At 46.1% G+C, this 70,360-nt stretch overlaps 2 protein-coding genes across 3 annotated transcripts; both read left to right on the plus strand.

Moving 5' to 3' along the window:
• Positions 1-3,315: 3,315 nt before the first annotated feature.
• Smarcal1 (SWI/SNF related, matrix associated, actin dependent regulator of chromatin, subfamily a like 1) lies at positions 3,316-50,923 on the plus strand. The gene is made up of 18 exons (XM_032901319.1): positions 3,316-3,439; positions 4,944-4,980; positions 5,394-6,157; positions 6,981-7,031; positions 10,992-11,204; positions 11,727-11,777; positions 16,359-16,545; positions 18,061-18,211; positions 19,467-19,625; positions 22,051-22,116; positions 31,857-31,997; positions 34,303-34,518; positions 37,736-37,806; positions 40,369-40,471; positions 45,827-46,009; positions 47,447-47,547; positions 48,762-48,858; positions 50,607-50,923. The coding sequence occupies exons 3-18, from the start codon at positions 5,452-5,454 to the stop codon at positions 50,844-50,846; spliced, it is 2,736 nt and encodes a 911-aa protein (XP_032757210.1). The 5' UTR covers positions 3,316-3,439; positions 4,944-4,980; positions 5,394-5,451; the 3' UTR covers positions 50,847-50,923.
• Positions 50,924-63,664: 12,741 nt separating this feature from the next.
• Rpl37a (ribosomal protein L37a) lies at positions 63,665-66,007 on the plus strand. Of its 2 annotated transcripts, XM_032901321.1 has the most exons (4): positions 63,665-63,743; positions 64,087-64,215; positions 64,611-64,693; positions 65,888-66,007. In XM_032901321.1, the coding sequence occupies exons 1-4, from the start codon at positions 63,741-63,743 to the stop codon at positions 65,949-65,951; spliced, it is 279 nt and encodes a 92-aa protein (XP_032757212.1). In that variant the 5' UTR covers positions 63,665-63,740; the 3' UTR covers positions 65,952-66,007. The 2 variants fall into 2 exon arrangements, with proteins under 2 accessions (XP_032757212.1, XP_032757211.1); XM_032901320.1 differs by lacking the exon at positions 63,665-63,743 and having other exon boundaries at positions 63,792-64,215.
• The last annotated feature ends 4,353 nt before the right edge of the window (positions 66,008-70,360 follow it).

Raw genomic sequence — 70,360 nt, forward strand, 5'->3', positions numbered from 1 at the left:
AGTTCTGAAACTGTAAGCCAGGCCCAACCAAACGTTTTGCCATGGCCATGGTGTCTTTTCACAGCAATAGAAACCCTAAACAGACAGATAGGCAGGCACACACACACACACACACACACACACACACACACACACACACACACACACACGGGCACTTAAAACAAACAGGGGAGGGGAGGAAGAGGGGAAGGGAGGGAGAGAGAGAGAGAGAGAGAGTAGAGAGAGAGTTAGGTATGGGCCCTAGTACCTTCTAGCTCTAAAATTCAAGACATCCATTTATCTATGAGTCATTTATTTACCAATGGCATTTTTTTGGGCACTTAAGTCAGTCCTGAAATGTTAACTGAGTAATGGGCTGCTTTCATTGAAATGCATGACATGGAGCTAACTTTGAATGTATATATTTGTTTGTTTGTTTTAAGGCAGGGTTTCTGTGCAGCCCTGGCTGTCCTGGAACTCACTCTGTAGACCAGGTTGCCTTCAAAATCACAGAGATTCTGCCTGCCTCTGCCTCCCCAGCACTGGGATTAAAGGTGTGCCTACCACTGCCCAGCCCTTTTAATCATCTTAATGAATTGGTGGATTTTCACTGTTGCCTAACGAACTTCTTGAAGTAGATAAACTGTTTTAAAAGCCAGTGTGTCGGCGCATACCTGTAACCCCAGCACTCCGAAGGCTGAGGTAAGAAGTTGTGGAGTGTGAGGCCAGTCTGGCAAGACAAATTTACCAAATGAGTATTTCAACACTTCCCCTCCTCCCTACAGAAAACGTAATTACAGTAAGACCCCAATAGATTATGTTGTTGACAAAGCCAATGCTAGGAATACTGATTGAAATCTCATTGGTTTGCCTTTTTGAAGACGAGTTTTAGACTAAACACTGACTTCAAGTTTAGGATGTTAGAGCTGGAAAGGAGATCACATTGTTTAGTCCAATTCCAGTCTTTCTACATTGGAATTTCTAGGAGCTAGATACATGAATTGATGGGAATCCAGGGTTCAGAGATTGGGATGCCTGGGCCCATAGTCCTCTGATTTATATCAAAGGACAGTATATTGCTCTGTGGGTGAATCAGCTGAGCCTGGAGAGTGAAGTGACTGTCATATGAATTGGTGACAGGCACAAAGAAGGGTACAGCACACGGTCTTAACAAATTAACCGACTCAGCAGGGGACAGGAAGAGCAAGACAGGTGTTGGCTAATTAGTAGCTATTCACACTGTGAAGCAGGAAATGGATGCTCAGTAGTCTGGGAAACCAAAGGTATAAGATTCACCTCAAATACTAGCTGTAAGTGTTGCAGCTCTGAAGAAAAAGGCGTCTCCTTCAGAAGTTCTTTTTAGTTGCCTTTGAAATTTTCCCCAACACAAGTGAAGGGGAAAAGGTATCCTAGCAGTTGGGAGTACCACAAAGTCACACCACACAAATATATTTACTGGGAGGAGAAACTCAGGAGGTGGCTGCCTCTGCTCCAGTGAGAAGCAATGGGGAACTGGACAGAATACAGGATTTATATAGTGTAGCGTTTCTTGGGGGGTGGGTAGGATTTGCAGGGTGGCCTGGGATTGGAGGGATTATATGGCCTGATTGTTGGAGCAAACTCAGGGATTGGTGGGATTTTTTTTTTTCCTTGTAGGGCAGGCAGGGACTGAACACTCCAGCCACACTGGTACAAGCACAAGAGACATCTGCAGGGCAGGGCATGGCAGTTGGAACTCTTTAGGTGGGGACCTCGGCCACTTGTGTGCCTTGAGGGTTTATAACGTTTACAAAGTATACCAAGTTTACAAAGAAAGCCCAAGCAGGAAAAGCTTTCCCTGCCCCTCGAATGGGCATAAATAGCCGACACTAGCAGCATTCCTCTTCCACCTCTTGTGGCTGCTATCTTGACAGCTCCTGCACTGGTGGAGCCCACCTTACTGCAGCCCACTTCATCTCTTCTTATTAAAAAGCACATCACTTTTCCTTAAATGTCTGGTCATTTCCCCCAACTTACTCTGTATTCAGAGATCTACCTCTTTGTAATGAGCTCTGTTTGAAAACAGAATCGTAACAACCTTCACACGTACACTGAAGACCGAAGAATATTATATTCAACTGTTGCAGGGTAGAAAGAAGGCTGGTGCTCAGAAATGGAGTCAAGTAACCATGACAGCCTATCGGATAGGTGGGAGGGCTTTGGAATCAGAGTAACAAAGTAGCTGAACACAACCTTGTGACAATTGTGGACCAGCTCTGGTTCAGTTTTCTCATCTATAGAATGAGGAAAATAGAGCTGGGTGTGTGGTGCACAACTTTTTAAATCGCACTCCAGAGAAGGATCTCTGTCAGTTCTTTAGGCTAGTCAATGAAACATAGTAAGATTCTGTCTTTTAAAAAAAGAGGGGAAAGAAAGGGGTTGGGGATTTGGCTCAGTGGTAGAGCGCTTGCCTAGGAAGCGCAAGGTCCTGGGTTCAATCCCCAGCCCCGGGGGGGAAGAAAAAGGGGGGGGGATATAATAATAATCTCACGATGGTGCAAGTCACCTACAGGTGATGGATGCAGGAAAGTTCTCTGCCACAGAGTAAGTTCTAGACCAATCTAGGATACATGAGTTCCTCTCTGTGCTTCATAGGTTGTAGTACGGATTAACTGAAGTTCATATTGACGATCAGCACGCTGACTGATGGAGGCTCTAACAATTCAAATTCCTCTTTGGTCTAGGAAAGCAGATGGGGCTTATAAGGACAACACTATTAGAAACGGGTGCGCCAGGAAAATATTATCAAATCAATCTGGCTGTCTGACATATCTGGAGACATCGCTGACACTGAATGTTCAGCATCACAGGCTGCCTTTACGCCTGACTAAACGTTTGAAGAAACTGAGACCTATAACTCCCAGGGTGCATCACACCTTGACCTGCCCATAACGTTACGCCTCTCAAATTCACCAACCTCCAATGGGCAGGCTTTAGGACTCAAACTACAAATCCCAGAAGGCCCTACACCAAGTGTATTATCATCCACAATTAATCTGCGGCCGTATGGTTGTCGGGAAATGTAGTTCGACGGTGGCCGAGCCATTCAATGCCAACCGCCCGCGCAGAGATAGATGAAGTTGCAGCTCTTGAGTTTTAGTTCCTCTCACAGTCCATCCAGAAACGAAAACTGCCCAAGCAAAGCTCTGAAAGACACTCCTGGGCTAGGGCTCTTCTGCGAAGGTGCTTCACCTTACCAGTCTCGCCAGGTAAGAAAGTGGACTGCAAAGGAGGTAGAGGCGTTGGAGGCGGACGATACCAAATTACGGCGGGAGGAGGGAACATCAGGAACGGGAGAATCCAAGTGGGACTTTTAGAGGCAAAGTGGGGCGGGGCGTCCTCTTTCCGTAGGCGCCCAGGATGTGCCTGGGAAAGGAAATGAAGCCTAGGTTCCAGCAAAGTGGGACGTCTATGTGCTGGGGTACACTTGTCGTTTATGGTTTATTAGTTGGACCTCTCATTCCGTGATCTCACCTCCCGACTGGGTAGTCAGTCAGCATACCGGGCCAGGGCAGTTAGGTAGATGATCCTACTTGAGTACAGGCTGAGAATTTTAATTGCTGCTGGCTGGCTGGATTGAGTGTAACATCTGTGAGAGAAGATGTTTTGGGGTGCTTTGTCTAATGGGAGTCTTAACAGGGAATAAAATTTAAGCCCGATCTAAAGTCTAGAGTCTAAATCTTCCTTTGACGCCTGGCCGTGCTACTTGAGTATTTCCTGTGTCACAAGCATTATAATGTGAAAATGCTTCTATTCTCCTGTTGTAATTGGCTGGGAGGCTCACTGTCTCTGTCCGCTAACTTAGGCCTAGTCCTGGAAGCTCCTAGCCACTTATCTGAGCCTTGAATGTTTTCAGCCTCTTGAGACCTGCAGCTGAGTAAGCTCACTCTTCTTTGAACTCTAGCTGGCTGGTTCCACTCAGCTGTTCTGGCTCAAACGCCTCTCCCAGCTGACTTATTCAATCTGTCTTTTCTCTCCGCCTCTGAATTGCTGTTTGGCCTTAAACTACCTCTAGTTATCTGTTCTAATCTTCCGGCTCCTTCTCATTTTCTTGCTCGTTTTGTCGTCATCTGTGTCTAGCTTGTTCTCTCTTCAGTCTGTGTCTGTAAAACTCTAACAGTAAAACTGCCTCCTTCTCCCTCTCAACTCCACTGAACTGCTCTCCACAAACTCTACTATATTTCCTGTACTGTGCCCTCTTCCTCCTGTACAGTCCGTCTCTCCCTAAAGTAGCTTCCCTTTCTCTTCCCATGCGAGTTGAGCATATCCTCTTCTGTCAAATTTTTGTCTGACTCTCGTCACTTTTTTTGCCATTCAATTAGACATATAACTTTCAAACATGGGTGCTTCCTTCTACAAACTAACTTTACCTTCATTGTTTGGGTTAAAGGTGAGTACTGAAGTCGTGTCTATATTCCAGCTAGGGGGATTAAAGGACTGAGCTAAACCCTAACTAGAAATACAGGTTTGAATATCCTGTAACATCATAAGGCAGTGCCATTTGGATAAGGCTGAAGTCAGATCCCAGCCAGAGAATTAGGTGTTCGGGCCATGGCTTCCAGAGCATTGTAAGATGTCTAAGGTAAATGAAATCACAGTACAGAATAAATTGTATAGGATGACCTTACTCTCTGCTCTTGAGTGGTGGTAATGTGCATTGGCTGAGATGACAGTTGAACTGAACCCTTTCTATCTTTTGTCTGATTTTGGTACAGCGACCATTGCTCCCCATTCCCTGCTTTGTCCCCTTATTTTTTCCAAGAATCATTTTGCTTTTGCATTTCAGAAGTCAGACTCTAGGGCCAGCTGCTCTGGCTTGCATTTGGCCACCTGCAGATTCATCAGAAATGTAATGAGGGTGGAGTGCAAGGGGAGAATTTAGTGTGCAGTCTCCATGAGGCTAATATTCTTTCTCCTCCTTCCAGGTTGGAGACAGGCTACTGTAGCAAGCGTCGTGGCATGGTCCGTATGCTCTGTCTCTTTCTGTCTGATCCACTAACCTGTCTACTTTAAAATGTAGCCTTTGTCCATTCTAATGAAGTTGGGTTTCACTGTAAAACTTTCTTGGGATCTGCTAACTCACCTTGGCTGGCAAACGGGAGGGAGAGAAGAGGGAGAAGGAGGAGAGGGGGGAAAATACCAGTGAAACACAATCAGTTTGGAATTTTGCTGTTTCATCTGGATCAGTATTTTAGAATATGCTGCTTACTCTGTGTGGGCGCGTGCACGTGCACGCGCGTTTTCATTTTAATTATAAGAGAAATCTCAATTCACCCTTTAGCTTTTTCTAATATGTTACCTGGAACAAAACCTTATTAATCAAAGTAGCAACATGGTGGGTGTAAGTTTTATTTCTGTCCTCTTACCTTTCCCAGCTTCTGCCAACTTCCCAATTAAAGGGTGACATTTCTGCAGAAGCCTATCCTGTTAGAAATGTCCTTGCCACTTACGGAGGAGCAGAGGAAAAAGATTGAAGAGAATCGGCAGAAGGCTTTGGCCCGTCGAGCTGAGAAGCTATGGGCAGAACAGCCCCAGAGCACGGCTTCAGGCTCCAGTGCTGCCAGGCCGTCCCAGTGCAAGCAGAACTCTCTCCTGAATCTCCCAGCGGAGCCTTCGAAGCCAGGGGGCCATGCTACCATTTCCAAGGGACAGAATCTCAATAATTCACTCCCTGCTGCTCAGAGACCTCACAGCTCCCCCTGTTTTCAACCCAGCACAGCAGAGGAAGCAAAGGGACTATGGAAGAGCGAAGGAAAGATGTCCGCAGCCTGCCCAAACCCAAGTCCCCCAGAAGTCTCTAACCAACAGCTTTTGGGTTGTAAATCCAGTGAGGGTCATCCCCAGGCAACCCAGGACACAGCAGCTTCCTGTCCTGGACCATTTCCCAGGGATCCCGAGTTAGAGGCCAAGGCGGGGAGGCCCTCCACCTCTGGACAGAGCATTTCGGACACCTTTTATGCCTTAGGGGGAAAAACACCTAAGACAGATGGGAGACCCGCAAAGACACTGCAGACCTCACCCCAAAAAGCAGGCTGTCTACGGGGAACGTGCTTAAGGACTGGGGATCGCTTCCGGGTAAAGATCGGCTACAACAAGGAGCTCATTGAGGTGTTCAAGTCTCTGCCCAGCAGACGCTATGGTAATGAGGCTTTTTTCCTTTTTCTATTTTTGGACTCTGTTCTAACAGCTCCTCATAAATAGTAAGAGGGGACATTGGCACATTACATTTTTCTATTTTAGCTGGCTTCTCCCTTTGTAATAGACACTGTCTCGAGCAGCTGTTAAACTTAGCTAGCGCACAGCCATAGGGAGAACTTTCCTGTGTTTATTGAGGAACCAGTTCCTCTGCCACGTGCTTTGTGTATTGGAGCATTAGAGCCTAGAAACAGTAGTTTGAAATCCAAAGATTTTTTTTTTGTTCTTCTTTCAGTTGTTTTTTTTTTCTTTTTTAAGATTTATTTATTAATTATATATAAGTACACCGTAGCTGTCTTCAGACACACCAGAAGAGGGCATCAGATCTCATTACAGATGGTTGTGAGCCACCCTGTGGTTGCTGGGATTTGAACTCAGGACCTCTGGAAGAGCAGTCGGTGCTCTAACCACTGAGCCATCTCTCCAGCCCCTTCTTTCAGTTTTCAACGGCTGAGCCAGCTCAGTCCGATGAGTAAGGTGCCGGGGTTAGTTGGTCTGAGGGAGTGCTGGGTGTGACTAGCCAGCTCTTCTAGTCTTCAGAGCTGTTCACATCCTTGCCCAACTACACACCATTCAGAGGGTTTGGGTTCCGGTCCTAACTGCCTCAGCCCACTTAGCGAAATGACTTCTGTGGGCCCGAGCTGCCGTTATGCGCAACAGAAGAATTACCCACATTGTCTAGCTGTCTCTAGTTGTCCAGGAAATAAGTTAGAGAGTCTCAGATTACAAATGAAGACGAAAAGTGACCAGCCTTCGGTTTATTTCAGATTCGTTTACGAAGACGTGGGACTTCAGCATGAGTGACTACAGAGCCTTGAGTAAGTTCACGCATTCTCTCGCCTGTGGCGAAAAGTCAGCACCTTGTGGTTCTACAAGCTGGTGTCGCTCTGGTGATCTCTCTTATCTCTTATAATGACCGTCTTACGAACGGGGAAGTGAAGTCTCAAATGAGTAACTGGTAAGGAGACACACAGCTAATTAGTCATTGAACTGCAATTCAAGCCAGAGTGCCCGTTTCCCCTGGGCTCTGGCAGATCCAGCAGGACAGATAGCTGTGTCAGGCCTCGCTTCCTAGGGAGATGGCTGTTTAATGTCTGACCCCGGCTAGTGAACCCCAAAGTTCAGGGGGCTCTGGCAGGGTCTATCCCGTCTGCTCAAGCAGGTCTGTCTATCCCGTCGTCATCAGCCCTGGTGTAGCCGGTCGTCTGAATGTGTCCTATGTCAGTAATTCTGTCCCCTTGTCCTGTGCTGCGATCTCGTTTCCCTTTCTCCTCACTTGTTCCCAGCAGCTGTGTGTACACTGACTCTGCTCCGCCCACTTCAGAAGCTGAGGGTACGCTCAGATCACTTCTCAGAGGATCCGGCACATGACATAGAATTCCTTGTGTTCACCAGGACATTTCCTTGGGGGAGCGGGCAGTGAAGGGCCAGTTTGTACAGACTTTGCTTGTTCTTTCCTTGGTCTCGTCTTTATAAATACATGACAAGGTGGTGTTCTGCACATTGGTAGGGCTGCTGTGACACAAACTGGACCTTAAGCAAAAGAAGTGTGTTTACTTAGTTCTGAAGGGAAGAAATCTGAGGCCAAGATGTGTACAGGCCTGGTTTCCCCTGTGGCCTTTGTCCTTGATGTGCTGGTGGTGATCCTCTGTCCCGGTTAGTAGTTCTCAACCTGCCTGACGCTGTGACCCTTTAGTACAGCTCCTCATGTGTGGTGACCCCCAACCATAAAATGAATGAATTTCTTTTTTGGAAGAATTATTTATTTATGTATATGAGTACACTGTCACTGTCTTCAGACACACCAGAAGAGGGTATCCAATCCCATTACAGATGGTTGTGAGCCACCATGTGGTTGCTGGGATTTGAACTCAGGACCTCTGGAAGAACAGTGAGTGCTCTTAACCACTGAGCCATCTCTCCAGCCCCTAGAATTACTTTCGTTGCTACTTCATAACTATAATGTTGCTGCTGTAATGAATCGTAACATAAATATCTGTGATTTCCGATGATCTTGGGTGACCTCGTGAAAGGATTGTTCAGGGGTCATGACCTATAGATTGAGAACTAATGGTTCAAATCCTCACAGCCGCCAAGCATACAAGTTTCATCTTGTCTTGCCTTTGCTTCTCTGTCTTGCTCTTTCTCTCCCTCTCTTCTCCTCCCTTTCCCTCCTTCCCGCCCTCCTTCCCCCCCATACTATCTCTATCCCCACTTTCCTATCCCTCTCTCCGCCCCTCCCTCCACCAGTCATCTCAGATTACTAAGGCCTACCCAAGTGATCTTATCTAACTTGAAAAGCTCTACCTTGGTGTCTTATTCGGAGGCACTGGAACTTAGAACTCTCACATAGGACTTTTAGGGGGCCATACTTCAACCCATGACACCTGTGGTGGCGACCTTTTCCTTCATGCAGTCATTACGTATTAGAAAAGGCTCCAAGTGCCAGGTTAAGATTCCAGGTTTGCCCCCCGCCCCTTTTACCTGGTATTATTGGATTTTTGAAACCAGAGATTTCCACTAGGCGGTTTTGTTGGCTATGCCATCTTCTGATCTTGTTTTTGACCACAGTGCTTTGTGACTTGGACGGCGTTTCTGAGTTTGTGTAGGTTTTGTTTGGCATGAATACTTCTTTTGTACTGCTCCACCTACTTGTAGTAGGCACAAGTTTGCACATGGCCTTTGAGACGAGGTTGGCTGGAGCGTGTGGACCCTCTCTGTACCCTGAATTCCTCTGCAGCAACTTCAGAGTTATAAGCTGCCTTTCTGTTTTTAATTTTTACATAGGTTTATCATTTTTGTGCCTTTTTATACTTTTTATCTTAGATTATACTTTTGGGGTTTTTGGTTTGTGTTTTGGTTTTTTGAGACAGGGCTTTTCTGTGTAGCCCTGACTGTCCTAGAACTCACCCTGTAGACCAGGCTGGTCTGGAGATCCACCTACCATTGCATCTGGGGTGGAGTGCTGGGATTAAAGGCGTACACCACCATCCACCACTGCCAGCTTTTTTTTTTTTTTTTTTTTTTTTTTAAGTACTGGGGATTAAACTCGCAGCCCTGTGCATGGTGGTCCTTTGGCCTTTGATAGCATCATCACACATCCCTGTTGTCCCCGACAGCTCTGGCTTTAAATGTCTGTGGATTCTGCACTGCCCCTCCTTTTCTTTTCCGACAGAGCTGGGACTGAATCGAGGACCTCAGGTGAGCTCAGTCAGCCCTTGAGTGCCGAGCTCCATCCCTAACCTGGAGTTTGCTCTGTTTTACCCCACCCTGTACTTACCACGCAATACACAGAGTGAATTAATGCGCAAAGGAGGGAAATTAGTCCCATAGTCCCTGGACTGAACCACTATGGGCACTTTGTCCCCTTCTTTTCTCAGTCACTAAGTAAAGCAGGTTAACATTTGTATATAATTCGCACCCTGCCTTTCTCATAAGCATTTCTGTTTCAGTGAAAGCTAGCAGTTCTGTGTAATGAGTGTATGGGTGTCATTATTATAATAGACCACCGTGAACCTCAACTATTTTGTATTATTGAACATAGTAAATTTTATGCTGTCTTTTCCAAAACTTGTCACTGACAGAAAAAATTAATAATTGCCTGACATTGATCGTGTCATATGAATATGGCAGAGTTTGCCTATGCCATTTTCTTGCTGTTTAATTTGCTTCCCATTTCCTGGTTTTGCATCCATAAGGAAGCCCCTGGATGCACAGGCTTACGTCTATTAGTTCCCGGGAGTAGAAAACTCAGGCCAGACTGTCTCTCCAGTCTTCCCAACAGGTCTTATTCTCAGCTAGTAATGTGAATATCTAGCTGGGTTTTATTGTTTTGTTTTGTTTTCTTTTTTTAATCTTGCAACACTAATATGTAAAAAAAAAATGGCCTTTCATTCTTTTGATTATTTGAAAAGCAGAACATTTCTGTTTTCTAGTCGCTTTTACTTCTGCTGCAAATCGGCTGCGTCGCCATACTTTCGTTTTGTGTTCTCTATACCTGTCTGGCCTTAGCAGTTTCGACTTTCAAATACTAGTTGTTGTTTTTATCAGCTTCGTCGTCTGTTGTCAAGTCCACGAGGCGAGCGAATCAGTGATGAGTGAGTGATGAGTGATAAAATAATGTGAGAACCGGTGTGCCTGTGGCCCGTTGGTCCTGTCCCTCATCCTGTCACCTAAGCCGTGCCTGTGGCCCGTTGGTCCTGTCCCTCATCCTGTCACCTAAGCCGTGCCTGTGGCCCGTTGGTCCTGTCCGTCATCCTGTCACCTAAGCAGTTGGTGCAGTAGCTCTGCACGGGTGTTTTGCACTGTGTCAGCTTCAGCCGACCCTCAGGCAGAACAGAGACTGCTTCCCTTTAACTTTCACCGCAGGTTACATCCGCTCTTAATTTCTGATATCTGTGTTTCTAATTTAAAAAATTTGAGGAACAGAAAAATTGCTCACACGTTCTCCATCTCCCTCTTTGTGTCTCTGTCTCGCTGCCTCCCTCCCCCTCCCCGACCCCTGCCCGCATCAAGGGTCTTGCTGTGCTGCCCAAGCTAGCCCACCTTTTGGCCTTCTGAGTAGATGGTTTTACAGTGCCTATCACTGTGCCCAGGGCATTAGTAAATATGAAAATGCTCAAAGCCTCAGTTAAAGGTTGCTTGTAAGCCTTCCCAGTCTACCTCATGGCCTTGAGTTCTCTGCCCTGCTGTCTGTCTGGCCTTTCTGAATGTCCTGGCTCAGGTGAAAGTCGTCCAGTGTCATGTACCTTATCTTGGTCCTTTCCTCCTCTTCACAGTGAAGGCCGTCGAGCGACTCTCCACGGTCTCCCTTCAGCCATTGGAAGAGGTCGATGGCAGTGTCGGGGGACAGACCAGCCTCCCCTCAGCTCCATCCCTTACCTTTGTCACAGGGAGATGCGTGCTCATCTCCCGAGCCCGCTTCGAGGTTGACATCGGCTATTCTGAGGTGGTGATTGCCCTGTTTAAGCAGATGGAGTCCAGGAATTACGGCAAGTGACTGATCTCTGTGCGAGCTGCGATGTCAGCATTGTTTGTCTCCGTCTTTGAATGTTCCAACTGACTTTCCTGATAAAGAGATAGCTGTATCTACAGGACGCTGACACCTCCGTTGTCACAGAGAGTGAACGAGTGGTGGCAGCTGCTTTATCTCTAAGCATCCCAAAGAGAACATCCTACAGTTTTCTTAGTCACCTGGTCAGTGCTGTCTTGGCAAATGCAGGTGCTGCTTAGCCTTAGAAGAGCAGTAAAACAGAAGATGCCTTTCTGTACAAAGAAAGGCCTTTCTGTACCCCAAGACAGTGGTGTTGAACTTGGGCGGGCAAAGGAAACCCCTGGAAGCCTGGTTGTTAACGCTATAGCTTTGAGTTGGGGGTTGGGGCGGAGGGTGTGTTTCTAATAAGTTCCCTGGTGGTAGCTATGGTACCAACCTCAGGACCACCACATCCATCCTGAGAGGTTCATGAAGTTGGAAAGCAAATGAGTGAGCGAGTGCTTCTGTCTTCTCATTGCAGATCCGAAGACCAGGAAGTGGAACTTTCTCTTGGAAGAGCACAATAAACTAAGTGAGAAGCCCATCTTCCTGCTTTTCTATCATGCTATTCTCTTAAGTAGCCTTAGCTTTAAAATGACTTTGAGGAGAGGTTTCTCCTCTCTGCTGTGGTAATATTGGTACCTTCATGCTTGAGGGCAGAGCGGCTGAATGTGCCTGTCCAAGCCTGCTGACCAGCAGCTTGGTGAAACCATTGAGAGGGCTCTTCAACCAAAGGGCAGGCTGTGCTGTTGAAGTTCCCCAGGCTTGGAAGCCTTCCTGCCATCATAGACAGGAAAGAGAAGGATGGACCTGGGAAATCAGAGGAGTGTCAGGGTCACACAGCTGGAATGGAATTTCCTTGAGATAGCCTCTCAGTTTACCTCCAGAAGTTCCTTGAGATAGCCTCTCAGTTTACCTCCAGAAGTTCCTTGAGATAGTCTCTCAGTTTATCTCCAGAAGTTCCTTGAGATAGCCTCTCAGTTTACCTCCAGAAGTTCCTTGAGATAGCCTCTCAGTTTACCTCCAGCACGGGTGACCTAGGAAGTAGGAGAGTGTTCTGGCTGGAGGCTGCATCATGGGCTACAACCTATCAAATGCACAAGGCAAGACATGATAGGTGAAGAATTTTAACAGGAATTTTAGAGGCTGACCAGGAGCATGGATGTGTGCACAGCTACCATGACCACAAAAGGGAGACGCTGGTTCACTATCACTTTTTTTCCTCCTTGTACTCTTCTTAGATCGACTAAAATTCTAATGTGCCTGAGAAAGGTGGTTGTGGTCGTAGCTCAGCCTGTCCTGAGCACTAGTCTCCACTAATTTAAAGCAGTGATCGTTTTTTACAGTTGTGTTCTACCTGGTGCCCTATAGACTTACTGGTCAGCCCAGCTAGTGGGAGGAGCTGTGTGTTGGTGCCAGTCACAGCAGTGAGCTGGCCAGCCTTGGGAGTGAGAGCCAGTAGGGACTTGTCCATCAGGTGGGGCTTTGAGGCAGGGCTGTGTTGCTTTCCATGCCTGTGTCTTCTGACTTACCGTGCAGTATCAGTTATCAGGTACACAGCGCACTATTTGTGTCCCGCTTGTCCTTTCATTAAGAAGAGACATCTTTGGGCTAGAGACGATAGAGTGTTTGTTTGCCTGGCATGCATGAGGCCTGCGTTTGATCCAGGGGTAGGGTGGCATCTGCCTGTTACCCAAACACTCAGGAGATAGAGGCAGGAGGGCCAGAAGTTCAGGGTCATCCTTGGCTACCTAGCAAGTTTGAGGCCGGTTTGGGCCTCAAAACTACCCTATTTAAATCCCTATCTGCCTCCCTGGCAGAATTAAATCCATCCTTGAGCAAGGGCTTGCCGTAAACCACAGGGTTGAGTTGACCGTGAGGTAGTGCTGTGTAGCATCTGTAGAAAGTGGCTGAGGTGGGAAGGCTGGCCAGCATAGATCAGAAGTTCTCTGCCTGCCGTTTGGAGCTCACGATTCAAAGGGAACTGTTTGGCCTAACCTGAATGTTTGATGCGAGATGAGAATTAGTTCTTTCTTCTCACTACATTGCCTTTCTTGACCAGGAAAGACAAATACATGAGCACTAAAAGCTCTGCCTTTGGGGACTGACGCGCAGGACGATACAGTGCTGGGAGACCTGGAGTCCGGGCTAGTGAGAGCAGCGAGTTCTTCATGCAGAGAAGTGCACACAATGGGCATACTTCTAGCGTCTGCAGGAGACATTAGTCAGGAATTCTAGATTTAGAATTTTTATAGGCTTTTCCTGGTTACATTGTCTCAGTGAGGAAACCTTTGCTTCCCTTACTGGGGCTACTTGGGGGCCACAGTGAAGTCAGTGGTGGCAGAATAAGATTTAAATCCCTGCTGCCTCTGGAACCTAACCCATTGAGAAAGTCTGAAGCCAGCTCTGAGCACTGAGAGGCCAGAGAGGGCCCTGCTGAAGAGTCTGGTTCCCACCGTGGTTCAGACTCTGTTAATGCTGCAGACCTGGGGAACCTGCTCCTTTCTCCTGACCTGGAGGTCCTCATCCTCATGTGTGAAGTCAGGTTACTGACCTCAAACTGGTTGAGCACATAAGAAGCTACCTAAGAAGTGACACTGAGGCCTGAACATGTCATCAAAGACGTGAGGAGAGTCATCTCCTCTAGGAAAGTGCCTCTCAGCGATTTCTCTTCCCACATGACTGGAGGCCTTCCACCCACAGCGAAATTGGCATGAGGCCTTTTGTTTTCCTTGGCTGTCACAGTCCAGAAGGGTTCTCCGTGATCCTGTCTTGTCAGCTGCTGTTTGAAAACACTAGCATCTCTCAGCTGTGTGGCTAGCGCGTTCTGGCAGAGAGCTTTTTGTAGAAATGACTTCTGTATGACTCATGAAGCCAGACAGCACATGCCTGTCATCCGCCAGCGCCAAGGAATGGACAATAGGCAGCCCTGAGGAGGAAGTGTGGGATTCACAGAAGCACCCAGTGAGCTGAGCTGGCAGCACAGGACTTTGGAGGCAGCTGTAGGAGGCAGGGACTTTGGGTTCTTCCCGCCGAGTGGTTGAGAGAGAGTGGTGCTTACAGAGGCTTACACTCCAACCGCTCTCAGCTTCTTTCTTCCAGCGTGCGCGTTCTGAAGATTGCTAGAATTATGAGGAGAATGGCTTCTGCCGAGTACACTGAGCACTCACTCTCCCGGAGCTTGTAGAAATGAGCAGATTCAGATTTAATTTAAGAGATATAAAGTGGATTTCCACATCAGTAGGGAGCAGCCTACTTTATATTAAACCCATCAGCCTTACCTATTTTCGATTAGTTTTGCTCATGGAAACTGCAGAAACAATTGGTGTGTGCATATACATACACATACACATACATGAGTGTATGTATATTTTAATTATATGTATTGTGTTTGGGTGGGGAGGGCATAAGCACACACACGTGCCATAGCACACGGCATACATGTGATCAGAGGACACACCGGTTGTGAGTCAGACTTTTCTGCCTTGTGGGTTCCAGGGACTGCATGCAGGTTTCCAGGCTTGGTGGTGAGCACCTCTATCTGCTGATCCATCTCCCTAGCACCTGATACTCATGCAGTGAAGGGCAACAAATGATTTAAATAAGCTGAAAATAACAAGCAGTGGAAGATAGCGGCAAAATGGCACGGCCGTCTCCGGACACATCGGTGTGTGCCCTGGTAATCAACTGGGAGTAGTCCAGAACTTTTGGAATACCCTTAGCTATTAAGAAACAGCTGATCATGACTGTCTCTATATTAAAGAGAACCAGAATTTTACCAGCAAAATTATATGTATGTATATATATATATATATATATATGTATATGTGTGTGTGTATGTGTGTGACTAGCTAACACTTAGGCCTTTGGACCATGTAGCCCTAGTTTGAGCTGCTCTATTCTGCCATTGTCGAAGAATAGCAGTGGACCATCCATAATCAATGGCCTGGGTGTGTTGTATAAGTTATAAAAAAAACAACAAATCACTAAAACCCGCCTTTGCTTACTAACTCCTGCTTTAGAGACTAGATCATGCACAATCACCTTTAGAGTAATGGGTACACTGCATTTTCTTTTATTTGTGTGTGTGTGTGTGTGTGTGTGTGTGTGTGTGTGTGTGTGTGTGTGTAGGCATCCAGGTGCCGTAGCATATATGTGGAGGTCAGAGGGAAACCTCAGGCGTCTCCCCCATTTCTGTCTTTGATGTGGGTTCTCCTTGTGTTTTTCTACTGTGTTCATGAAGGAAGCTGGCCCAAGAGCTCCTGAGGATTCTCCTGTGTTTGCCTCCCATCATCCTGGAGCAGCCCTGGGATTATAGACTCATGCATTTGGCAAAAACATGGGTTCTGGGTACTCAAACTCTGGTTCCAACATTTGCACAAGCTCTTTTCTCTTTGCACACACACACAGACACACACACACACACTTTACCTGCTTCCCTAGAGATGGTAGCTAAAATACTTTCTCAGGCGGAGATGGTCTCCTTCATATGAAACAAGATCAGAAGTGTGTTTTCCTTGGTCTGTGACCCGTGTGGGGACTCTGCTTCCTGATCTGGTTTCTCGGTAGCACTACTCTCTACCAGTCTAACCTGGGAACACCTAGGGGCTTCTCTCTGAAGAGCACAGTGTTTCTTCTGCTTGTTGACAGAAGGTGACTTAAGAGTTCTCTCTTCCCCCAAACAGTGAAGCCCTAAGAATGAAACTAAGACTAGAATCATTGTTTTAAAGTCGTGCTCTTTTAGGGTCTTTCTGAGCTGACTTTTAGTGGTATGCAACTTTAATAGATATGGATCTTTGTATTTGTATGGAGCTGTAAAGATAAAAATTAGGTTGAAAAAAATCGTAAGCATGGGACAAGTCTTTCCAGTCTTGTGTAGTCTGTCAGACCACTTTGCTGTAACTGAGTACCCTCATATCTCTAGTAACTGAGGGCCAGAGAGAGGGGACACTGGCTGTTGTCTGTTCCAGTGCTCAACTAGTAGAATGTTCTGTATTTAACCCTCTTGATAAGATGGCGTATAACAGAATGCCTCTTACTGATTCCTTTCCCTTCTTCCTTCCCCGTGCGTTTGAGCGTTCTTGCTCAAACACCTCTCTTTTTTTCTTTCCAGTTGCAAGGTCCCGTGAGCTCAAGCAAGTCCAGCTGGACCCTCTGCCCAAGACCTTGACCCTGGCATTTGCATCCCAGCTGGAGAAAACGTCTCTCCAATCGAAAGCAGACGTGCCAGAAGCTGACCTTTCTGGAGTGGATGCCAAGCTTGTGTCTAACCTCATGCCCTTTCAGAGAGAGGGAGTTAGGTAGATTCCTGCTCTTCCTCGTGTTCTCTCTCTCACTTGACCTCCCTTGGCACAGGTGGAGTTCGCACTCGTCTGAATACCTCGCATACATGTCTGAAGCATGTAGGCGTCAGAGCCAGGTTGCTGTCACCCAAGCCCGTTGTTACCCTTGATATCACAGCCCGTGAGTTAGCCAGGACTTCAGATGCACAGGTACAGAAACCCAGTTCACATCAGCTGAAGGAAAGAGATTGCTCAGTGCAGGAACGAGAGACCCAGGGTTTCCCAGTAAGCTCTCTGCTTTCTTCTTAGCCTGTACCTCAGCTTGTCTCTGCCAGGTTCAGTTCAGGGCTTGTGGCTGGTGTCCCATGGTTTGGCACAGCATAGACTTAAGTGCTATTTCTAGGCTGTAGAAAGGGGAGCTGCTGCTTGTGGCTGCTGAGAGGACAGGGATACCCATTGGCCCGTGTGCTGCTGGGCCTTGGCGTGCTGGCCTCTGGTGGCCAGAGAGCTCCTCAGTTGGTGCACCTTGGGAGACCAGTACCAGAAAGGCCAAGGGCAGCTGAAGTCCGTATAGTACCCATAAGCTGATTGATTAGAAGAGACTGCTCTCTTCGGTTTTTGCTGTCTAAGAAGGAAAGAAAAAGAACTGTTCGCCAGCTCATTACTAGGTTTTGGAGCCAGCAACAGCTTTTCACAAATTAGACAAAGAGGCCCGGAGTTTGGCGGAGGGGACCGGATGTCTGATGCACAGACATTCACCACCGTTTCCGCTCTCGCTACTTCCCTCCCTTTGGAGAGATGATGGTCATACTGTTTAGGAAGCTGCCAAGCACCAACAAAAGTGCTTTGTCTCCTGCTCCTCCCATTCTCCGGGGCAGGTAGCATTTACTCCGGTCTCACAGTCTTGCTTGGGGGTGCGTCAGGAGGCACTGCTCCTGAGAGGTGAGACTCTAATCCAGGCCTGTCTGGTGATAGACTCCACCTTTATCCACAGACTTAAGTGTTTGAGGTGCACAGTCAAAACAAAGCCATGCCCTCAGGCTCTCGCCATCTGTCCTTTTTGCCAGTAGCCTCGGTCACTGCCGCTCCACCCTGCTCCTTAGCATGTAGCGTGGTCTTCAGATGCTGTGTTTCTAACTCCCCAGACTCTTCTGTCCCTCCTCTCAGTGGAGATCAAATCCTTGGATGCGGATGTTGCATCATGGGCTCCATGTCCCCCTGTGCTCCTGTGCTCAGGTCGGGCCGAGTTTTCCCACTGCAGTTTCTCTCTGGTGGTCTATCTCCATCCTCCGCCAGTGTACTGACGGCCTGCGTTGTCCCTATCCCGCCTCCCACTCTCCCCTTACTCTGTCCCCTAAATGGCTCGTGCCCTGGCCTTTCTGGGAAAGTCTTGCTGTAGGCAGGACCCATTCTGGGCAGTACAGCAGCCAGCATAGGGGGGCCCTCAGCTCTGTGGGGTTGTGGGGTGGCAGGTTAATTTAGAGGATGCCGCCATGTAGTGATACCCACCTTACCCTGTCTGTCTGCGTGCAGCTTTGCCATATCAAAAAGAGGCCGCCTGCTACTTGCCGATGACATGGGCCTAGGGAAGACCATCCAAGCCATCTGCATAGCAGCTTTTTACCGAAAGGAATGGCCACTGCTGGTGGTTGTGCCTTCCTCTGTGCGCTTCACCTGGGAGCAGGTTAGTTCTCCTTGCACGGGAATCATTGGGAAAGGGCCTCCTTAGGGTTAGAGCATCAGAATAATAATGTCAAGGCAAGCCCTGGGATGGTTAAAGGTCTAGACGTGGGTCAAAGACCAGCAGAAAAATAAGCTGGTCCCTGAGGACGAGGAATCATGTTATTCCCACAGGGAGGAAAGCCAGTCGCTAGCTTAGAGACCTCTTGCCAGTCCCTCATCAGATACTGTACCTCCGTGCTGTTGTAAATAAGACTTTCTATCTACCCTGCACCGGATTCCTACAATGTCTTTATTTCCTTTGTCTCTCCAAATCCTGGGACACAATACTCAAAGACCCACTTTTCAGATAAACAAGCAGAAGTCCCAAGGTCAAGGCTTTGCCTCCTAAGGAGGCAGCTTCCTGACTTCTCAGTGTTTTGTTTGTCCTAGAGTGGTGTGCACAGTATGTTTGGACCACCTAATAGATGGAGGCCTCATGTGAACACTGAATAATTCAATCCCTTTAAGCAAATCCAGTGAAGGAAGGCCCGCCTCATTTCCAAGCCTGTGGCTTATGATCTGGTGTGTCCAGTTTCGTCACGGATTGAGCTCTTCTTAAGGTTCCAGAGTCACAGTGCAGGGGATGCACCCCAGCCTGCCGCTGGTGAGGCCTGGATCCTGCCACTACCTGTAGAAAGTGTCATTATGTATCTGTAGGTACTAGATTTCCCTCAGAAAGTCCAGAAAGAATCAGATTGCTGCTTATAACCAGGACCAAGACTAGAGAAGTGATGTCAGGACATAGCAATCCTGAGCAGGGGAGGGGGCACCTAAGTGCTGGGGCCTCCTAGTGGAGATATCCTGGCCTTCCTAAGGCTCCCAGACACCTGGTTTATCTAGTGATCCACTGTGGGGAGCACTGGGGGCAGTGGGTGGCCTTGAGGAAGACATCGACATAAATGTTTTCATTGTGCTCAGTAAGCACACCGTCCTTAGAAAGAACTCCATTCTTCTCTAACCGGAACATCTAGAGATCCCAGAGGGGGAACCACAGAGGGGGAAGTGGCTGCTCATGGGAGAGAGTCCTGACGGGAAAGTAAAAAGGGAGGGTGGGCTAGAGGCAGGTAGAGGTGGCCAGAGTATGCCAGGTGCAGGAGGATGTGGAGAGGGACCAAGTCTTCTGGTAATGGTAAACTTGCCCAACACATCTCCCAGTGCTGTTGATGGGTTGACTAGAATCACCGCCTTGTTTAACTGTACTGTCCCCTCCCCTGCAGGCCTTTCTGCGATGGCTTCCATCGCTTAGCCCAGAGGACATCAACGTGGTGGTAACTGGGAAGGGCCGCCTAACAGCTGGCTTGGTCAACATTGTCAGCTTTGACCTTCTCAGCAAGTTGGAGAGGCAGCTAAAAACCCCTTTCAAAGTCGTCATTATTGTAAGTAACGGCAGAGTCCTGAAGTATTTGTCTCTTTAGACACTGAAGGGCCCCACAAATTTAGGAAGTTGTGGCCTTCTCGATCCTCTCTGGGTTTGGGGGAAAAGGGGTGTTAGAACTTGCTGCCTTTCTCTTATAGAGGATGATTTTTTAATTCCCTTCCTAAGCAACTCTTATGCCTGTGTACAGAGTTTCCTGAGGAGGGTTTTAAACAGAGATGAGTCTGTTCAAAGGGTTCTCGTCCATCCCTCCCACATCGGGAGGCTAGGGATGGAGGTCAGAGTGTGTGCACCAGGCCATTCTGGGTTCCAGGGACTACAGCAGGAACGGTGTGCGCCTGCATTGGAACCTTGTCAGTGTGGCTGAGCCGTACAGTTCAGCAGTCAATAATTCTCTTCCGCCTGGTATAGGACACACCCCTATCCCTGCTAAAAGAAAGTCAGTTTTTAAAGATGTCGTCACCTTCCTCCAGATCTGATGGTGCCGCTTTTCAGGCGCTGACTTTTCGTCTTCAGACTCCATGACCATCTGGGGAGACTTGGTAGCCAGCCAGCTGTCAGCGTAGACTATGTAGACATGGTTCCAAATGCAAACACGGCAGGAGCTCAGAGCAGGGAGGGAGAAGACATGGTTGCAGACCCCAGGAAATGTTTAGTGCGTACTGGACATGAGAACCACCCTGTGTTCTTAGCGTATGCAAAGAGAACACGCATTTTATCAAAGCTATTTTGGTAATCTGTGTCTGTTGGGGAGTCATGTTGGGCTTGGCACAAATTCATGTGTGGCTTAAAAGGATGCCAGCACTCCAGTGAACTGGAGTATTAGAACAGATATCCCAGGATGGTCATGGCGGCTCCAGGATGTGGAGTGATGGCTGTCTTTCCTGACCGTTCCCTTGCACTAGGTGTTCCACATAGAGCCACTGCTCTCACCTGTGTCCCCAAGCGGCACTGCCCTTAATTCACTCCCGCCAGTGTAGCACATCCATCCTTTCCCACAGCCGCAGAACAAGCACGAGGGAGGGAGAACCCTTGGCTGAAACTCCGTCCCCTCAGAGTTCGTGTGTTTCCGTCCCGGGCTCATCACTCAGCCAGCTTTGAGATTGAGGCAAGTCGCTCGCCACTCGTGTTGCTTTGTCCTCAGATGAAGCAAACAGCCTGCCATCTTCTGGCTTCACGGCAGCAAGGGACAAAGTGGCAGCTCTGAGAAGCACGCGTTTCGGATGGGGCTTTGTCTCGAGCCTCTGCCTGTGGTTTATTCTGGCAGGGGTTTCGTTTTTTTTTTTAACCTGAGCTTAAAAGGGCCAATTCCCTTTCATGCCTGACACATTTCTGCAACTTCTCTCTATAAATGTCTTTCTCTTGACTTTGGTGAGGACTTATCGTGAATCAGGATCATGAATGTAGCAGCCCAGGCACCTGGGGGATGCTGTCTTGACAACTGGGGGCAGTCACCTCACCCTGTCCATTGCGTCTTTGAAGCCTCCCTGCCTTATAACCACTGCTGAGATGGAGCAAGTTGGAAGCTTATAGATTCTTCCAGGGACAGAGGGAGGGTCACTAGTAGCCCCTGGTACAGGGGATACTCGTTAGGGGGCAGGATGGCTTTGAGGGCTGCCCCTGTGTTAGCTTATTTAGACATAGCAAGCAGATACACTTGCATCCATTCTATCTGATAGTGTTATATCTATTTTATGGGTAGAGAAACTGATACCATAGAGAGGCCATTTAGTGACTCAGAGTCATTTAGCAAGCAACTGGAGTATGCCAACCTAGGATCTTCCCTCCTGGGAAGGAATATGTTCTTGATTCCTTTGTCTTTAGAAAATACGGCAAATTTTATGTTTGTTTACTTACAGAATGTTAACTGTAAATCCATCAAATGCTATATTTTCGACACAATGGTCCCCCAGAGGACAGGGATCAGTCTGTTTTTCGTTTCTCAGTTCCCACAGTGCTTTGTGTGCACGGCTGTGGTGGCATAACTGTCTGTCTGCTGCCAGTGCATCTCATCTGCCATTGCGGCTGCTCTGCAGAGGCCAAGAGCAGTGCCAGACCGCAGAGCTTGACACCAGTCGAGAGCACGTAGTGGGTCTTCAGCATACCTGACTGATGCCAGTTGTGAGCACAAGGTGGCAAGTCAGCTCCCGGGGCTTTATCCACCTACGTGGCTAGTGGGCACATTGGGGCAAGTACTAACTAACCTTTCCAGGTGGGAAACTGCCCTAGAGAAAGAGATAATAACTTACCCAGTGTACAGCGAAGAAGCTGCCCGAGTCTGGGTCCCTCTCAGTACTGCTCCATCTCCTTAAACAGCAGTGGGCCAAGCGAGGCATCCTCATGGCAGATACTGAGCCAGACTCCAGTCAGTGGGCCGTCACAGATCAAGGACTGCCCGTGTTCACCCACGTGGTTGTTCATTGCAGGATGAGTCGCACTTCCTCAAAAACATCAAGACTGCCCGATGCCGAGCAGCTGTGCCCATCCTAAAGGTAAGCGTGGCCGAGAGGAGACATGGGGCCTTAGCCCGACTCTTGCTCAGGCTCCGGGTACGCTGGCCAAACCGATGTGGCCAGGCCAGTGAGCTATGGGCGGGGCGCAGTGTTGACACTGAGCGTCTGTCCTTGGGCTATGTGCTTGTTCACATGCTGCCACGAATCAGGTCTCCCTGAGGGTCCCAGACTCAGATGGGAAGGGACCCCAAGTCTTCTCCTTGGCCTCTGCCAGCACAAGAAGCCTGTGACAGTTGTAACCAAACAGCTCAGGAGGAAGTGCTTCTCTTGTAGTGGCAAAGCTTTCAATGTGTGTTATCTAAGGGCAGAACCAGGCCAGGTATGGGTGTCAGAGAATAACCTCAGGCAAAGCTGTCTGGTAAGCTGATGGATCCCTTTTGCACTGTCCAGGGCCTGCAGTTAATCCGAAGGCCAGCTTTTCTCCCTTCTGTCCTCAGGCCTGCCCCTATTCCTGGACACACAGACTGCCGCTGTGTGTTCTGCTTCTGAGCAGGCAGCAGGAGGCCCGAGAGCAGGGTCAGGTCTTTCTCCATACACGTTCTGATGCAGTCCTGTCCTGTGTTTCCTGTGTTCTATGCCATACTCCTCAGAGATAAGCCCCGAAATGCCATCCCCCCCTCTCCCCCGAAGGTTAGGAAGTAGGGGAACAGCAGCAGTGCTTTCTAATGGCAAGTGAGACGCCACTCACAGACGACTCTGGGAGAACGGCTACTTGGCATGGACTGAGCAAGCAGAGCATTCTGTTTAAACAGCCTGGGTAGTGTGCGAGCTTTGGAAACCACAGCATTAGCTGGGGCATGTGGTTCATACCTTCACTATCAGCACTTGGGAGGCAAAGCCAGGCAGATCCACGTAGTCCCAGGACACCTACATAGAGGCTCTGTCTTAAATATGTAAACAAACAAACAAAAATAAAACCACAGCATGTACTGCCTAAAGCAAGCTTTTGTTTTTATGTGACCCAAGGAAAGCAGATGCACTAAATGCTAGCCAAGTTCACCGTCTGAAAATTAATTTTCCCACCTTTCCACAACTGTCTAAAAAGTAATTTCAAGGTTTAAAATTTTTAAAGTAACCATAAGTCAAGGTTATGTTTTATGCTCCAGATCAAAAATATAAGTCTTTAACTTAATGCTTGACTCCATTATAAACTTCTATGTATCAGTATCCACTTCTGGCCACACGTAAATGAAATATCATCCCAGGGCGGTGACCTGTCTAGGGGAAAACTTTAATATGCTTTCCTTAGAAAAATATTAATACATCTTGGTACCGTGGTTCCAGTATTACGGCGTCAGCACAATGAAATCTCTACCTCTGGTTGTTTAGACAAAAGAAATTGAACAGTAGAGTAATCATGTATTTAAGTTCTGATATGACATCTTGTTAGCAGCCACTTTGGTGTTGTTGCCTGGGTTGGCACATGGGGCCTCACAGTGGGGTCTGAAATGAGTGTCTGCAGCCAGACTTCTGGAAGCAGCATACACATCTTTAATACCCTGGGTCTGTTTCAGAATGATGTTCTAAAAATGACTTTAAACCGCTAACTACTAGATGGTACTTTGCATCTGCAGAGTAGGACTGAGTGAATATGGCTGCTATTCATGAAGGTGTCTTGAGCTCTTCTGAAACACTGACTCCCCCTAGTGCTTTGTAGTGAACCGGCGGGGTGGGGCGGGGGAGGAGTGAGGACTTCCCTGTGCCAGTCTGTTAGCACCCTTCTCTTCTCTGCTGTATTCTCAGACCCAGCCCTGCTACCCATGCTGTGGGGCTGAGGCGTGCATACTGGGATATTTAGCAGTGTTCTTGGCCTCTCCCAGCACTGTCGCCTCCCGAGTGTGACAGCTGAGCTGACCTCCAGTTGTTACTCCCTGTCGCAGCCTGTAGAGAACGAGTCGCTCCTGACCCGCATCCTAGCCGTTAACCCCCATAAAGAAGCAGTGATCTCAAATCCCTAAGAACTGAGTCAGATGCTTTTGAAATAAGACAATTGCCCTTGATTGTTCCTTAGGGTATACACAGGGTCTTGGGAATATATTCTTGGCCTGGGTTCAGTCCTCAATACCAGATATTTTGAGCAAATGCATCAAGAGGCAATTAGATTTTAGTATACAAGCAGATGGTGGAATGAGAGCAGGGGTTTTTTTTTGTTTGTTTGTTTGTTTTTTGGTTGTTTGATTGAAACAGAATCACAGGTTGATCTCCAACTCTGTATGTTCTTGTGTTCTTGATCCCCCTGCCTCCACCTCTCCAGGGTTGAACCAGGCAAGTTCCTACCACACCCAGCTATTTTGGTTTTTCTCAACCTAAATTGGCTTCAAACTTGCTATGCAGTTGAGGCTGGCCTTGAACTTTTGATCCTCCAGCCTCTGCCTCCTGAGTTCTAGCATTTCAGATATATACCACAGTACCTGTTTGTTTTGATGTAGTGCTAGGGTTGAATGCAAGGTTGTATGTATGTGTATATATATATGTGTGTATATTATGCATGTATGTATATATGTGTAAGTATGTTAGACTAGCACCAACTGAGCTACATCTCCAGCCTAAAAACATAGCTTCTGTGCATGGTGACAGTAGTCAGTGTCATAAGAAACTGGTGTCATTGTCCCCAGGAATAAGCCTTCTTTCTTCCCCACAGCACTGTTTGCCTACATTACTAATACCAAGAAAAAATGACTCTATTTTTACATATAAATTTGTAAAAATAGGCAAGATAGAAAACAATTGAGGAGCAAAGTTAAAATCTCCTGAAATCACTTTTTCTAACAGGTCAGTAATGGGGCAAGATCATCTCGAATGATTAACCTCCATCGGCAGGCACTTGGCTGTTAGAAATAGTTCTTAGTGTAAATAAACATCCTGTTGTAATGTGTTCTTGCTGGGTCGGTCCCTACAAGCAGAACTGCTGGGTCAGTTTCCTTCTGACCAAGTGTCACTGTTCCCTCGTGTGTCGTCCAAGTGGTGGCTCTTTTCCTCCAAATGGTGATTCGCATTCCTCTTCAACATGTAGAGTGGGTTTTGTTTGTTTACATTAAATGTTTGGATGCCGAGTCAAATAGCAAAATTTATTTATCTTTAGTTTTAGATTGTATTTTGTGTGTCTGGGTGTTTTGCTTACACGTGTGGCTCTGCATCACTCTCCTGTCTGGTACCCATGGAGGCCAAAAGACGGCATCAGATCAGAAGATGGCGTCAGAGTCCCTTGGACTAGGTTGAGAGCTACCGTGTGGTTGCTGGACTCAAACCCAGATTCTTTGGATGAGCAGCCAGTGCTCTTAACCACCGAGCCTTCTCTCCAGCTCCACCTCCACTCTTAAGGAGGAAAGCACCAACATCCCAGTGTCTTCCCCAGTGAGTGTTTCCCTTTTTCTGAGTGTAGTTTTGTTGTTTGTTGGTTTTGTCTTTGGCAGAGTCTTGTGTATCAGAGGCCAGGAATGGCCTTGAACTCCTGATCTGCCTGCCTACATCTTCCAGGCACAGGTATAGGACACTAGTCCCCAGCCCAATAATTGGCTAAATGAGAAGTCAGCTAAATATCTGGGGCTTTTTGTGCTTGTTTGTTTTCTTTTTTTTTTCTTTTTCAAATAATTAGATGATTAAGTTTACAAAAAGTACACTACAGTTTAGAAAACAAAACTTGTCTTTTTCTCCCACCTTTGGATCTTTCCTCTTTCTTGTCCCTCAGGGATAGCTACAGCCATCAGATTCACGCTTACGTCTGTAAGAAAGTCTAAGTGTGTGCTTTCTTCTCTGTAGTGTTCCACAGCTCCTGCTTTGTCACCGTTTCTTCTTCCTTCCTTCCTGAGACAGAGCATCGTGTAGCCCAGGCTGGCCTTGAACTCCTCGTTTTTTTGCCTCTGCCTCCTGAGTGCCTAGATCACAGGTGCGCCACCATATCCAGCTGCTCCAACCTGTCCAGCTTTGGCGCTGACCTACGCCGTTGAGAGCGAAGGCACGCAGACATTCCTACTGAAAAGCTGTGATTGGGTGGGTGCACGCTAGCAGCCCGCAGACTCAGTGCATCTATTATACACCACTGAATGAGGAAGCAGCTGCAGGAGGAGGGCGGCTGGCTCCTCAGTAGGACATCTCTGTAGGGAGCATTCTCAGATTGCAGGCGTTTGGAGGAAGCATGGATGATTAATGGTTTCTGCCACACTGGTTTTAGCTAAAGGCCAATATTCTTAACATGGCACTTGGACAGGGGCACAGCTCTGCCATTTCCCTGAGCCTAAGCCAGGGAAGGCTTTGCCCTTGGTGTGTGTGGCACTGCAATCCTTGGCATGGCCATGCTCCTGTCTGCAAAGCACACTCACTCGGGACTTCATTCGTTCCCCACACCTCGTTTTATAACAACCACGGCTTTGTATCTATTAATTCCCCTGGATTGTGCATCTTGAAAATCGTGCCATGTCATTCCAAAGAACCACCTCATTCTTGCATGTAGCATGCTGTTGTAGAAGTCTGCCAAATTGGGTATCCTCTCTTCTCTTTGGATTCAAACCCAAACAGAGGTTTTTATGTACAACACTGAAGTAACTGTCTTTTCTTGGGGCACAGAAGGGGTGCAGGGTTATAAAAGCAACCCCTCTGTATCTGAGATGGGCTTCTCTGCCTTCCTCAGGCCACAGGGGAGAAGGGTGTCCAGTGGTAGATCTCATACCCCTGGGGATGGCAAAGTTACAGAAAGAGATCCCTGTGTTGAGCTGTCTTAGCAAGGTTTCTAGTCCTGCACAAGCATCATGACCAAGAAGCAAGTTGGGGAGGAAAGGGTTTATTCAGCTTACACTTCCATGTTTCTGTTCATCACCAAAGGAAGTCAGGACTGGAACTCAGGCAGGTCAGGAAGCAGGAGCTGATGCTGAGGCCATGGAGGGATGCTGCTTGCTCAGCTTGCTCTCTTATAGACCCCATGACCACCAGCCCAGGGAAGGCACCACCCACAATGGGCTGGGTCCTCCCCCCTTGATCACTAGTTGAGAAAATGCCTTACAGCTAGATCTCATGGAGGCATTTCTTCAAGGGAGGCTCCTTTCTCTGTGATAACTCCAGCTTATGTCAAGCTGACCCACAGAACCAGCCACTACACAAGCCATTCTGGTTTCCTCAAGTTCATTACAGAATCAGTATTCAAAGGGAAATTATTCAAAGGGAAATGGACTATTCTTCCAAGAAAAAACATCCCCTGTATGCTGTCTTAATAATACCTATACAGAAGACTTAAAGCTCAGTATAGCATAACCTTAATAATCCATGATTATATTCTGCATTGAATTCTCATCATAGCATCTTGGTATGTTTAATCCATATACCTGTAGTCACAGTCTTCACTCGGACTGATCGTAGCCAAGGGAGGTGGCATCCGAGTTGGAATGACAAAGGGTAGTGACTGATTCAGTGTAGGGATGCTGTGTTGGCAGGAGAGATGGCTCAGCAGTAAAGAGCACTGGCTGGTCTTGCAGAGGACCTGGGTTCTGTTTCCAGCACCCACATGGTGGCTTCAAACTTTCTACAACTCCAGTTCTAGGGGATCCAGTGCTGGCCTCTGGTAGGCATTTGGTGCAGACGTACAGCAGGCACAGAGAAAACAATGAAGCACAAGAGCTCTGCATTATAGACCCGAGCAGTAAGATTGGTACCCGTAGCATCTCTGGAAGACGGCAGGAACAATCTCTAGGTGTTTCAGGCCTCCCATTCACCCACTGGGAATTGTTCTTGCTTCCTCTTAGGGAGTGGCTGTGGCCTGCTTTTGGTCACTTGATTCCTAACTAGGGTTGCCATTATTTGAAGATTATTAGTTCCAAATATTACTTGTGGTAGAGTGACTTGTGAACTAATTAAAACTCAGTGCCCTATGGCATCAGCCTTAGGAGAGTTGGGACCTGGGCAGACTTGACTTTCTCTTTGATGCCACCTGCTTCTGCACAACACACTCATAACGTTATTTCAAGTGCCGGAGAAAACATTGGCTATAAAAATGGGACCCAGTAGGCGTAATCCAAGAATTAAAGGGATGCAGAAGCAGGTAGATCTCTGAGTCTGAGGCCAGCCTGGTCTATAGGGAGAAACCCTGTCTGGAAAAGCAAAAGAGAGGGGTACCTCAACTTTGAGGAACATGATTTTATTTTCTTGGGGAAATGTTATAAGCAATCAGAATAGCTCAGCAGAGCTGTTTATTGGCTTAATAATTGTGGTAGGGGCGTGAGTGGGAAGTGGTAACTTCTTGGCTGTTTGTTGTGTGGACTTGAAAGAACCCCAGCGGGGTTGGGGATTTAGCTCAGTGGTAGAGCGCTTGCCTAGGAAGCGCAAGGCCCTGGGTTCGATCCCCAGCTCCGAAAAAAAAAGAACCAAAAAAAAAAAAGAAAGAACCCCAGCTCTTTGCTCTAACATCGCCAGGCTCACACTTTAAAATCCATGTGTAGCTGTGACTAACCGCATAGCATTCTCCTTGGTGCAGTACATGGTGCTAGCTTGTCCTGCCTCTGAGTCTCCTGCAGAGCTTCTGACCCTGCACTCTGAGGAAATGACTTGGAAGGCCAGCTGCCCTCTAGTGTAGCATTGATTTATGTCATTCTACACACATATGCCTGTGTTCCTCGGTGTGGCTTCCTCAGAGACACCAAGCATAGCAACTGTTTTCAGGTGGGCAGACAAAGGCCTCATAGATGATTGATCAAAGTATTGGGTCTGAGCACGGAGCAGCTTACATTATTCCAGGGCAGAGGAGATGCTTTTCTGGTTTCTCCTCAAAGCCAGCCTCTTCCTTTTCTGCAGTAAGCCTCTGCTTTTCATACCCTCTCTATCCTTCTCCCACGGATCCAGCCTGGGAAGTGCATGAGAGAACTCACTGTTGGCTCACCCTGGCTCGGCCCAGGCTCCATCCTAGGCAGACACAGCCACCCTGGGAGTGGGTTCAGGATGATGGCAGGTTTCTCCTGTTCATGAAACTTTTCATCTCCACTTTTGTTTTTTGTTTTTTTGTTCTGCTGCTACTTTCCTGGGGTAGACTAAAGCCACTAACAGAGATGCTACAGACGTCATTCAGGATGCCCATTGTTCTATCAATGAGCCTGCCTTAAACTGGGCAGGAAATTATAGGCCTCAGAAATTGAACTAAGAAAAATCACAGCCGGAGACATTCACAGCTCTGCCATCAAAGTGGGAGTAGGCATGGGCAGGGCTGCGAGGGCAGAAGTGCATTTTGAGAATTATATGTATTGCATATTTATGAGGGCTCCTCTTTCTTCCCATGGTTACACTCTTATTGTCTTTAGGAGTCAGCCTATCCACTTTACTACCTTCTTCCCTTTGGACATCCAGTTCATGTGGCTGCCTTGTATTCCTGCCATTAACTCAAGGTTAACAAGAGGCTTCCAGGCAGCTGAGCTCCACCGTGGAGTCTCTTCCAAAGCTGGGTGAATTTCACCTCGCAATCATGGCGACGTGATGCTACAATCTCCTCTTGATCCATTCTTTCCCACCCTCTAAGAGGTGTGTGATCTGGGTGTGAAGGCCTCTGTCAGGCCTGAGTCAGGGAAGTAGAGATCCCCGAGTTGTCCGAGTCATCTGGTTGGTTCAGCCAGCTGTTTAGTTCCCTCCTGCCCCCAGCCGAGCAGGCTGCTGCAGACCCAGGCCGCTGCACACCCAGGCTGCTCCACACCCAGGCCACTGCAGACCCAGGCCGCTGCAGACCCAGGCTGCTGCAGACCCAGGCTGCACTTGGTCAGCGGAGCAGGGTCTCATCATCTAAAGTCCTCAGTAATTACGAAATGAGCTTGAGTCTTGAAATGCAGTGACGTTAGTGAAGACTTTTTTCCCTAATAAAAATTAAAAACAAAACAAAACAAAAACAGTGAGTCAAATGCCTCCTGCCCCAGCGTGGAGACCTGAGTCTGGATCCCTGGCACTGGGTTTGAGCAGAGTCAGGCAGGTTGCTAGAGCCCATGGGCCAGCCAGCTTAGCCAGGTGGATAAAGACCCTGTCTCAAAAAATGAGGTACAGTGATTGACAAAAACACATGATGTGGACCTCGGCCCCCATGCACACATCACACGTGCATACCTGTATACACATGAACGTGTATACACACGTAAAACACTAGATAGAAGCTTCTACACAGACTGTCACTGTCATTTCCTCTTGGTACTAACAGAGCCTTTATGGTAAATTTAACTTGAATTTCAGAAATCTGCAGGAAATTCAGGCCTATTGATCTCTCCTCTGCTCTGCTCCAAAGCTGGATCCCTTGTGCTTACTTCATGTTCCCCGCAGCACTAACTAGCTTTCCTCCGAATTTTTCTCAGCATGTAATGTACATTGATTGATTACCTACTTTGTGCCAGACGCAAAGTGCTACAGCGAGTAAGTAGGAGCACAAGCCCACCGTAATCTCTGTGTCAGCCAGGGGTCTGTAGGGGAGCAGAACTTTAGAGTGAAACGTGTGCGTGTGTGCGTGTGTGCGTGTGTATGCGCCCGCGTGTGTGTGTATGCACGTGTGTGTGTGTGTGTGTATGCGCGTGTGTGTGTGCGCGTGTGTGTGTTCATGGTTATATGTATGTATTTTTTTGTTGTTGTTGTTGTTTTTGTTTTTTTTCGGAGCTGAGGACCGAACCCAGCGCCTTGCGCTTGCTAGGCAAGCGCTCTACCACTGAGCTAAATCCCCAACCCCTGTATGTATTTATTAGAGTGGCTTACAGGCTGTGGCTCAGCTAGTCCAACAATAGCTGTGTTCCAATGGAAGGTCCAAGAATCCAGTAGTTGTTCAGTCCATGAGGCTGGATGTCTCAGCTGCTGTTCAGTACACCCCAGAATCCCAGAAAAGTAGGCTGTAACGCCACCGAAGGAATGGACTTGCTAGAGAGGGTAAGGGCAAGCAGGCAAAGAGAGAGGAAGCTTTCTCCTTCCATCTTCTTTATGGACGCTACCAGCCGAAAGGGTAGCCCAGATTAATAGATCTCAAAGATCTGGATTAAAAGTAGGTTCTCCCACTTCAAATGATTGATTTTAAGAAAAAAAAAATCCCTCATAGGTGTGCCCAACCATTTGGGTTTTAGTTAATTCCAGATGTAGTCACACCGACAACCAGGAGCAGCCTTCACAATCTCAGGGGGCTAGCGAGAGTGGTCCAGGGAGTTCAGGAGGGGAAGTGCTGTGACAGCAGCTAGGTGGACTGAGGAATGGCTGTTGACACCTAACTGCTCATATCAGCAGACTGTTTATTTTTGCAACACATGTTGTCTTCTTTAGCTAGAGTACCTTGATTTAAAGACCACTCAGTTCTAGAGTGAGGCTTGTCTTTGCCATCTTTGGTAAAGGAAAGATCTGACATGTTTAAAGGTGAGAGTGGGCTGGAACAGTAGAGAAGAATGCTTGCTGCTGTTCCCAAAGAAGTGCATTTGTTCCCGCTTGTCTGTCCACAGTTATCTGTAGCTCCAGCTGCAGCGAGTCCAGTGACCGTCTGGTGTCCTCTGGCGAGTCCTTGTGCGCATACTCAGAAAAATAAATATATAAACTTGAGGACAGCAGTGAGAGCCCAGGGAGTAGAAGGTGGAGCTCTGCAGCCTTGGGGATTTTGCTGTTCCTGGGGTGGGGGTAGGGACACCCAGCTCCCGCCTCATTGTGGCACTTTTGATATTTCGTATTAGGGAATCCCTCACAGGAATAGAAGTCCCTTTCCCCCACGATGTTGAGAACATCTTTGGCTGTTTTGTCTTTAGGTTGCCAAGAGGGTGATCCTGCTGTCGGGCACACCTGCCATGTCTCGGCCTGCAGAGCTCTACACACAGATCATTGCTGTCAAGCCAACCTTCTTCCCTCAGTTTCATGCTTTCGGACTGCGCTACTGTGATGCCAAGCGGGTATTCATCCTCCTGTCTCTATGCCCCCTTACCCTCATGTTGACACTTTTCTCTTAGGGAAGGTCCCAGGAGTTACTCTGCAGATGTGAAGGGCTCTGAGCGGTGCTGTCTGCGTCCAGCTCACAGGTCCTGAGCAAGGCTCAGCTGGGACTGCAGAAGGAAAACCCAAGCCAGAAGCAGCCCCAGAAAAGGCACTGAGGCAGGTTAGAGGGACCAGCCTAGGCAGGGCCAAGAAAGCAGATGAAGTAATGAGAGAACCTTGGAGCACATAGAATGGAGCAAGATGGCAGGCTGACCTCAGAGAACCTTGGAGTGCATAGAATGAAGCAAGATTACAAGCTGTCTTGGGAGGGGCTAGTCTGTGAGCTTGTGCTCATAAGTAGTGACTCCCAGGGGACAGTTGTCCCTGATCTGCAAACCAACCCTCAGGTTATGACTCCAAGCCTGCCGTCTGCACAACTTCGGCTCTCCAAGGATGGCCTAGAGTACTGAAGCAGAAATGCTATGCAGTCATTATCACCGTTTGTAAACCCTCGCCAACTCAGACCTTAGGAATTTGTTTTATGATCAAATAGCAAATATACCGAGTCCCTATTTGCCTCAGAGACACTGATACTTGGGTGAAATGGCAATCTGTGAGTGAGAATCCCTGCTATGTGAATTCACGATTGCTTCCCACATTCTAAAACTACTTTTAAAATAGAAAATCTTTAGATATTAAGAAACATTTCCATTTACTCACAAAGTACATATAATGTAAATTACAGTGCTTTGCAGGGTTAATGGCAGACTGTTTTGTTAGGTGGTTGTTGAGGTGGCTTGGTTGTTAAATGTTTAAAAGCCACATATTTCATTAACACAGCCAGCAGCTCACTCCCTGTGATTGATTCCAGAGTAGATTGTTTATTCCTTTTTGAATGATGCTTACCTCAGTCCTATCTGCAAATGATCTGCTTTCTGAGCAGGACTCCTCCTTCAACGAGCTAGTCTGTATGAACTGGGAGGACTGAAGGTAGGGTTCATTATTCTGACTCTGATGGTCCCATCCTCCGGCCCCAGTGTCTGGACACCCCTCCCCAGTCTCTGACACTCTGAGGTACCGTCCTCAAATTTGATTGTCCTGTCCTCCATCTCCAGTGTCTGATACCCTAAGGCACTGTCCTCAAGTCCGGCTTACTTTCCTTCCCACTCGACTTTCCTTATCTCAGTTGCAGGCATAGACAGTGTCCCTGTTTTCTTTATATCCTCCTTATCACCCAGCTACTGCTTGAGACCTCGTTAGAATGCGATTATTCCAGGTTAAAATTGTTGGTGTTATTCAATGTTAACCTATAAGGTTAAGAGGTAAGAATATTAAACTTGGGGGTTGGGGATTTAGCTCAGTGGTAGAGCGCTTGCCTAGCAAGCACAAAGCCCTGGGTTCGGTCCCCAGCTCCGAAAAAAAAAAAAAAAAAGAATATTAAACTTGGGGGAAAGCTATCCAAATTAATTATGATATTTGCATGCCTTCACAAGATTGTTTTAAAGTACATCCTAGAGGGCAAGCTGTTTCCCCCACCCCCCAGATTTATGCACTGAGAGCCCTCACTATGTCAAACTCCTCTAATAACTAATGGCTGTCGAAAGGGATGGAGGGAGGAAGGAAGGAAAGAAAGAAAAGGAAGGAAGGAAGGAAGAAAAGAAAGGAAGGAAGAAAAGGAAGGAAGGAAGGAAGAAAAGAAAGGAAGGAAGAAAAGAAGGGAGGAAGGAAGAAAAGAAGGAAAGAAGGAAAAAAAAGAAGGAAGGAAGGAAGAAAAAGAAGGGTCAGTACTGGGCCAGTTTATCTCTCCCCCGCGACCATCTCCTCTCGGTCTAGCAGACCCTTACCCTGTCTCCAGCATTGTGCTCCGCCCTCTGACTCCTCTGAAGTGAGCAAGCCCAGCTCCTCACCTGGTGGCTCATGGTCCAGGGAAGGTGAGGTAGGAAGACACTGAGCTGTGACTGCAGAGCAGAAGAGGCCTCGTGCTCCATGGGGTTCTACGTAGAAATCAGTCCTATTTCTAAGATTGCTAGGGAAGGTAGGATGTGATTGATTAATTGATGATTGATTGAAGATTGCTATGGTGGGTTCAAACCCAAGGCCTTACGATGCCAGGCGACTGCTGTACTGCCACTCAGCTATACCCAGCCAGGACTTTTCCCTAAGTCTCTGAGAGAGAAAAGGACTATGCTTTGGGGATAGCCTAGGCATCCCAAAACTTTGCTCTGGTTTCAGCTATGCCGTCTGGAGCTCCCAGGCTAACAGACATCTCCTCTTTCTCTTCAGCTCCCTTGGGGCTGGGACTACTCGGGCTCCTCCAACCTGGGTGAGCTGAAGCTGCTGCTGGAGGAGGCAGTCATGCTGCGGCGGCTCAAATCTGATGTCCTTTCCCAGCTTCCGGCCAAGCAACGCAAGATGGTGGTGGTCAACCCTGGTCGGATCAGCACCAGGGCTAAGGCAGCCCTGGATGCAGCAGCCAAAGAAATGACCAAGGACAAAACCGTGAGTGTGGGCCGTGAGTGGGCGGGCACAGCCATGGTGTCCTCCTGAAAGCCGCTCTGTGTCTGTGGTGTGGAGTTCTCTGCACCTGACTTTCTGTTGTCTCTTCTGCCTCCCTGAGCTAGAAGACCTGAGCGTGTGAGAGTGCCGGTGTCGGCTTGCGCTGGGTATCTCGGGTTGTCTTAAGCCGGGATCGGTATTCAGAGTCAAAGGCTCACAAAGCTGAGCTTGAGTGCAGCTCTCCTGCCTTTTACCTTAGAGCGGCACACAACGCTCTGCTGGCTGCTTTTAGTCCACGCTCTTACTCGGTGTCAGGCTATGGAGAACTCTATATCCGCTCTATTTCTGCCTTTACGGATAAAAGCCTTATAATCTTGACTTAAAAAAAAAATACACAGCCATTTATAGTTTTTACATCTGGGCCCCTGATAGTCCCCCAAACAAAGGCAGTCAGACTCTGCTATGATCCCAGCCTCTCCAACGTGACAACACACGAAATGACCAGAGATAAAATGAGAGATGCTTTTAGTGTTGCTTACAGAGGGAGAAGCAAGATTGACCAGGAACTTTGAAGAAATTGGGCAGGAAAGAGGAGGCCCTGGTGGATTGTAGTTCCATATTTAGTGGGTGCTGAATTGCATGTAATATACCCGGAATGCCCAGAGAAAGGGGGAGGTCCCTGTGTAGAGTTTTCCACTGATGTGGACACCGTGGGCCACGTTCTTTTGTTGTGGTGATGTGGTTTGGTTTTTCTCTTGGCACAAGGTCTTGCTTGTAGCCCAGCCCAGTCTCCAACTTACAGCCCTCCTGCCTCTGCCTCTTGGCGGCTAAGGTAGCAGGTGTTTGCGACCATGTCTAGCTAGAACAGTGGCCCTCTAAGCTGTAATTTGGTATCACGGGGTTCTGTGTCACTAAAAATTAGTTTTGGTGGTCTTCCTCTGATTTCTACAAATAAAATTTAGTAAATAGAAACTTTGTAAATTTTACATATTATCTTCCCTTTTTTGTTGCTGTTGTGGGGGAGGATGCCTTGCTCATGGTGAATGTGTGCTTTACCACTGAGCTCACCCCTAGCCCATAGCTTGCTTTCAGACAGGGTCTCATTGTGAAATGACGTAAGTGAAGTCTGAGCTGTGGTAAAGTTCCTAGAGCATCCAGCCGACAGCCCAGAGCCCAGAGCCCTTCTCAGTCCAGCACCTGATTTGCTGTCCAGCCCCTGAAGTCCTCATGGAAACCAGTGTTCAACTTCATTCAGGAAGGAGAAGCAGCAGTGGCCAGCAGGGGACTGGGTGATCACAGTCAAAGCCCCACCAGTTGCAAAACCCCTTAGTCCATGAGTAGCCGTGTTTGCCCCGTTAGTCAGTTAAGGAGACTTGTGGCTCTGCAGGAAGTCCCTTGTTACTGGTAGTTTCAGCCCCAGGTACCTCTCAGCCTGCAGGTACCCTACTGGCCTGTCTGTCAGGGGCTGGTTCTTTGTTCCTTCACAGCGCTCCATCCAGAAGACGCTATTCTAGCCTTTGTGTGTAAAAGCAGAGGGAGAGCGGCCATTTATTAGAATCTGTTACAATGAACGCTGCTCTCACTGAGGAAAGCTGGCTAGAAGGGTCCTTTATCAAAAGCTGCTTCTGATCAGCAGAGAAGCAAGAAAACGAAGCAGGTCCATGCAGCCCCAGGGGCAGCATCCCTTCTCCCTCGTCACTTGGCGATCCAGTCAAACCTCTCTGTCCACTGAACAGAAATCTGAAAACCCCAGTGTATCTATTTTATAAGAGTCTAGGACTCAGAATCAAAGAATGCAAGTTGTTTAAAAACCCCTTGCCCATAGCTAGAAACCAATTGAGACCATTAATGGATACTATGATTTCTACTCGGTTTGGGAAATTTTTTTTTTCTTTTTAAAGATAAAACTGTTGATTTCTCCCACATTGAAATGTACTGTGGCTGAGGATGAGGTCGGTGCTGGACTTGCTTAACATGGACAGGTTCCTGGGTTTGATCCCCTGCTCTGCAGAAAGAGAAAATACGGTGGTGTCAATAATACAGTAGACATTTGCTGTGTAGAACAGTGTGTGGCACTGTGACTTCTGGGCGTGGGGCTTTATTTATGTGTCGGCTACTGACTCCCACCGTCAGGTTCCAAGCCCAGATACTTGAGCTCCTGAGAAACAGTTTCTATTAGAAGTGCAACAACTAAAGCCACCTCGTGCTTCACTTTACCCTGCTCGGCTGAGCGGTGAGCCCTTCCGCATAGCAGTCCTCACTTCTGAGTTACAACATACGTGTCTCACCGAATCCTGCATGGCCATAATATAAGTAGTGTTGTTATCTTTTTTACCCTCTATTAAAGTAATTATCTTCGATTTCACATATTTTTGCATGTAACATTTGTATGTTAAGGTATTAAGCATGGATATGGGGGCAATAACATGCTACAGCGTACAAGTCGAAGGACACACCCCTATATATGGGCATTCTATATAAAATATATTTTATCTGCCTATATATAACTTTATGTTATAAAATAAAATATGTAAAATATAACTAGACATATATATATATAATACATACAACAAGCAAATGAGGTTTTTTAATCTTATTAGATTTTTTTCTTATATTTTTATGCATGCGTGTTTTGTGTATATGGGTATCTGTGTACCATGTGCATACTTGATGCCCAAAGGGATCAGAAGAGTATTGGATACACTATAACCTGAGTTATGGATGGCTGTGATGTGTGCTGGGACTGGAAGTGGGGTCCTCTGCCTGCACAAGTACTCTGAACTGCTGAGCCAGGGCTCCATCCTTGCTACCCCTTGTTATTTTATTTTCTATGTATGGGGGATTTGTCTGCATGTATACCTGTGTACTCCGTGAGCCTGGTGCCTGTGGAGGCTAGGAGAGGGTGTCAGATTTCCTGAGACTGGAGGTACAGGCGCCTATGAACCACCACTTGAGTGGTGAGAATTGAACCCAGGTCCTATAGAAGAGCAGCCAATGTTATTAACTATTGAGCCATCTCTCCAGCCTAATATATGTATTTTAAAACAAGAATTGCAATTGTTAAAACAAGAATTGGAAACTATTACATGAGTAATAGTTTTTAAATATGCTAGAATAGAGTAGTCCCTAAGATGGGGGAAAGTTCAGGAAATTTCCAGTTGGGACAGCTTATTCCAGAGCACCGAGAGTGGGCTGTTAAACTCCTGTTCTCTCTCCACAGAAACAGCAGCAGAAGGAAGCTCTCCTTGTCTTCTTCAACAGAACAGCAGAAGCTAAAATCCCATGTGTCATGTAAGTAGTCACCGAGGGTCCCCTTTTGCTGTGGCGCATGTTTAAAAGCAGTGATTATGGGATGGGATACAGAGCTGGCTCAGCGAGCACAGAGCTTGCCACCCAAGCATGAGGACCCGAGTTTGCATCCCAGCGCCTGATAGAGAGCCTGGCCAGGGCACAGATCTGTAATCCCAGCTGTCAGGAGACAGACAGACTGATGCCTGCAGCTTGCTGGCCCTGCTCAGTGATCCTAGGCTCAGTAGGAGACCTTTGGACTGAGGTCATTAGGAAGACTAAGGAAGATGCCTGACATTGCCCCTGGCCTTCACACATGCACACCATGCACACCCTCACTGCCATTGAAACTTGAGGCAATCTTGACAATGTGCACTTTGCCTGAGTTTTAATTGCTTGACACTCGTGTCGTGTGGTGGGATAGTGGAGCACACGGTCCACGCACAGTGAAAGCGGATTTCATGTGAGCGAGTAGTGCTGACTGAGAGACTGCGAGCTGTGTATAAAGAGAGAACGTAACCTGCTTGGTGCTTTCACTCCCTCCCAGACGCTCTGGCCAATCCTCTGTCTCTGATTGACCCTGCGGACCTATTTCTGATGTTCTGCTGCGTATCAGATGCCAAGAGGACAGCCCTTTGCCTCAGTCCCTCCAGGGTCGGTGGGGTGCCTCTCTTCAGTTATTAGGTCCACAACTATTCATTTCCCCTAGAATTTTAAATGTGACCATTAAACACATTCTCACGTGTTGGTTGACTGTTGGTGTTGGGTTTGGGTTTGTTTTTTGCATCGTCAGAGCTCAGACCCAGAACCCTGTACAGAACAAGCACACTGCATGGAAACACATCCAAGTGCCCTTCGCGGAACCATATCCCAAGCTTAAGTCGAACCTTCTTGCTACCTCATAAGCCTGGGCCGTGCCTGACGAATACCTTCTCAAATCCCACCATAAATGTGTAGCACTGTATTGATTCTAAACGATTTTTACCTCAATGTATTTCATACAAGACCCCAAGTTACAGGCATCTAAGGAGTCAGAATTAGATTGTGGATCCTAAAAACCTGATTGCCTCTGCTCTCTGCTGCTTCTCTTCTCTGTTTTTGCTGCTGTTGTGTTTTCCTTTTAATGGGCGTCTTTCAGTGAAACAGACAACTACATTGTAGCAGGCAAACGTGTCCATTCCGGGAATGACAAGAGAAACTTGAAATGAGCAGAGCAGTTAGCTGTGTCAGGCCTGGAAGGGAAAGGGTCATTAGGAAAATTGAGGCCAGAGGGTTTTTATGAGGTGACCAAGCTGGTTTTGTGACTCTGTGGTTTTTCAGTGCTGTGGCAATAAACTACCACTTATATCATGGCAAATTTTATGTCTCTCAGGATAATTAGATCCTGTTAATACACTGGTTACGAATTGAAGTCTGATTTGACACTTTGGTCAGATGTCATTTTGTTTGGAAATAATTCTTAGATGTTTACAGGACAGTCTGCTTGTGTTTGTAGCCCTGCCTGTATCATAGACTCTGTTGAGACCTGCCCTTCCCAGGAGAGCCTTGTCTACTCTGCCTAGACAAGCCCTTTCCCTAGAAAGGGTGAGCATGGCCTGGTGAGGGCTCTGGTGTCCCAAAAACCGAGCAGTATTTACCTGTACAGGTCAACTTAATCCAAGGGGACAGAGCTGACTGAGTGACTCCTTACCCTGGAGGTTCCCAGCAATGGCCCTGCCTTTCAGACCTAAGGTTTGTAGATAAAAACAATATGAAGTTAGGAAAAACCACAGTTGGGGCTGGAGAGATGATGGTGCAGTGATTAGAAGCACTCACTGTCCTTGCAGAGGACCCAGATTCACTCCTAGCACCATGGGACTCCTCACATTCCCCATTTCCAGAGGATCAATCTGACACCCTTTTCTGGCCTTTGTGGGCACTGCACGCATGTGTGTACACATACATGTAGGCAAACACTCAAATGCATTAAATTAATAAACCATTGAAAACAAGCAAACATACCTAGTGGAAAGAGAAATTAATGGGTGATCAAGCAAGAGGGTCCTCCCACCACATTCCCATGTCTGGGAAAACCTCCATTAGCACTGACATAACCGTGGGCTCTGCCAGCTGTGGTCTCAGTAGAAGGCAAGAGGGGAGTCGCCCCTAAATGTCTTTTCTCAGTTATCACTTATTTCTCAACGTTGAGCTTACAGGGATTTGTGGAGAGAATCGTTTAACCTAATCTTTTAGGTTTGAAGTAAAACCAGATTAAGTTGGTAATGCAACTCCCATGAAAGCTGATGATTTCAGCAATCTACATGGCGTGAATTCCACATAGCAGCATACCAGAGACAGAGCTCTTGCTCACAGAGAATTCAGTTTGTATGTAAGATGACTAGAGTGTAAAACCCCTTCTAAACATGTCAGAAGATGGTTTACCTCCTTTTCCTGTCCGTCTGACCTGCCGTGAGTAAAGGGGGAAGATAAGTCTCAGGAGAGGGCAGGTGCCTTGTAGGTTCTTACGTACTTGGTGGGAATTAACTATAGCTGGATGTTTGAACGGCTTTGTTGTTGCAAATATAGCGAATATATCCTGGACCTTCTGGAGAGCGGGCGAGAGAAGTTTCTAGTGTTTGCACACCATAAGGTGCTTCTGGATGCGGTTGCTAAGGAACTTGAGAGGAAGGTAAGTCTGAAGTCTGGGGGGTCTCAGCCTCTACCGTTTGTGTGTCAGGCTCTTCTGGACAGCACTGGGTCAAGACTATGCAAAGAAGTGAGGCCATGGTTTCTAGAAACCTTGCTGAAGGTGGGGTCAAGCGTCCTCACACACAGGGCACTCGGTCATCCTCCTGCTGTAAACAGGAGCCTTTAAGTGTCCTGGGACCCTTCCATCCTCTGCATTCATAACACAGTGGACCTCACTGTTACCAGGAGCCTTTGTAAGTTGTACGTGGTGTCTGGCTTTTCAGTACCATTTGATGGATGTTGGTAAAGTGAGCAAAAGCTATCCGGAGGGCGCTCCGAGGTGAGGGCGCTCCGAGGACATTCACTAAATGTGGCACACTGTATTTTCACTCCCTCTTGACCTTTGCTTTAGCTTAGGATCATGAATTCCCTTCATCTTCCTTATTACTTGCACTTCTACAGTGTTTAAGGAATATAGAGTAAAATCCAACACCTGTCAATCTCCCACTCGGGCTGAGTAAGGAAAAGTCACTGTGTTTATGTCAAGACTTAGCTTTTTCTTTCTTTCTTTTTTTTAAAAAGATTTGCTTAATCTTTGTGGTACTGAAGGTTGAACCCAGGGTCTCTTGGGCACTGCATGTGATAGACCGCCGAGCTCCGGTCCAGGCCTCTGTACATTTTCTTTTAAGACAAGGCCTTGCTGAGTTACTGAGATGTGTCTGAACTCTCTCTGGCTCAGACAGGCTGTGCACCAGTCCTGGGTGTTTATTTGATTTTTAGTTACATGTATGGGTGTGGGTGCCTGTGGAGGCCAAAGACATCCGGTCCCCTGGAGCCTAGGATTTTGGGCAGTTGTGAGCCGCCCAGCGTGGGAGCTGAGCACTGAACTCTGTCCTCTGCAGGAGCAGGAACGTGCTCTTCACCACTGCGCCATCCTCCCGGCCCCTGGTTTTTAAGTAATAAAATACTTAGGCCCAGTTAGTAATCTAATTTCATTCCCCTCCTTCAGTCCCCAGAGGCCTTGTCGTGAATTTAGTGCAGGTCTGTATTAGTTAGGGTTCTTTAGAGTAACAGAACTTATAGAATGATTCTTTCATACATAGAAAGAAGATTTATTAGAATGACCTACAGGCTGTGGTTCAGCTAATCGGGCAGTGTTTACCTATGAACAGAAGGTCCAAGAACCCAGTAGTCATTCAGTCCATGAGGCTGGACGTCTCTGCTGGTCTTCAGTACGTGCGAGCATCCCACAGAAGTAGACTTTAATGCCAGTGAGGGAATGGACTTGCTAGTGAGAGCAAGCAGGCAGAGGGAGACCTTCCTTCTTCATGTCCTTTATATAGCAAAAGGTGGGCCAGATTAAAGCTGGATCTTCTATCCAAATGACCGGATTAAAGGTGCATCTTCCCACCTGGAAGATCCAGGGTAGAAGTGGGTCTTCCTACTTCAGATGACTCAGTTAAGCAAACAGCCCTCACAGGCGTGCCCCGCACTTGGCTGTTAGTTAATTCCGGAAGTTGACAGCCAATAATAGCCATCAGGATGTCCCTCCCCTCCTAAATCTGGTCTCTTTATTAATGAATTTGCATCAGTAGGAGAGCAATGTACGTAGCTGCCATTGGTGTTTGGCCCACCATTGTTTGTGAGATTTCTCTACATGGCTGACATGTCCTTAGGTGTGTAGTAGTGTTGGAGTGCCTGTGTGTGCTGTGTGTTTGCATGCACCTCCTATGTTGCCAGGCGTGATCTCCCACAGTCATAGAAAACACTCATTTTCAGTGTTATTGGATTGCTGTTAAAGTGGTTGTTCAGATTTATTACCCTGCCTAAGAAGCCTTGCAGCCCCCAGTTCTCAGGGTCACTTAGTGTCACTGCATGTTTAACCCTTGGTTCTCACACTCACTTCGTGTCATCAGATGTTGACACTTTTACTTTTGCCAGGCCAGTAAACGAGCTCTGATTCTGTTCTTGACTTCATTTGTGTTCCTCTGACCACCAGGGAAATATGTCTTTTGTTGGGTTGCAGGAGTCAGTTTGGCGTAGTCTATGAGGATCCTGTTTGCTCCTATTTTGGCCCATTTTTCTGTTGGATTGTCTTTTCTTGTTGACTAAGAGAAATTCTTTATAAATTCTGGATATTAATCAGTTGTCTTTTTTTTTTTACTTCATTAACTTTATTTTGAATAAAAGATTTATCATTTTAGTTACACGTCGAGTTTATCCATGTTTCCTCTGTAGCGTACGTTTTTGTGACTAAGGACATTTTCACTAAGTGAGGCTAGGAAGGTTTCTCTTGGAGTTTTTCTCTGGAGGCTGTAGACGTGGCTCTTTAACCTTCTGGGGTTTGATTCTTGCATACAAATGGTTTAGGAGCAGACTGAAGTAGCTAAATCGGTAATCTAGAAGAGGTTCTGGGTTTTCAAGAAACCCAAGACAATTAATTACAAAACTATTGGAATGTATAACAGTGAAGACAAAAAAAAAGAATGTATAACACTTTAGTACAATGCTTAGATTTCAAATAAGTATACTAAATGAGTTTTTTTTAAAAATACACTGGCCGTGGCTGAAGGAATGGCTCAGCAGTTAAGTCGTCTACGGCTGAGCTACATCCCTAGCCCCGCTTTTTTAATGTTTAAAAATTTGATACAGTGTCTCACTGAGTGAGCCACACAGGGCTTTGAACTTGTGGTCCTCCCATGTTAGAGACCTGCACAACTAAGCAGAGCTCTACTAAATTTGGTTTTTAAAGGGAACCTTAGCTGTTATCCTCAGGGACATCTCAGAAAATAAGCGGAGAGATCTGAGAAAGGACAGGAGTATTGGAGACTTGATTCTGAAGGTCTTACATCATGTATGTCACTAGCACTGAATCATGGTGTCTGACAGCTAGGAAACATGTGGCCAAGGAGTCGTTTAGTTTATTAGGCAAATAACTGTTGGAAGCTCTCTGGGTACTTGAGGCAGGGAGAGGAATTCAGTGAATCCATCTTACCATTCACTGTATTAAACTTGTGGGTGTTGGGGCTCCCCTCCTCCTGGGCTCAAACTCAGGTTGTCAGACTTGGCAGGACGAGGCTTTACGCACTGAAACATCTAATCTGTAAAGCTATGATGTTTCTAAATACAAAGTAAGAGAGGACTTGGAAGAAAACTGGAAAAAGGGAATGTGCCGGGCAGACTAGCAGCGAGCGGTATGACGTAGACACAATGGAGGCTGCATCTAAAGCCAGCACTGGTCCTAGAGGAGGTAAGAAGTGGTAGACAGAAGCAGCGAAGGCCGATTTAAAACGCCCAGCTCCACTGGAGACTGACTGAGTTAAACAGCACGGATCCTTTCTTTCAGTCTTTTTTTGAGACAGGATCTTGCCAAGTGTAGCCCAGGCTAGCCTCACACCTGCAATCCTCCTGCCTCCGTCCTCTGAATGCTGGAATTACAGGTGTACACCATCACTCAGCAAAAGTTTGTTTCCCTTCGGATCAGCCAGGGCTTTCAGCCTGTGCTGCCACACTGCTGATAAGGTGAAGCCCCCTGGCGTGGCTCTGATTCTGTCACAAACAACCTGGCAGTGACAGCGAGAAGCTTGCTTTTTTTTTTTTTTTTTTTTTCCCTTTTGCTATGGTATTTGAGCTTTATAACCTAAGAAAATCATTGCTGTGTGATATACTACACATAAAGTGTACCGTTTGGTGAGACGGTGAGCACAGCCATCACCCTCTGCCCTGATTTCCCCCTGGCTCTCTGTCCTTGTCCCCTTCCTGCCCCCCTCTCTGGGCTGAGCTGAACTGATCTCACTCTTGATTGGTTTGGAGTTTGGCATAAGTGTGGAATCATTCAGTGTGTACTCTATTTTTTAGTGTGTGTGTGTGTGTGTGTGTGTGTGTGTGTGTGTGTGTGTGTGTGTGTGTGTGTGTCCTTTGTTCATGTTCTGGGATTCATCACTATTTTATCAACAGTTTTAGTGCTGAGTAAAGCTCACTGCATGGAGACACGGGGATTTTAAACCCACCTATAGGTGAATAAGTACCTACTAACTCCTCTGTTCAGAAACAGTCAGATCTCTGAATCTGTAGACATAGAAAGATGGGCTGGAGGTGGTGGTGCACACCTTTAATCCCAGCACTGGGAAGACAGAGGCAGGTGGATCTCTGAGTTCAAGGCCAGCCTGGTCTACAAAGTGAGTTCCAAGACAACTAGGGCTACACAGAGAAAGCCTGTCTTGGGAGGGGAAAAGAAAAAAAAAAAAGGAAAGGAAAGGAAAGGAAAGGAAAGGAAAGGAAAGGAAAGAAAGAAAGAGAAAGAGAGAGAGAGAGAAGAGAGAAGAGAGAAGAGAGAAAAGGTTAATCTATCGTCACATAAATTTAAAAATATTTTAGCAGTTTTCAGTATGATGTGGGTGAAAATTTTTTCTTTAGAAGATATGCAATTCTCATTGAGAAGAGAGTCATATTTTAAATGCCTCTTAAAAGAAAACAGCCACACTAAACATGCAATTATTGTACAGTCCAGAAGTTGGCTCCAGGGCAACCTCAAAGAAACAAAAACTTATTCACACAGAATAGCCTGTTCACAAACATTGCTATCAGATTCACTATCAGTAACCCCCATGGGCCTGCCCAAATGCTCTTCTGTATGCACAGGGGATCATGGGCAGGTGCCATGGTGTGGATACTGTTATAGACAACACTTGATGACCTCTACGGTGAATGTCGCTGAGGGAAAAGCACAGCCCCAAGGCGTCATGTTGATCACATTTATATAACACTTAGGGATTAAGCTCCTCAGAATGCAAGATGTGCAGGTACTGCGTGGGGGGAGGGGTGCACACTGGGGAAGAGAGAGGAAGGGGAATCAATTCTCAGACGGCTTTAGCAGGGCCTTGTGATCAAGGAACCATTCACCACCATTATGGAGATAAATATATAAAACCCTGCTGAAAAAGTATGGAACGAGTATCCATGTAAAGACATGGGCACACACCCCCCACCACAGCCTCCCACCTTCACCCCACACTCGTGTGCATGCACACACATGTACACAGGTAGCATGGGAAATCTGAAGATCTGTGAGTTGTATCAAAGTTGGCGTCCTGGTGGTAATACTCTTCCACACTTTTACAAAAGGCATGGGAAACTCAGCCCCATGTATAGAGGCCTGTTTGTACTGTTTCCTTTGACAATACGTGCTTGTACAATTGTGTCAGTCCAACCTTCAATTTCGTAAAAGGAGAGACAGCCCTGAAATTAGAGGATTGAGTTGCAGAGCAATTCTGACTTTGGCTGCCCTACCTAGAGGAATTGGCTGGGCAGCCCCTGGGTACTGTAGCAGCTCAGCTCAGTTTGCTCTGTCACACAGAACGTTCAGCACATCCGCATTGATGGCTCCACGCCCTCTGCAGACCGGGAGGATCTGTGCCAGCAGTTCCAGCTGTCCAAAGGACATACAGTAGCAGTGTTGTCCATCACAGCCGCCAACATGGGCCTCACCTTCTCCTCGGCTGATCTGGTGGTGTTTGCTGAGCTGTTTTGGAACCCAGGGGTAAGGAATGTAGTTGACTAGAATCCCCCTAGGCATGCTCAGGGCTGAGAAATACAAGATCCATAAATGAATGGTAGAAGACATGTTCTCGGGCTGGGGAGATGGCTCGGCGGTTAGCAACACTGGGTACTCTTGCAGAGGACCTGGGTTCAATTCCCAGCACCCATAATGGTGGCTCACAACCATCTGTAACTTCAACCCCTATCTATTCTGCATTCCATGAGTACCAGGTACACATGTAGTGCACATGCATGCAGACAGAACATTCATACACATGAAAATAATCTTTTTTAAAAAGATGACATGTTCTGCATGTGTTCCCTTGCGCTGTCCTGTCTGTCTCTGTTCACTCTTGTGTTTGTTGCCGTTCACTTGTTTCAAGCACAGCAGGTCTTCAGAGCAGGGTCATCAGCTCTGTCTTACTGATGGGGACATCCTGCTGTAGAGAGTTAGGAAAGTCCTAGCCTTCATCTCCCCCGTGAGGAAAGTGGGCACAGAAAGCCCAAGTGGAGATCCAGGACTACAGCTAAGTCTTCACAAGCACTCACCCAGGCCCCTTGGTTAATTGTCCCTTTGAGCTGTTTGCCAGTGGGGGCCTCAGAATGACAGCTGTTTGTTCAGTGTCATTGTGTCCCTGACGTGACTGATAACTGAGGTTGTGATAGCAGATCTACGACATTTGTTTGAATTCATAAAAATGTCTTGGAGTCTCAGAAAAAAGTTACTATTTTCCCTCTCATTTTCTGACATGTCGCTATTACAGGGCACAGATCAGCTATTGCTTTAATGATGGGTAGGCTCTAAGGTTGAGGCTATTCATAAAGCAGTGTCCTGGTTCTGGTTACTAAGGTTACTAGTACACGAAAAGAACATACACCCCTAGTTGTCATGCAGGATCCCTTTTGTGGATGGAATATATATAAATATTTGGAAGATAAACGTTAAAAATTTAGATACATTTTTTATTTTATGTGTTATTATTTTGCTTACATGTATGTCCTATATGCCTGGTGCCTCTTGAAAGGCAGAAGAGGCTATCATCGCCTGGAACTGAATTGTATATGATTGTGAGCCATCAGGTCCTCTGCCAGAACAAGTGCTCTCAACCACTGAGCCCCCTCTGCAGTCCCTGGAAGATAACTTCTAATTTCCCAGAGATTAGAAAGGAGAGTGTGCCTATCTCTGTCTTTTGCCCCCAGGACCCAGACTGGAGGCAGAGTCCACATCCATTCTTTACCCACAAGCCCCAGCACAGTGCCCAAGCATGGCTTCTGCTAGATACCAGGTCCTAAGGTTTGTTAGAATCTGTTTTATGAGAGACAGGGGAAATGTTTGATAGAGGCAGCTCAGTGGAGCTTAATGGATAGATGCCCCTCCCTGTGACGGGATGGACTTACTTAGGCCTTTCATTAACTGTCTTGTTCCCTGGCCACACAGGTGTTGATCCAGGCCGAGGACCGCGTGCACCGCATTGGACAGATGAACTCTGTGGGCATCCACTACCTGGTGGCAAAAGGCACCGCAGATGACTACCTCTGGTATGCCCGGGTGGGTGACCTGAATGCCTTGAGCAGTTGTGGATAGAGGGTGTGGTCTCTTCGCTCCTTCAGTACGTAAGCTTTTGTTGAGACCAGTTAGTGATGGCTTCCTGCTTCCCAACACCATGCCTGACCCTAGCGTTCCTTGGAGACTTGCAGGGTGCAGGGTAAAATCAGTAAGAATAAAGGCAAGTGGTTCTTCCCACTGGTCCAAGAGGGAGAAGAACTTAGCTATTTGATGGAGTCCACTTAAGAACACTGTTCTTATCTGTGGCACTTTTTAGGATGGGGATAGTGTTCTTTTCTCTTTTGTGATATGCAATATGATGGTCACTGATGTCAGGGCTAGGCACACAGAAAGTGCTTGGCCTTGACCACTTAACCATGCCAGGCTTCATGGCTTCATGGCAGGGCTGCAGTGTGTGTGTGTGTGTGTGCGTGTGTGCGTGTGTGTGCGTGTGTGTGTGTGTGTGTGTGTGTGTCTGTGTGTGTCCGTGTGTGTGTGCGCGTGCGCACGCGTGTGTTACAGAAGACTGAGCATAGGGCCTCGCATATGCTGAGCAAGTTCTCTGCCTCTAAGCTTTCCCATACGTTCCTTCTCATTTTTCATTTTGAGGCAGAGCCTCACTAAGTACTGGCCTTGAAGTCTCTGAAGCCCAGGAGGTCTTGAGCTTTTGATCCTTCAGCCTCAGACTCTTGTGGTGCTGAGAGTGTAGGGCCACTCCCTGACCTGCAGTCACATTTCAACCCTTGAAGCTTGTGTCTGTCATCTAGGTCAAAGTCCTCCATGGTCTCTCTCAGTCCCTTTCCCTCTTCCTGATGTGGAGTTCCTTGGTTATCCCATTAGTACCCACTCTGCGCCAGTGTTCAGCCAGTGACTGGGGTGCCTGACCTCTGCAGTGCAGGCAGATCACCCTACTTCCTCTCTTTGTAAGTGGATTCGCTCATGGGACAGCCTCTAACAGCAAACTCTGATTTTTATTGTAATGAAGCAGAATTTATTTCCTAGACATCTTGTGCTAGGTGGAACTTTGAACCTGGTATAAGGAACGAGCTTGGACTGTTTCTAGCTGAGACAGGGTCAGTGTTCCAGGAAGGTCTGAGAGATGCAAAGATGAGGCTCAGTTACCGCCTCACGGCCTGAAGGAACGAAGGGGCCTCACTCAGCCAGCCTTCCAGTAGGTGTGTTCACTACAGCTCATTTCTCCCCTCAGGCCTCTGATTCAAGAGAAGATTAAAGTTCTGGGGGAAGCTGGGCTTTCTGAGACCAATTTCTCAGAAATGACAGAAGCTACTGACTACCTCTACAAGGTAATGCCAGCATCTGACTTCTCCTCCTATGTAAAGCAAGGCAGTGAGCTGACTGCCAAGTTCTTGGGTCCTGGGGCAGGGGGGTCAGTTACTTCCGGGGTGGACAGGTCGGCTTGCAGACGCTCTGTTCATGTGTGATCCCTTCTGAGGAGGAGGTTGGTGGTGATTGCTGCTGCTGCTCCTCATCTGCCCTAAAGGCTCTCCAAAACCAAGGCTGACCCACTGTCTCATCAGGCCATGGAAAAAAGATGGGCCATCCCCATGGCAATGTAAGACGGCAATACCAGCTATACAGCAGGGCCACAGAACTATCCACCACAGCCAGATAGCATGTGAAACCAGCCCAAAATGGAAGTCTTCCCACCTCGGTCAACCATTCCTCCTGTAATATCAGCTCTCCCTGTGAAACCTGTAAGAGACCAGACGGCTCAGTGGTTAAGAGTGCTCACTGCTCCTCCAGAGGTCCACAGTTCAGATCCAGGCATCCACACTAGATAGTTCACAGCTGCCTATAATTCTGTAACTTCCTGTAACTTCAGAAATCCAATGCCTTCCCTTGACCTCCTTGGACCCACAAACGTGTGTATATACACATACACACACACACACATTTTAAAAATCTTTTTTAAAGCAACTTGTTAAGAAAAATGTGATGGGGACTGGAGAGATGGCTCAGCGGTTAAGAGCACTGACTGCTCTTCCAGAGGTCCTGAATTCAATTCCCAGCAACCACATGATGGCTCACAATCATCTATAATGAGATCTGATGCCCTCTTCTGGCCAGCATTCTACAGATAGAATGCTATATACATTAATAATGGGATGTGCTAGAAAGATGGCTCAGTGGTTAAGAGCACTGACTGCTCTTTCAGAGGTCCTGAGTTCAAATCCCAGCAACCACATGGTGACTCACAACCATCTTCTGGTATGTCTAGACAGCTACAGTATACTCATATACATTAAATAAATAAATCTTTTTTAAAAAAGAAAAAGTGATGGCAGGAATAAGCCTTTTGAGTCAAAAACCATACTGGCAATTTCAAGCAGAGGGATTATGAAAACTGGTGGATTTGTAAAGTGAGGAGAGGCTGTGTTGGGGATATAGCACCCAGTGTTTTTCCTCACTGAGCCATCTCAGCACTTGATGTTAAACAACTGATGGGTCTGTGGATTGCCACAGTGATGTTAACAATGTAACTCATGATATAGTCAACATTAAGAGTTTAGATTCAGCCTGTCATTTGTCATGGTTGTCACTGCTAGGCGTGGCTTCACCAGTGCCAGCAGTGGACGGATGTATGTGGTGTGCATTCTGATCATCTGTAGCTTTAACATCACACACAATACACATCCACTCTGAGAGTGAGGCACAATGTATGGTAAAGACGAATTACAGCTTAACTAACTTCCATTTAGGAAGACTTGGGTTTAGGAAGAGGTGGATCACTGGAGCTACTGTAATAGCAAAGTGCAGATATGGAAAATTAGGAAGAACACTTCCGTCACAAAGCTTACTGTGAGAGCACCCTCTTTGTTGCACCTGTCTTTTCTGTTCATCTCTAGCCAGTGGGGAGCAGAGAAGATATGAGGAAGGAGAACATCTCTGCAGGTCACTGGCTACTGCCAATCTGACATCACCGTAGTTCCCTGGTTGAATACCATGCCCCATCTCTCAGCTTAGCACTATCCCGGGGTCAGTTTCAGGACTAGCCTCGTCCATTAACATTTTCTCTTTTTCTCTAATAAAGGACCCAAAACAGAAGACGATCTATAGCCTGTTCCAGCAGTCCTTCGAAGATGATGGGAACGACATGGAATTCCTGGAGGCAGCAGAGTCCTTTGAACTAGGAAGCACCTCAGGGACCTCTGGAAATAGCTCGCAGGAGCTAGGAGATATCACAGATGAGAACGCCTTGGCAGACAGCCCACCAAAGAAAAGGAGATTTGAATTCTTTGATAATTGGGACAGCTTTACCTCTCCCTTTTGAAAAGGTCAAAGAAAGAAAAGAAATGAAAGCATTCAAAAAATCATGGGACTCAATGAAATAAAATATTTTGTTTAAAAGCCTGTATTCCTTTTGTAGTGCAGAAGAGTCCAAGGCCAGTAGCTACCAGCATTTCCTTCCTGTGTTCCTAACAGGGGCCTGCTTGGAGGCTTAATTACTTTCAGCTTTTCTGGATTAAAAGATACCATGGCTTAGAATATAATCATAATTTACATTCTCGAATAATGAGGTGCTTCCTCTACAACCCCCCAATATCTAGTTAAAATTTTCAACTAATACATTTGTTAAGCATCTCACAGTACTACACCATAGTAACCTTCTAAACTAAGGGCAAAGCCTTGGTGGGGTTTGTCCAACAGGACGAGCAGCAGTGGTGGTGAATCCTCTTTCCTAAAACAGAAAAGTTCTATTTATGGACACAAAGTGTAAATTTTGATTTTCTCATCATGAATTTTATTTTAATTTTTAAAATCATTACAAGTGTGAACAAACATTCTGAGGTCATAAACTTAGATGCAAGCATGGCCCATAATTTGTCAGCCTCTGAAGACATTATCCAATAATGATACAAACCACATAGTGTGATTTTAACTTTTCTAACACTTAAATTTAAAAATTTAAACTTAAAAGCAGAAGCAATGTATTTCTCCTACAATAGACAACATAACCACGGAAAAATGAGGCTTTTGAGACAGGCTTTCATGTATCGAAAGCTGGTCTCAAACTTATGTAACAAAGGATAACCTTGAACTGCTGATCCTCCTGTTTCTACTTCCCTGGTGCTGGGGGGTGGGGGGGGAAGCACCTCCTCTTACCCTCTTAGCTTATTAAGGGAGACAACAATCACACCATTAGGGAAAAAATTCTTTGGAATGAGTTAAGGACCAGAAAATGAAGGGTTTTTGGGTTTGAGGAAATCAGGAACATCTGACACCCACTTCTGTTCCATCTGCATCTGTGCTGTATGTTTGATATCACATGCTTTGAGAAACATCAGAAGTTCTCCCCCTTGACCTAAGGCTGTCTTCAGGGATACAAGACCCCCATAGAAAAACAAAGAACACTGTAAAAGTTGGTGTTTTCTCCCTGGCCCCAGGCTCCCGGAATAATGACTCTGAAACTCAAATATATTTACAGATACCTAGACCAATAGGCTTTGGCTGTTTCCAATCAGATCATAATTAATATCCCATTTATTCTAAGTTCTGACACATGCTCAGCTCCATGCTCCTGACCCCCATGTTCCCAGGGGAATGAATCCTCTCGAGCTTGGCTGTATCCCAGCATTCAATCTCCCAACTGGATCTCCCACCTTCTATTTCCTGCCTAAACTAATCAGCATCTTACTGACAGGTCTTGCAGCCAAGACTGCTCCTTATTCTGCAAAAGTGGATACATGGAGTCTGATCATCTATTTACTCCTTCCTTCCACTTCCCACCAAGTCAGGCCAGGAATACCACTGTAAGGGGCATGGAAGGGGTTAATTAGAGCAGTCTCAAATACCTGTGTTTGATTTGGCTTTCCTATGCAGTCTCAGTGAGGGCCATACTCCTAACCTCAGCAGATGACACTAAGCCCATTAGCCTCTGGGCCACCATGGCAGCTGCCAGTTGCTCAGTTTTGCAGCACTCTCTGCCCTTGTTTCCCTTCTCCCGTTCGATGGACTTTATTATCAGCCACTCTCCCAACCCTTTGGTCCTGAGGGTGAAATATGCAGAAAGTTCATAAACAGTTTTCAGCTTAACTGAAGTGAGCACTTGAGGCACACACCCAGTGTTAGGAAGAGCCTACCTAGAACCATGGCTGCTCTGCCTTCGTGTTTAGCTTTATCCGTGTGGGATGAGACAGGTCAAGGTTCACGTTTCCCCGATGACGATGCGGTTATTGTCAGCACCACATATTAAAAGGCCATCCTTTCAGCTGTCAATCTGTGGGGACAATTATCTACTACCATACATTTGATGTAAAATTATTCTGGAAATGAATAAGTGTAAAAAAAATGAAGGTCCCGCATTCTCCCTCTGACCCCTAGCCTACTGTTTCTTAGAGGTGATAATTAGTAGAGTTTGGGATGGGGCCATTCGTATTCTGTTTTATAAAACTTGTACTGAATCTATCGGACTGCAGTAGTCCGTTTCCTATGATACACTTACCACTGTTTTAGATTGATCTACTCCGTTTCCCTTTAAGTGACCTGTGATCCTGCCAGAAGCCTCCTTGGTATCGACCCTTTAACAAAACTGGGTGATTTTTTAAAACGATTTGAGGAGCTACAGAAGAAAGATGATGATATATATGTGTGTGAATATTTTGGACATGTTGATCTCTGTGTCCAGAACTAACTCTGGAGGCATCAACAGGATGCTGGGCCTTCCTGAGACTCAGATAAACCTTTGTGTCATGAGACGAACGTGTGCCTCGCATGGCTTTCAAGAACAGAATGTTGCATATGCCCCAAGAGAGAACTGGTTGGCTCCGTAGCTAAAAGGATCTCCCTCTGGAAGTGACTTTTAGTTAATGATCTTAGAGATGAAAGGTGAACTCTGAGTGCTTCCGAAGAACAAGGTGATTGATTCAGAAAAGATTTTTACTGAGACTTGTATGGGAGCACAATGTGGTGAACATATATAACTCACGGTCCTCTAATGGCATAGAAATTTGCCCATAAATCAGCGGATTGAGGATTTATGAGAGGCACACTTTTCTGCAGTCACTTCGAGCTGATTTCCTGAGAGCCATTTGTACCTCCTTGAGCTTGCTCTTTAAAGAGAATTGTTCGGTTTGGTGAAATTGCTGTGAGCGGGAACAATTTCCTCCTACCATGAAGTGTCTGGTTTTCAGCTGCTCTGCCACATCTCACTCATGCAGTCTCTTCTCATCTCTGACCCCGCCTGGCCAGAGGCCATGCCAGGCGACATGGCGGGATGTAGGCCAGGTCAGTATTGTTAGGTTAGAATAGCCTGAGTCTGCCCAGCTATTATACCTAAAGCTTATCATAAATACATTTAAGTCTCCATGTCATCATTCAGAACAAGGGCAGGAACAGAAAGTCAAACTTTTATAGCATAGTACCCACCCACACAGCTACTGTCAGGGGCCCGGATTGATAGGAAGGCCATAAAAAAGTTTCCCCATATGGCAGCCGCAAACATCAATCCCATTTACTTGAACACAAATAGGTTTTTGCTGTGCAGTTTCTGTAAGCAGGCAGTTTACGTGGAGAGTTTTCCATTGTTACCCTCGTTCTCTTCTGGGAAAAAAAAAAAAATGGCTGCTCCCTTGGCCTCTGCTACTCTTCTGTCCTAAGTGGAGAAAGGGATGCTAAGCCTAGCATGGAACAGAGATGTGTTAAGCACGTTCCTACCCCTGTATAGGTGTGAGGTGGCAGTCATGGTGTTTGTGGTTGTCTTATTGTGCCCAGGCTAAAGAAATTACGGAGACCTTCAAGAGACTAGCAGATCTGTCGTAGTCCCTGGAGCATGGCAGAGAGAAGATAGGACTGAAAGGCATCACGAGCATCTCCACCATATAGCCACCACCACAGGGCCAACGCCTACTGGACGCTCAAGCTTACTCTATCCTCCCAAGACCTTACGAAGCGTATGGTATTCTGTGCAGCAGAGGAAACAAACCCGATGACTTGAGTTTTCAAATACAGAAGAAAGATCACAAGTCTAGAAGTCACTTACTGGCTGCATGGCCTCAGGCAAATCACGTGGTCTCTCTCTGAACCCTAATTTCCAATTTATCTAGAAAACCTCCCAAGCAGACCAATTCTAGAGTAAGTGGATTGACCTTGGATGGCAAGAAAATCCAAACTTGCAAAATTCTTTACAAACATATCACATAATGTCATATCAAAGAACAAGTTCCCGGTCAGCAAATATTCACCCTTAGTGTGCCAGGCTTCCTGTTAGTGCACTGGGACACAAAGACCAGCACAGCTGTGCCCTCGCTAGTTATGAAGCAAGCCCCTGGCTACTGGTTTCAGATAGACTTGGTGCCTAGAACAGTTTGGGTCTACAGAAAACTGATGGAATGGTGCAGATATTTTGTATATCTTTTCACCCAATTAATGAACCTATATTAATAGTTTCATTAATCCCGTTACTCAGATCTTGGTTTTTACAATATCTTTTGTTCTGTCCGGTGGGTTCTGTTGTGATCTAACACACACCCCCGGCACCCCCCAGAACAGCTGTAGCAGGATCATGCTGACCACATCCCCTGCTAAGTTCTGAGGTTTGTTAATCTTATGAAATTCCACAAAGCTTTATGTAGGGTCCATCAAATGAAAGGTCATATATGAACTGTTATGTCTAAAATAGCTCGAGTCAGAGCTGACTACTGGGAAACCCTTTCTGCACCTACCTGCTTATGAGCTCATTGTGGGTTTTGTGGTTTTTTCCCCTTTATACACTGACAGAAAAAAGTTGTCTGTTGTCATAATTTCAGACCCAATTCTGAATTGTGTCCCTGGCCTGACCAGTATTAAGGTGTGGGTTCATCAAACTATTTTTTCTTAACTGAGGTCAGTATCTGTATGGTTTGTATAGTGACACCTGAACCCTGACAGTTCTTAGATACATTTAGACATTATGTCACCTCAGGCTTCTTTGAGCTTTTGATGATCTTTACAATTTTGAGAAGTTCTGGTAAAGAATTTTGTAGGAGCCCATTGGAATTTATCGTTAGAACAGGGTGGTGGGGCTATAGGGAGGACTCTGTAAAGTGCTTGCCATTCAGGTGTCATGAAGAGTTGGGATTTCTAGAACCCACCTACATGCTGGGCTGTAGGAGTGTCTTTTAGTCGCCTGATATAATTGTCACCTGGAGGCTGAATGCCTCTGTCTGCTGTCCTCGGCCTACAATGTTTTCAGTCTCAGACTTACTGCTGAATAAGCTCACCCTTTCTAGTTCTGCGTTCAACTCAGCTGTTCTGGCTCGAAACTCCTCTTCAAGCTGACTGATCCAAACTGGCTTATTTCTGTTTCTTGTTGACTCGCTCTGCTTGGTCTCAGACTAACTCTGGCAATCTGTTCTAATGTTCTGGATCTCTTCAGTCTCTGGTTTGTTCTGACTTCACCCATGTCTAGCTTGTTCTATTTTCAGCCTCTCTCTGTAAAAATCTCAGTAAAACTACCCTAAATTCTATGAATTGAACTGCCATGAACTCAATTCCACTGCACTGCACTGCACTACCTCTCAACTGACTCAAATGAACTGACTGAACAGAACTGACTAGAACACAGAGATCTGAATGCCTCTGTCTTCTGAGTAGGGATTAAAGGTATATACTGGGGCTGGAAAGATGGTTCGGTGGTTAAGAGCACTGGCTGCTCTTCCAGATATCCTGAGTTCAATTCCCAGCAACTACATGGTGGCTCACAACCATCTATGAGGTTCGATGCCCTCTTCTGGTGTGTCTGAAGATAGCAACTCACAATACATTAAGTAAATAAATCTTAAAAAAGGAAGAAAGGAAGGAAGGAAGAAAAAAGAAAAAACAGGTATATAGGTATATACCACCATGCCTGGACTTAAGCTTTTCTCAAAAATTACTCTATACCAGGTTGGTCTTGAACTCAGATCTGCTTGCCTCTGCCTCTGTCTCCTGGAATTAAAGGTGTGTCTATGTTCCAGTGGGATTACACAGACAAAGAAGGTCTTGGATATGATCTCTTGCCAGCAGCCATGTTCAGAACTAAAATCCTCAATGCTGGGCAGACAGGGTAGCACACTTGTAATTCCAGTAGTAGGAAGGAGAAGACAAGGAACCCCTGAAATAAGCTGGTTACCCAGAAGAGCTGGGTTTACAAGCTTTTGTGGTCCATTGAGACACCCTGCCTTACTGAGTAAAGTGGAGAGTGATCAGTGAAGACTCCAGATGTTTTTTCAGGCTTTCACATGACACCATACCTAAGGAGCATGTGTAAGGAGAGGGTAAAGTCCTGAGTGAACGTGTACTATTGACAGGAACTCTCACCCCAGACCCATGGGAACTGACAAAGCTTTCCTTGGGTCAGGATCAGAGAACCGGAAAACCATTCCTCCGGTCTATGTGGGATATTGACAGTGTAGAGAAGGTATCCACCACAGCTTCCTCCTCCTGGATGCGTGCAGCCCGAGACTGCTTCCCCACAGAGGCCTCCCACTAACTAACTCTCTCCTCCCCCTGTAGATGTTGTCCTGAGGTTCTGGGTTGCTGTGTAATTGGTCCGCCTCCATCATCGTGAACATAGCCCACCTGATCCCAGCTTTCCTGCATGTGTCTCTTGTGTGTTAGTCCTCTCTCTTTTCTCCTGTCATCCAGGTCAGGTTTTCAGAACCATGTTGCACATCACAAAGGTAAAGCATCACATCACATCACAGCAAGAGCACAGGTCACCAATGTGACATCATCGCTAATGTAGACCTTGATCACCTGGTCAAGGCGGTGCTTTGGAGGCCTCTCTGTTGTAAAGTCCTTTCTCTGGACTTGCCATTTTTCAAAGAAAGTTTTGTATGGCCCATGCTGAAAGAATGGCACTTAAGCTCCCACTTAATGGGAGGCCAAGTCTCCACAAAAATTACTTTCTGTTTTTTGAGACAGGGTTTCTCTGGGTAGCCCTGGCCATCCTGGTGTTGTTGTAAAATATAAAAAATAAAAACTGTCTTTTATCCCACTCAAGATCTGGCATTATAGTGCCCCATGATATCTGATAGATATCTTAAAACTCAGTCAGCAAAGCCTCTCATCAGCTCTGCTCCATCCCATATCACACTGCTGAAGGCCTCTCTCTGAACCTGGCAGCAATCTCTATCTAGTTCCCACGGCAGGTTTCCATGCCAGAAACACATATCCCAACTCCATGGTGGCCCAGACCAGCTGCCCCACACTCCATTACACTTAAATCTACACATGAAAGAACATACAACACAATAACCTTTGACCCAATAAGATATAATTGCCCACCTAAACATACAAAGCCCAGTTCCATCCATCCCTTAAGAACATTAATAACAACCGGTAAATGCACAGAGTGGAATCTTAACGTCACCGTCCATGTCTACCAGCTACTCTATTCCTCGTCCGCTCCCGTCTCCTCCTCTTCCTTCAAACTCTTCTCCTGCCCATCCTTCCTTCTCATCCAATGACAGGCCTCCTTCTATCCTGTACCTGCCTCACCTGTATTTTACAAATTAAATGGGGAGAAGGTTCTGGTGAAGTCACCTGAGTCCTGAGTATGTGACTAGGCAGATGTCCTTGGGGCAGTGGAATTAGCATCAAAATACAGATAAGTCCAGGGCCAACCACAACAACTCACTCTGTAGACCCAGCTGATCTCAAACTTAAGAGATCCACCTGCGTCTGCCTCCTGGGTGCTGGGATTAAAGGCGTGTGCCACCACCTCCCTGCTCTCATAAATTACTTGGATTGTTCTGTAAGAATTTTTAAAAATTATTTATTTCCATCTTATGTGCATTGGTGTTTTGCCTGCTTGTCTGTGTGGAGTTGTCAAATCTTGGAGTAACAGACAATTTCCTTTTCTTTTTTTTTTCCCGGAGCTGGGGACTGAACCCAGGGCCTTGCGCTTGCAAGCGCTCTACCACTGAGCTAAATCCCCAACCCTGTAACAGACAATTTCAAGCTGCCATGTGGATGCTGGGATTTGAACCGGGTCCTCTGGAAAAGCAGTCAGTACCCTTAACTGTTGAGGCATCTCTCCAGCCCAATTTTTCTCTTCTTACCATGTACTTATTCAATTATCTCTATGAGCTCATGGATATTAATTTTATCCTTTGGATAGTACAGCTATACCATTTCGTGTTTCTTCACAATTTTCTATGTGTCTACTAGGAGCTCTTTTATTGGCTCCTGTGTCTCCTCAGACTTTACTCCATTATTAAAGGACCTTCTGGATTTGAGGACATTTCCTAATTTTCTGGTTCCAGGCTCTCTTACATGTTTCCTGCACAGTGCTAGAGTCCGCTGCTTCTCCAGAAACCTTGGTTTTTCTTTATGTTTTTTTCCAGGGTGGTGGGATATTAGAAACCAAGATCTGGAGTGTCCTTAGTGTCACAGGGGTTGTTGGAGTTAATGAAAAATTGAGACAGGGTCTAAAGTAACTCAGGTTGGCCTTGAACCCACTACATAGCTGAAGATGACCTTGAACTACTTGTCTCTACTTCCCAAGTGCTGGGATTGCAGGGATGTGCCACCATGTCCCTCCATGCTGGGATTATTTTAAAGTGTTACTTTCTTCAGATTATGAAAGAAATGCATGTTCATCATAGAAACACTAAGAAATGTACATAGAAAATAATCCATTTAACTAGTTCCACAACCTTTGTCCTAAAAGTAGCCTCTGCTTTTTCTTCTCGGATTTATACCATCGGAGCTGTAAAGTATTGTTTTACTCTCCTGAGTTAATTGTCTCTGAGGCTAACTGCCTCAGTCTGCTAACCTAGGCCTAATCCTGGAAGCTTCTAGCCTCTGTACAATCTAATTTAGGCCTAGAATGTTTTTAGCCCCTGGGTCTTACCGCTGAAGATGCTCACCCCCTTTTTAGTTCTTTCTGATCTCTGGCTGGCTGGTCAACTCAGATGTTCTGGCTTGGAACTTTCCAAGCTGACTGATTCACTCTAGCTTCTCTCAGTTTCTAGTTCCCTTGGCAATCTGTTCTAATCTTCTGGTTTCCTCTCATTCTCTGGCCCTTTGTCTTCACCTGTGTCAAGCTTGTTCTCTCTTCAGCCTGTCTCAGTGAAACTCTCCTGATAAAACTGCCTCCTTCCTTCCTCTCCGTCTCTGCTTAGCCCCTCAAGTACACCCCACCCCCTTGTGAGAGTTGGGCATATCTTATTCTGTCAATATCTTTCTCTGATTCATCACTTTGTCTCCCACTCAATTGGACATTTTCAAACATGGGTGCTTTCTTTTTTTTTTTTAAGCCATTTTTATTCATTTATTGTATGAGTGTTCTGCTGCATATACATATGCAGGCCAGAAGAGAGCAACAGATCCCCTTGCAGATGGTTATAGCCACCATGTGGTTGCTGGGAATTGAACTCAGAATCTCAGGAAGAAGGGACAGTGCTTCTAACCGCTGAGCCATCTCTCCAGCCCAGGTGCTTCCTTCTACAAACTAACTTTACCTTCATTGTTTGGGTTAGAGGTATGTACTAAGTGGGTGTCTGTATTCCTGCCAGAGGGACTAAAGGTGTGTGCCAAGGGCTGAATGACACCACAACTAGAAACAGGTTTTTCAGTAAGTAATATCAGGGTCCACAAAGTGTGATCAAATGTCCTGTAATACCGAGCCAAAGTAATACACGGGGAAGACACAAACAGAACTGTTTCTGTTTCATAAAACTGTATGTGGTAGCGATGGCATTGACCATTTAGTCACTGTTCAACAGGATTCAATGTCCGGAAATGCTTCCTGGAAGATAGGAAGTGGATGGGACCTTAGAGGTTACCTCACCCAGACCCTCACTGTAAACACACTGGCTTCTTAGAAGTGGGGAAATGGTACTTTATACAGGGACAGAGTCTCCCCAAGGTCATACCATAAGGTACTTAGAGAATCTGGCCTGTACCCTGCCTGACTTGGTCAGTGTTATTATGACACAGGTTAGTGCCTGCTAACATTAAAGACAGATGACCTTGGGATCAGTCAGCTTAAGACTACTTTGGTTCTACCCCCTACACTGCTAGGAGACACTGGACAAAGCTCTTACATCCCGGGCCTTCAATTCTTCATCCAGACAGTTACCACCACAGTTGTGTGGTGCTTGCTAGGTCTCAGTACTGTAATGAACACTGACTGAATCAGCTCATTGCCTTCCCACAACTTTATGAAGGACGTGTTACACTTATACAGACTTTATAGTTGAAAAACCAAAACAGTGAGAAAGAAGAGAACTTAACAAAAGTCTCATAAGTGGTAAGATAGAGGACCACTAATTCTCTAATTACAGAGCCTGTGTCCCTAAACAACACATGAAACTGTTATATTAAAAATATGGATTAAGGGGTTGGGGATTTAGCTCAGTGGTAGAGCACTTGCCTAGCAAGGGCAAGGCCCTGGGTTCGGTCCCCAGCTCCGGAAAAAAGAAAAAAAAAATATGGATTAAAATTGTTCCAACTACAAATGATCATAAATGTTATGATCTGACACATCCCTAGAATAGGTTTAGCCATTTTGTTCCATGCCTGCCAGCTATTTCACATTTCATATTTTATATTGCTGTAACATGCCTGCCAGACATTGACACAGAGAAGTGGACTTGGCTGAGAACAAGGACATTCTGACCACACTTTTTTTTTTTTTTCTGTATGAGGTTTGCTAATCTTAAGAAATTCCACAAATCAAAGGTAGATATGAACTATTATGTGTAAAATATCTCGAATCAGAGCTGACCACCAGGCAGCCTTCCTGTACCTATGTATAGACCTCACTGAAGAATACTAATAAGCCAAAAAGTTATGATTATAATACTCATGCCATGTCATCTCAATGTTCTGAAATTCTCCTGTTCATCACCCATCCCTTACGTTACTCAGGACCAATCAGCTTGAAGGTCAGCTGATAGTACTTTGCCTACTAAATCAATGGCTCCCCTCCTTGCCCTTTAAACTTCTGAACCTGGTTTCCTCTACAAAAAGCCGGCCCTGAGAGCAGACTAGTACCGCAATTAGGCATCCGAGTGTGTTTTGCAGTCCTGAACATTCAGTAATAAGATGTGCGTTCAATAAACTATTCTTGCTTAACTGAGATCGGTGTTCGTGTGGTTTGAGTGGCGATTCCTGAACCCCAACAAGAGCACAAGTGAAATGGAACACTGAAGCAGACTGTCCCCATGTCACCTTTCAGACAGTGCCATCTGGCGTCGTCATTGCTGTATCTGCTGCCGCTGAGCACCTGTGATCCTCTCAGCCTAGAACTCAGCTCCTGAAGGGACTCAAGGTTTGATTTAGCCACTTCTCCACAGAAGTAAAGATACAAAACACATGCCTGCCCAAAAGCTGCTTTCAACATAATTGTGAAGAGACAAAAACACACAAGAAATCATTTCAGGTAGTTGATATTTAGTTGTGTGAAATGAAACTACTCATTACTGGAGTTCCGACTGGGAATACGGTGAGGTAATGTCACAGTGCCTACTGGCATTCTCCTGCATTCTTGTTCCACAGCTAGCCAAGCTTTGTGTTTCCTGGCCATCCCATGAAAAAAGGCAGCAAAATTTTTTTTAAAGACAGGGTTTCTGTTTAGCCCTGGCTGTCTAGGCCTTGTTGATGGCCTTGAACTCACAGAGATCCACTTTCCTCTTCCTCCTGATTGCTAGGACCAAAGACATCTACCATCACCACCCAGCCAACAAACAATATTATTTCTTCACGTAGAACACACTTTAAAAAGTTTTATGCCACATGGGGTCTACGTAGTGATTTCTAAGATGGCCAGAGATAGAGAAACCCTGGCTCAAAAACAAACACCCCCCCCCCAAAAAAAAACCATTTATTTACTTACTTCCTGTCCTAAATGTGAAAAGGGACTTCCTGACTTATCCCTTGGAGAGAACTCAGAGGAAGATAATAGTTGAGGATCACAGAGTGTTGGAATTTAAGGTTTCAACACTTGGACCAGGAATCTGACTACTGGGCCAGCAAATGGTTTCAGAAATTAATAGGAAAGCCCCAGTCAGGACTGAGGGGCCAAACGGAAGGCAAAACTGGAATGACTGCTAACTCATCCCAGCCTCAAAATTACACTTTTCTTACTTTTGAACAATTTTTTTTAAAGATTTATTTATTTATTATATATAAGTACACTGTAGCTGTCTTCAGGCACACCAGAGAGGGCATCAGATCTCTTTACAGATGGTTGTGAGCCACCATGTGGTTGCTGGGAATTGAACTCATGACCTCTGGAAGAGCAGTCGGGTGCTCTTAACCGCTGAGCCATCTCTCCAGCCCACTTTTGAACAATTTTATTTCATTATTTTGTGTGTGGTGTTCTGCCTGCACATAAGGACTGTGCACCATGTGTGTGTCTGGTGCTCAGAAAGTGAACTGCTTGTGGGGCTGAGAATCCAACCATAACGTTCCTAACTGCTGAAACCACCTCAAAGCCAACGACATTTTTCTTAGAATTCCAGATCTCAAAGTTCCTAATGCCCTGACTAGTTAATACAGTTCATGTTGTAGTGATCCCCCGCCAAGCATACAATTAGTTTCCTTTCTACTTCATAACTAATTTTGCTACTGTTATGAACTGTAAATATCTGTGTTTTCTAATGGTCTTATGTGATTCCCTGTGAAAGGGTGGCTCGATCAGAAAGGGGTTGAGAACCACCGCTCTAGGGTTTTGAGTTCAGGTAGACCCTCTTCCTTACCTTATCCCCAGAACTCTGATCAGCAACACTTTGTGAGATTTCGTAATTGTGACGAATATGACTGTCTCCCAGCTGAACTGAAACTTGGCCTAGGAGCGGATCCTAGGTTTTTACTATGGTCAGCATCTGGCACCGGGCCTGACGAATTTCAGAAATATAATATAGTGGGAAGGCAGTGAGACTTAGTCACAAACATTATGCTTTAAATACTTAAAGGAAAGTCACCTAAAACCTCGCGAACAGAACGGAAGAAATCACACCTGTTCTGCAGAACTTTGGTGTATGTGTAATCTAAGAAGGGTGGGCTTCCAGCTTGTGAACGACTTCTGAGCATTTAAACATTCCCCAGCGTACCGCCAGGGGACAGCGAATAGACCTCTAAAACACCGAGTTCGCGTCCTAGAGAGGATGCTTACGTCACTTCCGCTCGCCGGTCTAAAACCGCGCATGCCCATTGCGTCTCTTCCTCTTCGGGCTTGGGCTTCGGTTCCGGCGACATGGTGAGTTTCTGCGTAACTGCTTTGGAAGTCGCTATCCATCTGCATCTGTCGTTCTCTCCGGCTTCCCGCCCTCACTCCCCTCGGGTAGTCTGTGCGGTCCGGTGTCCTGTCTGCTGTCGGGACCCTCGTGTTGTCTCGGGTTCCGTACGCTGCCGGAGGCGGCTCGATGGGACTTGGCCCAGCGCCGCTCCGGAGCTTTGCGCTCCCGGTGCATGCTTTTCTTGGTGGCTGAGCTTGAGGGGAACTAGGTTCCAGCCGAGTTTGTGTTTAGCGGCGTGTTGGCGTGCACAAACTGGCTTCCTGTCGCTAAATGTCACTGGTCCATTTGTTTCTCTGTCCTCAGGCTAAACGCACCAAGAAGGTCGGGATCGTTGGGAAATACGGGACCCGCTATGGTGCCTCCCTCCGGAAAATGGTGAAAAAGATTGAAATCAGCCAGCACGCCAAGTACACTTGCTCCTTCTGTGGCAAGGTAGGTCGCCACCGGTTGGGGAGAAGGGTGCGATTGCTCGTGAGCCAAGACTGTTGGGAAGCCGCTGGCCCAGTGTGAGATAACGAGGGTTTGGGGTTGCTTTTTGTGAAGCATTCGTTGTTTACGTGGAATTACTAAGGAACTTAAGGATGAATGGTTTGGAGAGGGAAAGGGCAGTATCCTGAACGACTATTCGTAGGAAATGATAGCTGTGTTAACAAGTCTGTACCAGCCCACAGGAGGTTTGTGTAGCCTGTAAAATCCTGCTTGGGTTACTAGAACTTAACTGTTTTCCATGTGGATAAGCTGGCTTTTGCATAGTTTATGCTCTGGAAGCCTCAGGGATTTATGTTTTATATATTTCATAACAAGATTTTTTTTTTTAATACTTACAGACCAAGATGAAGAGACGAGCCGTTGGCATCTGGCATTGTGGTTCCTGCATGAAAACAGTGGCCGGCGGGGCCTGGACCTACAAGTGAGTGCTTTTCTTTGTGGTGTAGGAAAGTCTGCGGACCGCACAGCCCGTGTTCCAGGTCTGGCACATGTTGGACTAGTTTCAGTTTTATGATTGGTAAAGCAAATATGCTTTTGGGTTTGTCAGGGCTGCAGAGTGAAACCCTGTCTCAAAAAACAAGGTTATGGTTTCTCTACATTAAAATGGAGATTCTCCTATTCCTTTGAATTGTACAGTCAACCAGGGTCTTTGGAACTGGAAAATTATGGTTTGTCTAAGTCCATTGGCGTTTGTACTGAACTTGAACACTGCAAGTTAATGAGGTTGGTAGAAAGATTTGAGGCTATTTGGGCATATTTAGTGCTGTGACTCTGACAGAACCAGGTGAGATGCTGAGTTGAAGCCTCCTGTCTGTCATTGTTTGCTTTGCTCTTTTTTTTTTTTTTCCCGTAGCTGGGGACCGAACCCAGGGCCTTGCGCTCACTAGGCAAACGCTCTACCACTGAGCTAAATCCCCAACCCGTTTGCTTTGTTCTTAAGAGCTTTAGCATTTCCAAATTAACCAACAGCTGCTCTTGAGTGTGGCTAGTGGCTAAGAAGTTGAACGTGTGGGTTCCAGTGTTTACTGAAGTCTTGGTGTTGAAAACACTGGATGTGTCTAAGAACACCTTGAGGGGTTGGGGATTTAGCTCAGTGGTAGAGCGCTTGCCTAGCGAGCGCAAGGCCCTGGGTTTGGTCCCCAGCTCCGAAAAAAAGAAAAAGAAAAAAAAAAAACACCTTGAGTGCACAAGGATAGCAAAAGGATAGAAGCAGGGGTGAGTTGTCCTGATAGGTGACTGGCTATTCAAACATGCAGTGTATGGGCTGACTGGCTGCTTGGTTTTGGAGTGTAGGCTTAGAAACTGTTGACATTGGCCTCTGCTATCCTGTCTACAAAGGAAAGCACCTTAAGATCATGTGGCGTCTGGGTCTGCCTCCTTTTTCAATATTTGAGAAATCAGGAGTGAAAGTGCCCCAAGTCATGGTTTTTAAAGGGTGCGACATGCCAGTGTGACATCAGAGGTCTTGTTAGGTAAGATTCTCTGCAGCATGGTGGTGAAGGAGACTCTCCGAATAATTTCTTCCAGGAGAAAAATCAAGGGGCCAGTGTACAGGTTTACTTGGGTGTTGTATGTTAACATGCACAGTTACGTTGGAAATGGTTTCTCTTAACAGTACCACTTCTGCAGTCACAGTGAAGTCTGCCATCAGAAGACTGAAGGAACTGAAGGACCAGTAGACGCCTACCTTCTGAGACTTGCCTGGTCTGCAATAAATGGGCTAATTTACAGAACATTTTTGCCTTGTTTGTGGTTAATTATAACATTTTGATGTATGTTGTATTTTAAACTTTGGAAAGAAATTTTTGTTTCAAGACATACTGTGTAACCCTGGCTGGCCTTGAGTGCCTGGTTCTCCTTCCAAGTGCAGTTGTGTGCCGTTACATCTGGCTTAAGATTTTAGTTTTTCAGAAATATACTTCATAAAATGTTGCTAAGGTTGTAAAACATACTAGACAGTTATGTTTGCTTACTAGACAGACTTGGTTTGCTACACATTGTCAGCAAACTGAAACTAGAGTATTTAGTTTATACAAAGATTTGTATGAACAATAATATATAGGGAACAAAATATAGAGGAAGTAACAGAAATCAGGGTTTTCTGACAAACTTAGAATTTTATTTATGATTAGATTTATGGCTAGCCTTTCCAAAGTCTTATACAGATCGTTAACTGCCAAATTTGCCAGTTGTACTTTGATCAGCCATGTCTAAGCAACCAGACTCCTTGGGAGGTACCAAATTGCTTTTGGTCTTTTATGCAATCCAAGTCCATGCAGTGATTTAAAGCAGCTGATGTGATTTTCCTTAAGGTAAAGGCTGGCCTGTGGGCTCATCCCTGTCTTGCATATCAGGCACTTGCCTCCTGACACTCTACGGTTTATGCTGTTCCTCTTACTGTGCTCCAGGTCTGCCTAGACACTTTCTCTCAATCCTCATGCGGGTTCAGCTCTCACTAGGCCTATAGCAGTCATAGCTTTCAATTTCAAGTAAGCAGTTCGTTTTGGGTGGGAATATGTGTTGTGATAAGAAGTGTGGGCTTTGGGGGGATTGTTTTTCATGTGTGTCTGCATCACTATGCCTGGTGTCCAGGTCCAACCCCCCAACTGGAGTTAGAGTTGTGGTGCTAGAAAATCAAGCTTGTATCCTCTGGGAGAAGAGCCAGTGCTCTTTAACTGCTAAACCATTTTTCCAGCCCCCTAAGAAATATGTGTAATTTATAAGTTACAGAGATGTGTTTGAATTTTGGCCTTAGGCTCCAGAGCCAAGACTCATAGCTGTTTTATATTTTGTGACAATCCAGTGGATGATGAAGCCACAAGTGTGAAAGTGGGGGAGACTAGGCTGGAAGTTAGGGTCCTGCCTTTTGAATTATATTAGGTTGACGTAGACCCTACCTGCCCTTTCCTGTGCTGAGCATTTCCACTTGACATTTCTCTTGTTTCCATCACAAGGTTTCTGAGCCTTTGGTGTTGTGCAAGTATTTAGAAGAGAGCTTATTTTCAATCCTTATCTCTGACTTTGGGCGATTCCTGCCAGAGAAATTTTTATGCGGCTCTAGGTATGTGAGACTATGAAGGAGGTATACAAATCATTTATTGATGATTGTGGTTTTATCATTTACAAAAAACAAAAGCAAATCAGATGTTTATTTTCACCTAAAAAATTATGTCTTGGGTTGGGGATTTAGCTCAGTGGTAGGCGCTTGCCTAGGAAGCGCAAGGCCCTGTTCGGTTCCCAGCTCCAAAAAAAAAAAAAAAAAAAAAAAAAGAACAAAAGAATTATGTCTTAGGCCAGATGAGACAGCTCTAGGTAGAAGCCTGAGACCTACGTGGCAGTTTAGAGACTTGACTACAGATCTGCTGAGTACATGTGAAATCTTTGTGGTGCCACAGGAGCAGAACAACTGTCAGAATTGCTCTAACTTTATGATTGGCAATGTTGAGAATAGAATGCCAATGGTAAAAAAAATGGCAGAAATGTCTGCTTGGGAAATTGTTCTAATTATAGCTGAAAATTCATTTAATTTCTTAAAATGAAACTTGAGACAATACTCATCAGTTTTTAAACTCAAACATTCTAATACAATATAATCAGCCAAAGATAATTGGATGTTAAGGATTGTTGGATAAATAGTAAAAGCCTTTGTTTTTGTGATTGAAGCATACTTTTATATTTTGTATGAACAGTAAGTATTGTAATTCATAACGTAATCTTGAACCTGTGTTCTGCAGTTGTACACAGGGTTCAGTAAGTGGGGAGGTGGCAGCAGCCATTAGCAGAGCAAAGTTGGGGTCATATCTAATTACTGCTTCTTGAGTAGCTGCTCTTAAGTCTACAGTTCCCACTAGGTGGTGTCTCCTGTGACAGCATTCTACCAGTGGTGATGAACCTGCTAAGAAGCCAGAGAACCAAGGAACCTACTGGTCCAGTCTACCTGAGGCAGACAATCTCCTGGCTAAAAGTTTCCAACAACAAAATAGACAGGCATATTTCCATAGCTCACAAAAAACAGTTCACTGAGGCCCTAGAGGATCTAGTTAGTAATGAAAGTCAGCCAAAAGTAGATATTGAATGAGAATGGGGCCAGGTTGATGGCTTAACTTGGGCAAAGCTTGATGGACCAGAGTTTGATCTCTGGAACCCATGTAGTAGATTAAAAGAACAGACCCCTTAAGATGTCCTATGCCTGCCTTATGCACACTATGGCACATAAGAGATCCCATTCCCAATAAGTCTAAAAATGTTTTTTTTTTTCTTAAAAATAGGCTTGACATAGTGTCACTTAGCTATTGGGAGGCAGATACAGGCGGATCTCTTAAGTTCAAGGCCAGCCTTGTCTACATAGGGAGTTCTGGGATAACCGAGGCTACATAGATCCTTTCTCAAAGTGATAGCAATAACTTTGGAGGGTAACAGGATGCATGGAAATGATAACATGTAGGTTTGGAAGGTGAATGCTAGTAAGTTCTAAGGTTCTAGTATTCAGGAAGGGGTCTAATTACAAAGCAAATGTCATAATCTCCAGTAATCATTGCAAGAACAGTGTAAGAAGAATTAGAAGCTCTGGATCACAAGATGGGGAAGAGCTCAGTGGTAGAGTGTACCTGGCATGGGCGAGGTCTTGGGTTCAAATCCCAGCCAGTGGGTTAAGTAGAACACAGTTAAGGTGGGTACTGTGTATACCTATGTGCATATTAATGTATAACAGAATAAATGTTTAAAAACTAAAGATGGGTGAGCTGTGACATAAAGTATAAATTGAATAAAGAACTAAAAGTAAATGATGCGCCATAAGGACACATTAAGATATAGATACAGGGGTTGGAGATTTAGCTCAGTGGTAGAGCGCTTGCCTAGCAAGTGCAAGGCCCTGGGTTCAGTCCCCAGCTCCAAAAAAAAAAGATATAGATACAGAAAAATAGAAAATAAAACATAGTTGGGGTGGTCCCATCTTCAGACACCTCACCATTAGCAATATTTCCAGGTACAGATAAGACCTGAAGCACAGAGGAGTAGGCATTCAAGTCTCTGAAAGTTCTCCTGGGAGCAAATTAAAGACCCAAAGAACAAGGCCAGCCAGCAAACTGGGAGAGGGTTTCTTTGCCCAGGCTGTTCTTAAACTCAGAGGTCTGCTTGCTTCTGCCTCCTGAGTGCTGATATTTAAAGGTCTGTGCCAACGTGCCCAGCTTAGGAGCAGATTTCTCCACTATCTCTGCCAAGCCAAAGCAAAGTCCTGAGACTGTTTCCACACTTGAAGTTGGCCGTCACAAGCACTCACTGTGGGAAGTTTGTCCCAGGCCAGGCTGGAGCCACCCTCAGCTTTGTGACTTTCCACTTTATTTTGTTTCATTTGTTGGTCTTAGATGGTGAGGCATGCCTAAAAGTTTAACAGGGAAAGACTAATTACTGCTTGTATGTCAATGTGTCCATAATTTATTTTGTAAACTGACTTTAGAAATTACCCTCTTAGCATGTCATGGTACAGTTGGCAGTATCTTTACATGGTATACTTTGACCTTGGAACCTGGACATTTTACACAAATTCTTTGGGAGTCTATCTTTAATAACAAAAATACTTCAGATGTTACTTTGAGCAAAGCATAAAAATGTCATGTGTTGACTGCAAGCATCATATAGAACACTGGAGGGTGCCACAGTAAGCAGGAAAGGATGTAGCATTCTAGAATTCAGAGGTAAGGTAGAATCCTCACAAATGCATTCAAGGTGGTTAGCATTTGTAGAGTTGGAGATTAGTGCTAAGTTCTTAAATTTCCACAATGTCAGAATGTAACCAAGCTGACTATGGTAAAGAATTAAACCTAGAGGAGTTAATAGTCATAGGCTGTCTGAGACAAATGCCTCACCAATACACAGTTAAGATGTTTTCTAGGGGGGTTGGGGATTTAGCTCAGTGGTAGAGCGCTTGCCTAGGAAGTGCAAGGCCCTGGGTTTGGTCCCCAGCTCCGAAAAAAAACCAAAAAAAAAAAAAAAAAAAAAAAGATGTTTTCTAGAGCTTCTAGTTAGGAAAAAAAAAACCTCGAAGAATTTAAAAGTTCTAAAAATTTTTGCAGTGAAAATGCACTGT

The sequence above is a fragment of the Rattus rattus genome, chromosome 4, assembly GCF_011064425.1.
Source record: "Rattus rattus isolate New Zealand chromosome 4, Rrattus_CSIRO_v1, whole genome shotgun sequence".
NCBI lineage: Eukaryota > Metazoa > Chordata > Mammalia > Rodentia > Muridae > Rattus > Rattus rattus.

Excerpts from the sequence above, each read along its gene's own strand:
- Smarcal1 (XM_032901319.1), top strand. The coding sequence starts at position 5,452 with ATGTCCTTGCCACTTACGGAGGAGCAGAGGAAAAAGATTGAAGAGAAT. Across the intron at positions 18,212-19,466 it reads TGCGCTTCACCTGGGAGCAG|GCCTTTCTGCGATGGCTTCC; the intron begins GTTAGTTCTCCT and ends CCTCCCCTGCAG. Across the intron at positions 47,548-48,761 it reads ACCGCAGATGACTACCTCTG|GCCTCTGATTCAAGAGAAGA; the intron begins GTATGCCCGGGT and ends TTCTCCCCTCAG.
- Rpl37a (XM_032901320.1), top strand. The coding sequence starts at position 64,054 with ATGTCACTGGTCCATTTGTTTCTCTGTCCTCAGGCTAAACGCACCAAG. Across the intron at positions 64,216-64,610 it reads CTTGCTCCTTCTGTGGCAAG|ACCAAGATGAAGAGACGAGC; the intron begins GTAGGTCGCCAC and ends TAATACTTACAG. Across the intron at positions 64,694-65,887 it reads GGCGGGGCCTGGACCTACAA|TACCACTTCTGCAGTCACAG; the intron begins GTGAGTGCTTTT and ends TTCTCTTAACAG.